This window comes from Miscanthus floridulus, chromosome 11, assembly GCF_019320115.1.
Source record: "Miscanthus floridulus cultivar M001 chromosome 11, ASM1932011v1, whole genome shotgun sequence".
In the NCBI taxonomy this organism is placed as follows: Eukaryota; Viridiplantae; Streptophyta; class Magnoliopsida; order Poales; family Poaceae; genus Miscanthus; species Miscanthus floridulus.
This window is the reverse complement of record NC_089590.1, coordinates 58282960-58346429: the sequence shown is the minus strand read 5'-3', so window position 1 is coordinate 58346429 and position 63470 is coordinate 58282960. Positions and strand designations below refer to the sequence as shown.

Sequence of the window (63470 nt, the reverse complement as noted above, 5' to 3'; positions counted from 1 at the left end):
GAGCGGGGTCCCCTAGACCACCTCCCTAATGTTAGGGAGACGGTGCCTGGGGCATCGGCGACTGGCCTGATGTCTCTAGGAGGAGGAAGAGAGGGCACCTCGAGGCTGGCGATCGCCCGCCCTAGGGCTAAGGCCGACACGCCCGAGATACAGGCGTCGGGGAAGCGCGCCATTAGCCCGATGGGCTCGACGGCGGAGGTGGAGCGGGCAATGGTAGGGGCGACTCAACCGCCTCCGCAGAGGGTCGAGGGGGCGTCGGGGTCTGGTGAGGGCCGGCTAGTACCGGCAGACACGGGGGCGTGGCACCATCGCTGCCACCGTCATTGCTAAGGACGAGGGACACGGTGCAGAAGCTATTGTGTCCCCGTTCGAGGTAAGTGTTTTGTCCATGGAGTTTGCAGCATCTCCCACTCGTTCTTTGGTCATATGCTGACCTCATGAGTGTTTTGTCTTCAGCCGGAAGCATCAAGCAGAAGCGCCCGCCCTGGCGCCACGTAAGGCGCTCAAGGTGAGCACTAGCTCCACCGCTCGATGGGTGGTGGACGCGCAGGCCACCCTACGGCGTGGCATGGCATCAGCCAGGGCTAACATGAAGGAGCCAGTCGCCCAAGGAGAGGCTATCGAGGCGGCCATGAAGTAAGCGGGGGAGGAGACGCCTATGCCCTGCGAGGCCGGGGCCCTCGAGTCGGGTGAAGCCAAGGCACCTTCAGTCGCTGAGGCCACTGAGGGCGAGGCTGAGGCCCCTAGGACCTCTGAGGCCGAGGTGGCGGAGGCCGGGGCTTCTAGGCCTTCCGAAGCCGAGGTGGCAGATGCCGGGGCTCCCAGGACCACCGAGGCCGAGGTGGCAGAGGCTGGAGCTCCCAGGACCACCGAGGCTAAGGTGGCAAAGGCTGGCTTGGGCACGGCAGAGCTGGTGGCCCAGGATGCAGAGATAGAGGCGGGGCAAGCTTCAGTACCACCCCCGATCCAAGACCCGCCGCTGTCGTAGGAGAGTGCCTGGGAGGTGGAGGTTCATTCAATCTCCTCTGATGATACTTCCTAGGGGAAGGAGGTGGCGGACGCCGAGGCGGCCAGCACCGCGGAGCAGCCAGCTCTGACTTTCGGCGAGGGGAGCTCAGCCCTTGTTCGGGTCCAACCCGAGCCCCACGGGTGGGATAGCCCGCGTGTCTTGTGGCAGAGCCGGGATGACCCTGAGGGGGAGCCTCTATTCACCCTCGAGGACGTGGATGAGGGGAGGCACTAGGGCTCCTTCGAGCAATTCCACCGGCTGGTGGAGCGGTCGCTGCGGACAGCACTGTCTATTGTGGCTAAAAACCTGCCCAACGTTGCCTAGGTATGCGCTTTCTTTTCTCATGTTGTGTCGTCTTTTTCTCGAGTTTTCTCGCAGTGCTTGACGTTTGTTCTGCCTATCCAGGAGCTCGAGGCTCGGTCCCTCAAGAAGTCGATGTTCCTTCGGCGGGAGAGGGACGTCTGGGACCAGCTCCGGCAGCAGAAAGACCTACTCGCTAATGCTAATGTGCTTCTGTCGGTGCGGAGCGTGGAGGTAGAGGACCTCCACCTTCGCTGTGCTGACATGAAGGCCGAGGCGGCCATAGCTCAGGAGCAGGCTGCCCCTTTGGCGGCGCGGATCAAGGAGCTGGAGGAGGAGCTAACCCGGGTGGTCGACAAGCGGGACACCTTCATGTCCCGGGCCGAACAAGAGGCGGCCTCTGCCAAGGCCATCGCCAAGCAGCTAGAGGCAGAGTGGGGCGCGCACCTGCTGATGAAAGGTGCCCTGGTGGATGTTGTCAAGGTGGCCGAGGCCTCTCGGGTTGAGGCCTTAGCCTGGAAGGAAAAGGTTGAGGGTGAGTCCTGTTGAGCCGCGCCCCTTGTTTTATTTGTTCTTCTTGCGTTTGACCCCTAACTCCTCGATGTGACGTAGAGCTGGAGAGGGAGACTTCCAGGGCGGCCAAGGCCTCTTGGGTCAAGGTCCAAAACTAGAGGGAGAAAGCCGAAGGTGAGTCTCATAGGCTTGCACCCCTGTTCAGCTTGTTTCCTTTCGTGCTTAACCCCATCCCATTTGTCTTGGCATAGGGTTGAAGAAGGAGGCCTCCCGGGCAGCTGAGGCCTCTATCGTGGTGCAGGCGGTGCTCGAGGTCAAGATCTGGGAGCACAACGCACTACAGAGCACCGCCCGTACCGCCTGCGAGGCCCTGGAGGTCGAGGGGTCAAGTCGAGCAGCTCCCTTGGGAGCTGCTTGATCGCGTTGAGCGGCCGAGTCCATGAGCAGCTCCAGGGGGTGCTGCATACGGGCGTCAAGCGCGCCCTAGCCGTCGTCTCCTCGCACTGCACCAGCATCGACCTCGAGGCCATCAGCGACGGTTACATCATGGCTGAGGATGATGAGAAGGCCGAGGAGGAGGTCATAAAGCTGGTGGAGGTGGCTGAGGCCCCTGGCATGGCACTGGCCAGGTTGTTCGAAGAGGAGGTGGTTCCTCCTACACCGACCGCTGATGCTAGCGACCCTAAGTTTTGACCTGGGCTAAAGGGGCTATGTAAATAGATTAGGACTTACATCATTGTACCATGACACTTGTGGCCATCGAGGCCTTTTAAAGTACTTGTGTGTATATGCTTTTTAATCATTTTTATTGTATTTCCGAGCCTCTGCACTCTATCTCGTCTTTGAACACATCTCTTGTATAAAACTTCCTCAGAGCCTAAGCTACCCTTCGGGCAAAAGGTGGTGAGGGAGTTGCCGTAGCCTAGGGGTGTAGGCCGTCTCACGGCTTGGTCGGCCTTTTGGCCCTGAGATAGACTTTCGGTCCTTAGGTTTTTTACAATCGATTTGTCAGAGTACGCAAGAGAGTTTGGCGTAGAAATTTTTTCAAAAGACGGCTAAAAACGGTGTCTGGGACTTAGGGGGGGTTCCCCCCTTCTAGCCCCCGAGGGAGGCTTGGTTCTGCAGAGGCAGAGCCGAGTCTTATTCGAGCCCCACGGTGGGCACCTCTGCAGAGGTAGAGCCAAGTCTCCCTTATAGCGTTATTGTAACGTCGATCCCCCATCGATGGGCTCGGGGGGTTTCTCAAAAAATAGAGAAACTAAAGAACGATTCTTTATTGTATTTCGAGAAACAATGTATACAATGCTTGGAAATTTAAGGGTAGAAGCGATGTAGCTATTCTATGTTCCAAGCGTTGGTGAGGATTTCGCCCTTCTCGTTGGCTAGCTTGTAGGTCCTAGGCTTTAGCACTTGGGCGATGATGTACGGCCCTTCCCATGGTGGGGTCAGCTTGTGGCGGCCCTTATTGCTCTGTCTTAGTCTCAGCACTAGGTCACCCACTTTCAGGTCTCAGCTTCGAATGCGCCGGGCTTGATAGCATCGTAGGGCTTGCTGGTACTTGGCCAAGTGTAGTAGCACAACGTCTCGGGCTTCCTCCAGTTGGTCGAGGGCATCCTCGCGGGCAGTGCGGTTGCTTTGCTCGTTGTAGGCCTATAGCCTCGGGGAACCATACTCCAAGTCAGTGGGGAGGATGGCCTCGGCTCCATAGACTAGGAAGAATGGTGTGAACCTCGTGGCTCAGCTCGGAGTGTTCCTTAGGCTCCATATGACCGACGGGAGTTCGGCAAGCCATTTCTTGCCAAATTTCTTCAACCGGTTGTATATTCTTGGCTTGAGATCCTATAGGATCATGCTGTTGGCATGTTCTACTTGGCCATTTGTCCTAGGGTGTCCTACGGCCGACCAGGCCACACGGATGTGGTGGTCGTCGTGGAACATTAGGAACTTGTGGCCGGTGAATTATGTCCTATTGTCAGTGATGATGGTGTTTGGAACCCCGAACCTGTGGATGATATCAGTGAAGAACAGCACCGCTTGCTCGGATTTGATTCGAGTGATCGGACGAGCCTCGATCCACTTGGAGAACTTGTCAATAGCTACCAGCAAATGGGTATAGCCCCCAGGGGCCTTCTGCAGAGGCCCAACCATGTCCAGCCCCCACACGGCGAATGACCATGTAATGGGGATGGTTTGGAGGGCTTGGGCCAGGAGGTGCGTCTGCCGCGCATAGTACTAGCATCCCTCGTAGGAGCGTACCAGCTTGGTGGCATCAGCAACTACCGTTGGCCAGTAGAACCCTTGGCGGAAGGTGTTTTCGATGAGCGTCCGAGGCGTTGCATGGTGCCCATAGGCTCCTGCGTGCAAGTCCCAAAGTAGGGCTTGGCCTGCCTCGGTGGTGATGCACCGTTGGAGGATGCTAGATGGGCATCGCCTATACAACTCGCCATTGCTGAGGACATAAGTTTTGGCTCGTCGTGCAAGTCATTGGGCTTTGGCCCTGTCTATAGGAAGCTCTCCTTGAATGAGGCAATCAAGGATCGAGACTCGCCAGTCCGTGCCCTGGTCAGTCATGGGAGGCTCCGCATTGATTTCCATAGCCTCGGGCTCGGCCACAGGGGCCTCGGTGACAGAGGGGGCCTTAGGCCCTGCGGTGGGCTCGACCGGTGGGCCCTCTTCCGCCGCCGAGGCGTAGTCGATGGAAGGCTTGTGGAGGTCTCTGGCGAAGATGTTCGAGGGGACCGGGGCCCATGCCAACGCCATCTTTGCCAGTTCGTCCGTGGCCTCGTTGAATTTTCACGCAATGTGGTTGAGTTCGAGGCCATCGAACTTGTCTTCTAGTCGACGTACCAACTTGCAGTACGCCTCCATTTTGGGGTCATGTTAGTTCGACTCCTTCATTACTTGATCGACGATGAGCTGCGAATCGCCCCGTATGTCGAGACGCCGTACTCCAAGTTCGATGGCGATCTGCAAGCCGTTGACGAGGGCTTCGTACTCAGCTGCGTTGTTGGAGGCGGCGAAGTGGAGCCGGATCATGTAGCGCATGTGCACTCCAAGGGATGAGATGAAGAGCAGACCCGCGCCTGCCCCGGTCCTCATTAGGGACCCGTTAAAGTACATGGTCCAGCATTCCGCCTGGATTTGAGCAGGTGGCAGTTGGGTGTCAGTCCGCTTAGCCACAAAATCGGCCAAGACCTAGGATTTAATTACTTTCCGAGGCGCAAAAGATAGGGCTTCCCCCATGAATTTGATGGCCCACTTGGCTATTCTACCCGAGGCCTCCTGGTTCTGGATTATCTCTCCCAGAGGGAAAGACGACACCACGATCACTGGGTGGGACTCAAAATAGTGACGCAGCTTGCGTTGAGCCAAGACTATGGCATAGATTAGCTTCTGGATGTGGGGGTAGTGTGTCTTAGTCTCAGAGAGCACCTCGCTGATGAAGTAAACAGGTCGTTGGATGGGTAAAGCATGCCCCTCTTCCCGCCTCTCAACCACTACGGTCGTGCTAACCACTTGGGTTGTTGTGGCGATGTAGAGTAAGAGGGCCTCTCCCTTGGTCGGTGGCACTAGGATGGGAGGATTGGTGAGTAGTGCCTTGAGCTTGGTGAGAGCTTCTTCGGCCTCGGGGGTCCAAGAAAAGCGTTTAGATTTTCTCAAGAGGCGGTATAAAGGCAAGCCTTTTTCGCCAAGGCACGAGATGAAGCGGCTCAGGGCCACAAGGCATCCCATAACCCTCTGCACTCCCTTGAGGTCTCAGATTGGTCCCATGTTGGTCACGGCTGAGACCTTCTCTAGGTTGGCCTCGATGCCGCGCTTCGAGACTATGAATCCCAAGAGCATGCCTCGGGGGACCCCGAAGACACACTTCTCAAGGTTGAGCTTGATACCCTTCTCTCTAAGGCATTTGAAGGCTATCTCCAAGTCATCGACGAGATCACTGGCCTTCCTGGACTTGACCACGATGTCGTCCATGTAGGCCTCGATGGTTCACCCAATGTGCTCGCCAAAGACCTAGGTCATGCACCGCTGGTATGTGGCCCCTGCATTTCTAAGGCTGAATGACATAGTCACATAGCAGTACATGCCAAAAGGGGTGATGAAAGAAGTTGCAAGCTGGTCAGATTCTTTTATCTTGATTTGATGGTAACCGGAATACGCATCAAGGAAAGATAGGGTTTTGTATCCCATAGTGGAGTCAATGATTTGGTTGATTCGAGGTAATGGGAATGGGACTTTTGGACATGCTTTATTCAAACTAGTGTAGTCTACACACATCCTCCACTTCCCATTTTTCTTCTTAACTAATACGAGATTAGCTAACCACTCTGGATGGGACACTTCCTTGATGAATCCAGCCACCAAAAGCTTCTGCACCTCCTCGCTGATGGCCTTGTGCTTTTCCTCGTCGAATCGGCGCAGGCGCTGCTTCACCGACCTAGAGCTGGCCCGAATGTCCAAGGCATGCTCGGCGACCTCCCTCGGTATGCCTGGCATGTCCGAGGGACTCCACGCGAATACATCGACATTTGCATGGAGAAAGTCGATGAGCACAGATTCCTATTTGCTGTCGAGGGTGGCGCTGATCCTCAGCGCCCGGTTGTTGGAGCAGGTGGGGTCGACCGGGACGAGCTTGACAGCCTCTATGGGCTCGAAAGTCCTGGCATGACGCTTGGAGTCAGGCGCCTTGCTACCAAGTCGGTCGAGGTTGACGATGAGGGTCTCGGCCTCCACGAGAGCCTCAGCGTACTTGATGCATTCGATGTCGTAGTCGTATGCATGCTCGTATGTGGACTCGACAGTGATGACACCATTGGGGCCTAGCATCTTGAGCTTGAGGTAGGTGTAGTTGGGGATCGCCATGAACTTGGCGTAGCACGGGCGCCCCAGGATGGTGTGATAGGTCCCCTTGAACCCAACCACCTCGAAGGTGAGGACCTCCTTGCGGTAGTTGGAGGGAGTGCTAAAGCAGACGGGCAAGTCGATGCGCCCGAAGGGTTGCGTGCGTTTCCCTAGCACGATGCCGTGGAAGGGCGCGGCATTACCTCGGAGTCATGACTGGTCGAGCTCTAGGAGCTTCAGGGTGTTGGTGTAGAGGATGTTGAGACCGCTGCCTCCGTCCATCAACACCTTGGTGAGCCGGGTGTTGCCGATGATTGGGTCGATGATGAGTGGGTACTGCCCGAGGTTTGGGACATAATCGGGGTGGTCATCCCGATCAAAGGTGATCGCCTCCTGAGACCAGTCAAGGTACCGGGGAGTGGCCACCTTAACCGAGAAGACCTCCCGGCGCTCCTTCTTTCATTGACGCGTCGTGAGGCATGCTGAAGGACCGCCAAAGATCATGAAGGTGTTGTGCACCTCGGGGAACCCATCGTCCTTGTCGTTGTCCCTATCGCCGGCGCCCTTCTTCTTAGCATCGTCGTTGGGGAGCGCAAGCTTGGCGTAGTAACACCAGAGCATGGTGCACTCTTCGAGGGTGTGCTTCACCGGGCCCTAGTGGTAAGGGCAGGGCTTCTTAAGCATGTCGTCGAAGAGCCCAGGGCCTCTGGCAGGGCCTCAGGGATTCTTGCGATCTACGACCGCGACTAGATTAGCCTCGAGGACCTCCTGCTTCCCCTGGTGACCCTTTTTCTTTTTCTTGGGGAGGTGGGGGTCGAGGCCCTAGGGGCCTTGTCCCTCCGCTTCCCCTTGGCGTCGTTGTCGGGGAAGATGGCCCCGACGGCCTCTTCGCCCGAGGTGAAGTTGGTGGCGATTTCGAGGAGCACGGCCACCGTGGTCGGTACGTTCCGACCTAACTCTCGGACTAGGTCTCGGCAGGAGGTGCCAGAGAGGAACGCCTAGACAATTTCTGAGTCGCCGACACTGGGCAACTCGGTGCATTGCTTGGAGAAGTGTCGGATGAAGTCTTGGAGAGACTCATCCGGCCTCTGGCAACAACTCTTGAGGTCCTAGGAGTTCCCAGGGCGCATGTATGTGCCCTAGAAATTCTTGACGAAGACCATTACCAAGTCGCGCCAGTTGTTGATCTGCAAGGGAGGGAGGTGTTCAAGCCAGGCTCACGCCGAGTCTGACAAGAACAAGGGGAGGTTTTAGATGATGAGCATGTCATCATCCACGCCGCCTAGCTAACAAGCTAGGCGATAATCAGCCAACCACAGCTTGGGGTTGGTCTCATCGCTGTACTTTGAGAGGTTGGCCGGTTGCTGAAACCGGGCTGGGAAGTGGGCGTCGCGGATGGCCTTGCTGAAGACTCGAGGGCCAGGTGGCCTAGGAGAAGGACTGTAGTCCTCCCCACTATCGTAGCGACCGCCTTGGTGCAGGTGGTAGCCTCGAGTGGGCCCATCATTATCGTGGCGCCGTCGCCTGCTGACCACATCGTGGTCGCCTTGCGCCTCACATCGGTCACTGAGGCGGTCGTGCACCGAGGGGGCCTTGTTGGCTTTTGGTGCCCGAGCAGGCTTGGGACGAATCGAGGCCTCTCTATCCTGTCGAGGCGGTGCCGTGGGTAGTTCTAAGGCGCCCCCGCACCGTCGAGAGGCGAAACTTTTGGCCTGCTGTACCGCGGCGGTCTCGAGGAGGTCTTGGAGCTCATCGTGGACCCATCGCCCCTCTGAGGTAGAGGGCTCGGGCATTGTCCGAAGTAGCATCACTGCTGCCGCGACGTTCTGGCTAGCACGATTGAAGATAGGGGGTTACTCGCCCCCTTCATCGTTGTTGATGCGGTGGTTAACATCGCGAGCCCTCTGCCGGGCTGCTCCGCCATCACCGTGACCCCGCTGCTCTTGCTCGAGAGTGTCTCGGAGCTGTAGCAGAAGGAGTCGGTCTTGTTTGACCTTGGCCTAAAGCTCATGAAGCTGCTCTAGGTCTAGGCGTCAAAGTTCCTCAGGGGCAGGGTTCTCGTCCTCATCACTCATGCTTGGCATCCCGAGCTCAATGTTGAAGCACTCATGAGTGGGATTGTGAGTGCCTTCGTCATCAGAGTCAGAGTAGCCGAAGCAGTAGTCGCTCACGGCCATGAAGCGGCGCATGGCTTTAGGGTCGCGAAGCCCGAAGAAGTTCGCTCCAGCCCACACCTCGTCCTCCTCCGAGGAGTCAGCGTGGGTGTGGGTCAGGGTTGTGGCAATGAGGTCAAGGGCAAAACGTTGATGGCATCCTAGGGCCTCTGCGTGAGCGGAAGCATAGGCGGCAACGGCATTGCCCAACCCAAAGGGGTACGGGGATGATGTTGTTGCCTGGCTCTGCTCCACCGGAGTCGACTCCTCAGGAGGTGGCGGGGTAGAGCTCGATGACGGGGCGTTGCTGCGCACCACCGACGTCTTTCCCTTGCCTAGGCTTAAGCTAGACAGGTCTCTAGCCAAGGACTCTGTACCAATAGCTGGGTATGGGATACTGGCAGAGCGCGGTGTGTCGCCCTGAGATCGCGTGGTGTCGGGGTGGTCCTACCCACGTTGTGCCTGGCAAGCGCGACAAGAGTGGCGGCCTAGGCGCCGCCTGTGCCTAGGCTGCTGGTGTGTGATGTCGTCATCGATCGATGGGGCTCTGGGTGGGAGGAGTACCATATCGTACTCATATCCTAGAGACATGAACTCTAGGCTCTCGAACCAGATCACCGTGCCGAAACGCAGTGGTCGCACGGGGTCTGCCATCCGAAACTTGTTGGGATAACTAAGCTGACACGCAGTATGGCCCCTACCTAGCGCGCCAACTATCGGTGTTTTAGTCCGGTGGGTCATCAACCGACTAGTGAAAGTGTACTGTGTGCCCCTAATCCTAGATAGTGATGCAAAGAGACACAAGGTTTATACTGGTTCCGGCAATAGGTGCCCTACGTCTAGTCTAAGAGAGCGGTCTTGTATTCCTTGCACGGGGTGCTTGTAGTAGGGCTTACAAGCTGAGCGAGAGAGGGAGCTAGTCCTAGGTCTCTACGTAGAGTGGCATGGGTTGCTTGAGATGTTGATCTCTTGCAGTGAGGGAGCGTGTGTGTCCTAGAACGTTGTGTGTTGCTTGCACGTGTCTGTCCTTCCCCTAGAAGCGGCCCTGGTCACTCCCTTTTATAGCTAAAGGGAGGCACAGGGGCGGTACATGTATTTGCTACGTGGCGTTTCGTGAGCAGAGGTGGTATGTCCGAGCCCTGTAGCTCGTCACTGTGGTGGCATGGTCGATGGAGTGGCCTTGTCCTTGGTGCACTGGAGCTACACGCCAGTCACGCCTGATCCTGTGCAACGTGGGACCTCCTGTGGTGGCATGCGCGCCATCTTCTATTGGAGGCATGCTAGTCACTGTATGTTTGACCGGCACAAAGAGCCAAGGCTAGGTAGATGCAATGGCGCGGGTGCACGACGTGGGAGCTCCTGCAGCTTGACGCGGGGCATGGTGCGTACTATGGATGAGGTGCCGATCCCAGAGTGCTGACAACATAAAGAGCCGAGGCCCAGTCGGTGCAGAGGCTGAACCATTATGGGGGGCTCAGTAGGCGCGAGTCCCGAGGCTACAGGAGCCTGGAAGCGGATAGCCGAGGTTCAGAGGGAGCAGTTGGTCTTGTATGTCGATTCTGAGGCTATAGGGACCCAGACTTGACTTTCCATGCCACGCTGTCCTTGGAGCAGGGGTTAGGCAGCACAGTGTAGCATGGGTGTCAGCCGTGGGCATAGTGTCAAGCATAGTGGGCGGTAACCCCTGCCCCGTCCTGTCCCAGACGACATGGCGTCGATGTGACTCTTGTCTCATCGGCCACTCCGCTGTATCGTGCTGTCGTTCGACTGACGTCACAGGGGTGGTTGGACGCGTTGGTTGGATGTGACATCCTTGTCTAAGGCCTTGTGGCGTGGGGCCTCTTGCAAGTTGGAGAATCGGTACCTCGTCCGAGGCCTTGTGGCGCAGGCCTCGGGCGAGTCAGAGAATCGGTACCTCGTCTGAGGCCTTGTGGCGCGGGCCTCGGGTGAGTCAGAGAATTGGTACCTCATCCAAGGCCTTGCGGCGCAGGCCTCGAGCGAGTCAGAGAATCGGTACCTCATCCGAGGCCTTACGGCGTGGGCCTCGGGCGAGTCGGAGAATCGGTACCTCGTCCGAGGCCTTGTGGTGCGGGGCCTCGGACAAGTCAGAAAACTGGTACCTCATCCGAGGCCTCGTGGCACGGGGCCTCGGGCAAGTCGGAAAACCGGTACCTCATCCGAGGCCTCGTGGTTTCGTTCTGGGCCGAGCCCGCTTCGGGTGAGCCCGGATATTATTCGAGGTGGGTCGGGTGGTCCAGCCGGGCCTCGGATAAGGTGGGGGTTTGCCGGTGGTTGTCTCTTGGCTTCGATATTTATAAGGTCTAAGCGATTTTTTCGGTTCTTGCTTAGGGGATCCCTTTTTATGGTACCCGACACCTGGTGTGCGTGCGGGGCCTCAAAGTAGGCAAGACCACCTGTGCGTCGGTGTCACTCAAGATGTGTGCTCGGTACTGGTCGTCATACTCCACCTCAAGAATGGGATACAACGGGTGTTGCGTGGGAGGGGTCATCCTATTACAAATTGATAAACAAAGGGTTAGAGTATTCAAATTAACAATATTCAAATTAACATTATGTAGCATTGCAAAATTTGAACTACTTGTTATGCAATACGAACACAATATTAAAGCACATGTATATATTTAAAGTAAAATTAATAGACATATTAAACAACTTCACTAGAAAAACAAGCATTTGACGAAACTTTATCAAGTCATCCAAATTGCCGTATCACGCACTACTAAGTACCGACAATCAATCCCTAAACCCAAAATCCTAACTAACAGTAACCTAAACCTAACTACCTAACCTAAATCCAAAATCAATCCCTAAACCCAAAATCCTAACTAACAGTAACCTAAACCCTAACTACCTAACCAAACCTTAACTATCCTAAATCACTAACAAATTATAAATCACTATCCAAAATCACTAACAAATCCTAACAAAATCACTAACCCAACTATCCTAAATCACTAACCCTAACTAAAATAACAATCATAATAACATGAAATTGAGAGAGCCTACCTTGATATGAGCGGGCGGGCGGCGGCCGTGATGCGTCAGCGTTCGTGGCGCGACCAGAGTGGGCAGGCGTGGGTGGACAGCCAGTGGGGCTTTGCGCGGCGTGCGGGTGGTCGGGCGGGCAGGCGCGGTGGTCGGCGTGTAGGCACGGCGGCGGCAGGCGCTGCGGCCACGGCGGCGGTGACACTTTGGGCAGGGGTGACAGGTAGGGGGTAGGGCTATCGCGAGGGCAGGGGTGGCTTGTGGGCGATATTTATCTGATCCTGCTGTGTCATGAGCCATGGCGTGTTAGGGCCACGTGTAAGGTCCTAATGGCTAGAGGGGGCGAATAGCCTATTAAAAATTTCTACAACAACACTTACCAAACCGGTTAGACAATTATGAGGCAAAGCAAGTGTTGCACTAGCCTACTAAAATTGCAAGCCACCTACCACGATTCTAGTTTATATAGTTTCTATCCACACAAAAGCTATGTCACTACACTAAGTTAGTGTGCTCTCAAATGCTAACTAAAGAGCCACACTAACCAAACTAACAAGCTCTCGCAACTAGCTATACTAAAGAGCTTGACAACTAGTTTGCGGTAATGTAAAGAGAGTGAGCAAGATAGTTATACCACCATGTCGAGGAATGAACCAATCGATCACAATGATGAATACCAATGAAGACCAATCACCTCGGAATCAAATGATGACACAATAATTTTTTCCCTGAGGTTCACTTGCTTGCCGGCAAGCTAGTCCTCGTTGTGGTGATTCACTCACTTGGAGGTTCACACGCTAATTGGCATCACACGCCAAACCCTCAATAGAGTGCCGCACAACCAACACAAGATGAGGATCACACAAGCCATGAGCAATCCACTAGAGTACATTTTGGCTCTCTGCAGGGGAAAGGTCAAGAACCCCTCACAATTACCATGATCAGAGCCGGAGACAATCACCAACCTCCGCTCGATCCTCGCTGCTCCAAGCCATCTAGGTGACGGCAACCACCAAGAGTAACAAGCGAATCCCGTAGCAAAACACGAACACCAAATGTCTCTAGAAGCAAACACTCAAGCAATGCACTTGGATTCTCTCCCAATCTCATAAAGATGATAAATCAATGATGAAGATAAGTGGGAGGGCTTTGGCTAAGCTCACAAGGTTGCTATGTCAATGCAAATGGCCAAGAGAGTGAGTTTGAGCTAGTCATGGGGCTTAAATAGAAGACCCCATGAATAGAGCCGTTGTACTCCTTCACTGGGCACAACACGGGGCGATCGGACGCTGGACCCCAGCGTCCGGTCCCGCGATGCATGCCACATGTCTCTCTTCAAATGCTGAGTGCCCGATCCCAACGGTCAAGTGATGACTGGAAGCACTGCTGTGAAGTGACCAGACACTGGACCTTAGCGCCTGTTCATTTCTAGTAAGCACCCAGAAGGGAGAAATCACGACCAGATGCGTCCGGTCATGCTCGACCGGACTCACCCAACGTTCGGTCACTTGGTGTCTCCCTTGTGCGCTGCCACATCAGCAGGACTAGACGCAACCCTCCAGCGTCCGGTCACTAAGTAACCCAGTGTCCGGTTAGAGACCGACGCCCATGTCTTTGCAGCTTCTACTGACCGAACGCGCCGGTCCAACCGAGGCCAGTGTCTGATCACTTACAGTGACCTCTGTTTTTTCAGTAAAGAGCACCGGTGGCACAGGCGGACACTCCACCGGTGAAGTTTCTTACCCTTGCTCAAATGTGCCAACTACCAAGTGTATCACCTTGTGCACATGTGTGTTAGCATATTTTCACAAACATTTTCAAGGGTGTTAGCACTCCACTAGATCCTAAATGCATATGCAATGAGTTAGAGCATCTAGTGGCACTTTGATATCCGCATTTTGATACGAGTTTCACCCCTCTTAATAGTATGGCTATCGATCCTAAATGTGATCATACTCACTAAGTGTCTCGATCACCAAAACAAAATGGCTCCTACCATTTATACCTTTGCCTTGAGCCTTTTGTTTTTCTCTTTTTTCTTGTCAAGTCCAAGCACTTGATCATCACCATGGCATCACCATCATCATGTCATGATCTTTATTTGCTTCACTACTTGGAATGTGCTACCTATCTCATGATCACTTGATAAACTAAGTTAGTACTTAGGGTTTCATCAATTCACCAAAACTAAACTAGAGTTTTCAATATCCTCCTTTTTGGTAATTAATGATAACCCTTTCACAAAGATATGAATTGAAATTCAATTAAATCCATGTTGCTTGTCCAAGCATATTTACTATGTGTAAAAGGATATGAACAAGTTTCATGAACCCCAAATGGTAGCAATTGCTCCCCCTACATATGTGCTAAGAGTTTGGATTGTAGCTTGCACATATGCTTAGATAGGTAATATAGGAGACAATGTCTACCAAATGATACTAAGGTATAAAATATGGACCTTTGAAGCGTGATACCAATCATGGTTAGCTCGATACCACTTGGAAACACTTGGAAATGAAATCACTAGATAAACTTATGCATGCTAGATTTTCATTTTATCATTCAAACCTACAATTAGCATACACCACACAAGTATGGATGTTGAAATTTAAAACTTATGCCATGCAAGCAAACATATGAAATGCACATTCAAATGCACCATACAAATTCATGAGCTTGCTCCCCTACTTATGTGCTCAAAGTTTTAATTAATCCCTTTCCTTTGTCATATTTCTCCCCCTATGTCAAATTATCCCCTTTGTTGTCTTTTCACTATCTTTGTACACTATTTCTCCTCCTTTGTCATCAATGACCACAAAGGTTCAAAATGTAGATAAGTTGAGATTATCAATGTCAATCAACGGGGTGAGGATCATTTTCCTAAATTTAGTCCAATCTAGATCATTCACCAAAGATATTTAACTCGGTTTGATCCAAGGACAAGCTTCTTCATACCTCCAAATAAGGGTTATCTTGTACCATGTTGAGTTAAACACTTAGAGCTCATTTTCTAGATTAAACACTAGGTGTACAAGCCCACAAACATGTCATATGCTACCACTAGATCAAAAAAAGCATAGAAGCAATAGTGGTACCATATAATCATCAAATTCATTTGGTTTTCATGAATGAGCCTATTAAATGTGAAAGATGTCTAAATGCACTAAGCATATCCTTAGCAAGGATGTATGCCATGCCAATCAACTTTTATCTTGGATTGCTCGAAGAAGAGGCATGTCATATAAGTGGTGAGGTACATCAACACATATTTGAGAAATCCAATATGTTCAACTCATTCCTTAGCTTGCAAAACCTTTTCTCATCCAATGGCTTGGTGAATATATCGGCAAGTTGATCTTCGGTGCCTACACTCTCAATGCAAATGTCTCCTTTTGTTGGTGATCTCTTATGAAATGGTGGCGGCCATCAATGTGCTTTGTTCTTGCATGTTGAACCGGATTGTTGGTCAACTTGATTGCACTCTCATTGTCACATAGCAATGGCACTTTCTTGAACTTGATTCCAAAGTCACTCAAAGTGGCCTTCATCCAAAGTATTTGTGCACAACAACTACCGATGGATATGTATTTGGCTTCGACGGTTGATAATGCAACACTATTTTGCTTCTTTGATGACCATGAAACAAGTGATCTTCCCAACAATTGACATGTGCCCGAGGTGCTCTTCCTTTCAACCTTGCATCCCGCATAATCCAAGTCGGAGTAACCAACTAGCTCAAACTTTGCTCCTTTAGGATTCCACAAACCAACATTTTGTGTATGCTTCAAGTACCTCAATATCCTCTTTGTAGACTTCAAATGACTTTCTCTTAGTGAGGCTTGAAATCTTGCACACATGCATACACTAAATATGACATCCGGCCTTGATGCAGTCACATAGAGTAGGCTTTCAATCATAGACCGATACAATTTTTGATCCACCATATTTCCACTTGCATCACTATCCAAGTTACTATTTGTTCCCATTGGTGTACTAATGGCTTTGCTATCACTCATGCCAAACTTCTTGATCATGTACTTGATATGCTTGCCTTGACTCACAAATGTACCATTTTTCAATTGCTTAATTTGAAGACCAAGGAAGTAACTTAACTCTCCAATCATGGACATCTCAAACTCATTAGCCATCATCTTTCCAAACTCATCACAAAAGTCTTGATTGGTTGATCCAAATATGATGTCATCAACATAGATTTGCAACACAAATAAATCTTTTCTAATCTTTTTGATGAAAAGAGTGGTGTCAACCTTGCCCATTATGAACCCTTTAGAGAGTAGAAAGTCCCTCAATCTCTCATACCATGCTCTAGGTGCTTACTTCAAGCCATATAATGCCTTCTTCAACTTATACACATGGTCGGGCTTCTTATCATATTCAAAACTGGGAGGTTGCTCAACATATACTTCTTCATTGATGTAACTATTAAGAAATGCACTCTTAACATCCATTTAGTAGAGCTTGATGTTGTGGGCACAAGCATAGGCTAGCAAGATTCTAATTACTTCCAATCTAGCAACTGGGGCATATGTTTCTCCAAAGTCAAGACCTTCAACTTATGTATAGCCTTGTGCTATTAATCTTGCTTTGTTCCTTACTACTATCCCATCTTGATCTTGCTTGTTTCTAAAGACCCATTTGATTCCAATCACATTGTGTCCCTTTGGTCTCTCTACTAATTCCCATACTTGATTTCTTGTGAAGTTATTCAATTCTTCATGCATAGTATTCACCCAATCAATATCCTTCAATGCTTCATCTATCTTCTTTGGTTCAATGGATGACACAAATGAAAAATGCTCACAAAATGAAGTAAATCTTGATCTACTTTGCACACATCTTGAAATATCACCAATGATAGTGTCCAATGGATGATCTCTTGCAATATTTGTTGGTTGGAGGATCATTGGGTTGAGATAATGTACTAGCCACTTGATTTTGTTCATTGTCATGAGAACCACTCGTACTAGCTTGATTTGTGTCATCTTGCACATTTGAGTTAGAGAGCACTTGCACTTGATCATCTTCATCATCATTCACTTGCCTAGGCCTCAATTCACCAATATCTATATTCTTCATAGCATTTGAAAGTTGAATGCCTCTAACATCTTTCAAGTTCTCATTCTCTTCCTGTGAACCCTTGGTTTCATCAAATTCAACATCATGAACTTCCTCAAGAGTACCACTATCCAAATTCCAAACTCTATATGCTTTGCTAATAGTTGAGTATCCAAGTAGGAATCCTTTATCACATTTCTTGTTAAACTTGCCCAATCTAGTGCCTTTCTTTAAGATATAGCATTTGCAACCAAAGACCCAAAAATATGCAATGTTGGGCTTTCTACTATTCAAGAGCTCATATGGTGTCTTCTCTTTCAATGGGTGACAATAGAGGCGGTTGCTATAATAGCAAGTCATGTTGATAGCTTTGGTCCAAAAGGATTGACTCACATTGTACTCACTAAGCATAGACCTTGCCATATATCAATAAGTGTTCTATTCTTCCTCTCAACAAGGCCATTTGATTGTAGAGTATACTTGGCTGAGAATTGATGTCTAATTTCAAATTTATCACACAACTCGTCAATTCTAGTGTTCTTGAACTCACTACCATTGTCACTTCTAACTCTCTTGATGGTTGTTTCAAACTCATTGTGAATGCCCTTGACAAATGATTTGAATATTGCAAACACATCACTTTTGTCCACTAGAAAGAATATCCATGTGTATCTAGTGTAATCATCCACTATCACAAAGCCATATTTGTTACCACCAATGCTAGTGTATTGAGTTGGCCCAAATAAGTCCATATGCAATAACTCAAATGCTTTACTAGTGCTCATTATGCTTTTTTTAGGATGGGTGTTTCCAACTTGTTTGCCGGCTTGACAAGAGCTACAAAGCTTATCCTTTTCAAACATAACATCTTTCAAGCCTCTAACCAAGTCATGTTTAACCAATCTATTCAATTGTTTTATTCCAACATGACCAAGCCTTCTATGCCATAACCAACCCATACTAGACTTAGTGAACAAATATGTAGATAATTTAGCTTCACTAGCATTGAAATCAACCAAGTATAGATTCTCATATCTAAAGCCTTTGAAGATCAAGTTAGAGCTATCTACACTTATGATCTCTACATCATCTACCCTAAATATGCATTTGAATCCAAGATCACACAATTGAGCCACGGATAGCAAATTGAAGTTCAAGCTCTCTACTAGCAATACATTGGATATGCTCATGTCATTGGATATTGCAATCTTACCAATCCCTTTGACCTTGCCTTTGCCATTGTCACCAAATGTGATACTATCATAACCATCATTGCCATTGGTGTTGATTGAGTTGAACATTCTTGCATCACCGATCATGTGTTGAGTGCACCCACTATCAAAAACCCAATGCCTTCCTCCGGCTTTGTAATTGTTCTACAAAAGAATATTAATTCTTTTTAGGTACTCAAACTTCCTTGGGTCCTTGAAGTTTAGTGACCAAGCTCTTTGGCACCCAAATGGCTTTCTTCTTTGAGCCCATACATGGTTTACCAATGAACTTAGCCTTTATACCATTTGCACCCTTTGTAAGTACATAGAAAGAATCAAGCTTAATGGAGGATACATTAGCTTGTAACTTCTTGTTCATGCACTTTTACTCTATATGACCGACTTGCTTGCAACTAGTGCAAAACCGATCATTGTTCTTCACAAAACTAGTCTTATGAGGAGCAAAGGCCGCCTTGCCTTTCTTGAGGGTATAGCCCAATTACTCTTTATAGAGAGAAGCTCTTTAGATACCTAAGCACATAAGCAAGCAGTCCTCACCATCATAGGCCTTAGCCAAGGTGTGAGTTAGCTTATTGACCTCATTCTTGAGGTTCTGATTCTTAACCATTAGTAAGGTATCCAAAGTGAGACCATCACTACTAGACGAGGTGGAAGTAGAAGTACTACAAGAAGGATTAGTGGGAGCAACAATGATAGGCATAGATAATGATTCATCAATTATATCACAAGTTAAGTCTATATTGCAAGTCTCAACATGCTTCTTTTTAGTTTGCTCATCAAGCAAAGAGGAATGAGCTTTTTCAAGCTTCTTATGAGCCTTGCCAAACTTCTCATGAGCTTTCTCTAGCCTCTCATGAGTTGCTTTGAGCTCATCAAGGGCTTGCTTAAGGGCTTTTACCTCCTTATTCAAGCTCTTGCATTCCCTTCTCTTAATGTCAAAGTGTTCTTTAGCATCTTCTAGCATGTCAAATAATTCATCTTTAGTAGGTTCATCATTATCACTATCACTATCATTTTCATTATCATGTTCATCATCACTTTTATCATCACAAATTTGTACCTTAGTGGCCTTAGCCATGAAGCATGATGGAGTGTCAAAGAGAGAAAGCTTCTCATTGATAGCAATGCTTGCAAGTGCCTTCTTCTTGGTGGTCTTGTCATCATCACTATCATCATCATCACTTGAGGAAGCATCACTATCCCAAGTGACCACATATGAACCACCCTTCTTCTTCTTGAAGGCCATCTTGTCCTTCTTCTCTCTCTTTTCCTTCTTGTTCTTCTTGTTGTCATCATCATTGTCGCTATTGTATGGACATTGAGCAACAAGATGATCTTTGCTTCCATATTTGAAGTACCTTCTTGACTCTTCCTTATTCTTGGATGAAGATTTCTTTCTTCTAGCACGGCACCCTTTCTTTATCATGAACTTGCCAAATTTCTTGACAAAGAGAGCCATCTTCTCATCATCATTATCATCATCCTATGAACCATCATCTTCACTTGATGTATCTTGCTTTGCCTTGCCCTTGGATGATGTGGCCTTGAATGACACGCTCTTCTTCTTCTCATCCTTCTTCTCATCTTTCTTCTCCTTCTTTTCTTCCTTCTCATCATCATCTCTATATGTATCATCGGTTATTATATCTCTCAACACTTGATTTGGTGTCATGGTGTCCAAACCACTCCTCACTATAATAGTGACCAATGTGTCAAATCTTAAAGGCAAACATCTCTAGAACTTATGGAGAAGTCCTTGTCCTTTACCTCTTCTCCAAGTGCTTTGAGATCATTAATAAACACTTGAAGCCTATAGAACATCTCCGGCACACTCTCATCCTCCTTTATCTTGAAGTTTGCAAACTTCTCTTTGAGAATATACGCCTTTGCACCCTTCATGGCTTGTATGCTCTCAAATGATTCTTCCTATTTCTTCCATGCCTCATGAGCTCTCTCAATATTCTTGATTTGCTCAAAAGTTCTCTCATCCAAAGCATCATGGATGGCACTAAGAGCAATGTTATTATTTTAGAGTAGCATTTCTTTGGCGACGGTGGAAGCCTCTTTATCTTCAATCTTAATCTTTGTCTCTACCACCTTCTAAATCTTCCTATTGATTGACTTGATATAAGTTGTCATCTTAGCTTTTCAATAGAGATAATTTGAGTCATCAAATTGGGGCGCCTTCTTGGTGTTGTTGATTTGAGCCATTTTTACACCAAAGGTTGTTAAGCCTCAAATCACGATAACCTCAGCTCTGATACCACTTGTAATGTCCTAATGGCTAGAGGAGGATGAATAGCCTATTAAAAATTTCTACAACAACACTTACCAAACTGGTTAGACAATTATGAGGCGAAGCAAGTGTTGCGCTAGCCTACTAAAACTGTAAGCCACCTACCACAATTCTAGTTTATATAGTTTCTATCCACATAAAAGCTATGTCACTACACTAAGTTAGTGTACTCTCAAATACTAACTAAAGAGCCATACTAACCAAACTAACAAGCTCTCACAACTAGCTACACTAAAGAGCTTGACAACTAGTTTGCGGTAATATAAAGAGAGTGAGCAAGATGGTTATACCGCCGTGTCGAGGAATAAACCAATCAATCACAATAATGAATACCAATGAAGACCAATCACATCGGAATCAAATAATGACACAATGATTTTTTTCCGAGGTTCACTTGCTTGCCGACAAGCTAGTCCTCGTTGTGGTGATTCACTCACTTGGAGGTTCACGCGCTAATTGGCATCACATGCCAAACCCTCAATAGGGTGCCGCACAACCAACACAAGATGAGGATCACACAAGCCACGAGCAATCCACTAGAGTACCTTTTGGCTCTCCGCCGGGGAAAGGTCAAGAACCCCTCACAATCACCATGATCGGAGCCGGAGACAATCACCAACCTCTGCTCGATGATCCTCGCTGCTTCAAGCCATCTAGATAGCGGCAACCACCAAGAGTAACAAGTGCCTCTAGATGCAAACACTCAAGCAATGCACTTGGATTATCTCCCAATCTCACAAAGATGATGAATCAATGATGGAGATGAGTGGGAGGACTTTGGCTAAGCTCACATGGTTGCTATGTCAATGCAAATGGCCAAGAGAGTGGGGGCTTAAATAGAAGCCCCCACGAAATATGTATCATTTGCATTGACATAGCAACCTTGTAAGCTTAGCCAAAGCCCTCCCACTCATCTCCATCATAGATTCAACATCTTTGTGAGATTGGGAGAGAATCCAAGTGCATTGCTTGAGTGTTTGCATCTAGAGGCACTTGGTGTTCGTGTTTCGCTGCAGGATTCGCTTGTTACTCTTGGTGGTTGCCGCCGCCTAAATGACTTGGAGCAGTGAGGATCATTGAGCAAAGGTTGGTGATTGTCTCCGGCTCCGATCGTAGTGATTGTGAGGGGTTCTTGACCTTTTCTCGACGGAGAGCCAAAAGGTACTCTAGTGAATTTCTCGTGGTTTGTGTGATCGTCGTCTTGTGTTGGTTGTGCGGCACCCTATTGAGGGTTTGGCGTGTGATGTCAATTAGCGCGTGAACCTCTAAGTGAGTGAATCGCCACAACAAGGACTAGCTTGCCGGCAAGCAAGTGAACCTCGGTAAAAAATCATTATGTCATCATTTGATTTCGAGGTGATTGGTCTTCATTGGTATTAATTCTTGTGATTGATTGGTTCATTCTTCGACACGGTGGTATAACTATCTTGCTCTCTCTCTCTTTACAATACCGCAAACTAGTTGTCAAGCTCTTTAGTGTAGCTAGTTGTGAGAGCTTGTTAGTTTGGTTAGTGTGGCTCTTTAGTTAGCATTTGAGAGCGTACTAACTTAGTGTAGTGACATAGCTATTATGTGGATAGAAACTATATATAAACTAGAATTATGGTAGGTGGCTTGCAATTTTAGTAGGCTAGCGCAACACTTGCTTCGCCTCATAATTGTCTAACCGTTTTGCTAAGTGTTGTTGTAGAAAAATTTTAATAGGCTATTCACCCCCTCTAGCCATTAGGACCTTTCAGCGTGTTCGCCCGAGGGTGAGCGCACCGTCGTCGAGCGGGCTTGTAGTGGTGCCCTCGTTCGAGGCTCGCGCACGGCGACCAGTGCGGCTCGGCCGTCTTCCCGCGTGCCGGCGAGGCGACGGCGGGTCCTTCTTCCCGCGCGACGGCGGTCGCAACGATGGGGAAAGAACCCAGGTAGGTCCCTTCCTCCTCTCCGTTCTGTGATCTAGGGTTAGGATTTGGGAAAAACTTGAAAATCTTTGAGCTCCTTCTAATTTGTTTCACCTTTCTACCCTAGACTCAAACTAGCCACGGTGGCCGTCGGCGATGATGAGGAAGATAGACAACGGAGCAAGTCTGGCTCCCCTACCTCCTCTTCTTTTTCACTCCTCCTCCCTTCTGTTCTATCCCCTCACAGAGCGAGTGAGATCTCGAGAGGTGGCCCGCTGCCGAAGGTGGACGATGGCGCCACCACGAGGCCTCTCGCCGGCGCGCGCTCGCCCGAGGGTGAGCGTGCCGCCGTTGAGCGGCCGTGTGGCGGTGCCCTGAGCCCTGGCCCGTGCACCGGCGAAGCAGCGCCGTGCAGTGGTGGCCAGTAGGTGGGAAAAGTAAGTCTCGCTGATCCTCTTTCTATTCTCACTTAGGGTTTGGGCTAGGGTTAGGGTTTTAACCCGATTCGACTCGATTCGTTCATCTCCTTCTAAATGCTAAAAATTGATACTACCCCAGGCTAGATCTACAACCTAACTTGGTTCCGATACCATTGATAGAGTTCTTAGACCATATATGCGTAGATCAGTGGGTAAAAACATAACTTAGATGAGAAACTTGATGATGTACATCGCCATGGCGTGGCGCGACGTGTCTCTAGTGTTGGAGTAGAGGTAGCATCGTAGTGGTGGCGCGGTCTAGTGACGGCGGTGAAGGCCGGTGGAGCTTCACGTCGCTCACAACGCTCCCTCTAGATCGGACTAGGGTTAGGAACCTCGGTGGGGCTGGCGGCTGCGATCAACCTGATGTCTCGAACCCCAGCCCCCACCTCCTTTAGATAGCGCTGTGCGACGGGAGCCCACCAACCTGGAGAGTGGCTGGGCGTCTCCGATCAGGGCACGAGTCAAGAGCCTAATTGGCCGTTGGGCCAAATTGGTGGAGATTAACCTAACAAAAACTACTTCTCCGACGCGTCTGCCGCATCGACATCGGCATGGCGCTCGCGCCGCAGCCTTGAAGAAGGCACGGGCGGGCTGAGCCTGGGCAAGGGCAACACGCAGAGGAAGGCCGGGCGGTTTGCTCTGGCACAACGCGTAGTGGCGCACGGCGGCACGGCCCATGCCAGCGCGTTGTGTGCGATGGTGACTGCGGTCCGCGGTCATGGCATAGCATGTCGCCGTTGCGGCCTCCGATCAAATTCTCCGCTATAATGAGGCCGATCGAGGTCGTGCCGTGCGATCGGCTACATTTCATTGGCATCATTAGATTTGCATGTTTTCTTTCCCTGTTCCGTTGGAGTGTGTTTCTCAAATTGGTTGGCGGCGTGCAGTTACGGGATCAGCCTCCAAAGTCCAGTCCTTTTTTTTACCTCAAAAAATGATTTACTCCAATCCTCTAAAATGAGCACGGACGGTAAATTCAGCATGGTTTCTCAAAACTCTGCGGTCCTTGGTTGTACACGCTCGACGTTGATCCAAACTCTGCGCAACAACTCCACGCTGGCACAAGAACTTTCGTGCAATGCATGGATTTATTTTGGAGGAAAAAAATCAAATAGTTTGACCATGTCGATGCAGATTTATTTAACATCGCCTTGATCTGGGAGTCATGAGCAGCTCCAACAACTTGGCTAAAATTAGTACCTAAATTCTATTGTTTAGCCATTTTGTAAAATACAAAAATCTTATTAAAAAAAAGAGATTCACGACAGCCTTGCTAATTTACAAAGCCACATAACGAGAGCTCATGGTAGGTTATAAATGGCCACCGAGAATCAAGGGATAGCTAGTTTTCTATTTTACAAAGTCGAATAATACATCTGTTGGATGATACTTTTTACTATACAAATTCAAGAATAGCAAGTTGTTGGAGTCGCTCTAAGTCCATGAAAGTCCGGAACTCCATCTTGGAAGTTTTCTTCGATGTCATAGAAAAAATGTTTTTAGTTATATAAATAGTATAAAGGTTTTTAAAAAATATCAGTCACTCTATTCCAAAATATAAACCATACGATACGAGACATCTCAAGGACACAATAACATTCCTATTAAAATCGTGCTTGTAAAAGGGCAAAATAAATGGACCTTCGAATTTTGGGTTGCTAAAGCCCATTTCAATACACCGCGAACACACGGCCCAAACTTATACAACAACAAAGCGTCCATTCTCGTTTTGGCCGCAAACGGGTAAAAACCCACGGAAAACGGGACAAGTTTGCAAAACCCCCTCTTTGTTCTGTTTCCCTCGCCGCCGCCGCCGCCGTCGTTGCCGCTAGCCGGCGTAGCTGATAGGAAACCTGACTGACCACCTGAGCCTTCTCTAGACCAGCCTCAGAGGCACCCCCAACCCCTGCCCTTATGGCCCTCCTCCTTCGCCGAGGCGCGGCCCTCGCTGCCCGCACCTTCGGCGCCGCGGCTGCCTCCTCCGCTTCCACCACCGTGCACCGCCTCCCAGCCGGGGGATCCCTTGCGGGCGCCGGGGAATTCGCTCCAGCGCGGCTCTTCGTCTTCAAGAACCGAAGAGGCTTCGCGAAGGGGAAGAAATCGAGTAAGTTGCGCACCCGCCCCTCCTTGGATGGTTAGATAATGTGAAATACTGAAATGGCAGCTCAGTTCCTGTTGTGTGTTACTAGTACTTATTAGGTCCCTGATTTGATACAAGTAAATGGATACATCAGGGTCTTACGACTGTCGATGTGAAAAGAAGGATGGTTATGGAAGCATTGCCTTTGATGGACCAATCACATTTTCTTTGTTTGTGGCTGTGTAGAGGATGATCGAGGTGACACTGTTCAAGCTGTTCCTGACATTGGGCCAACTGTCAAATCAGCTGCCACTGCACAAATGGATGCTGCAGTGATCGCGCTGTCACGAGAGCTGAGCAAACTACGGACTGGAAGAGCTACTCCTGGTAACCTTATATCGCTGCCTTTGCCTTTGCCATAATATTCTTTTTTTCCTTTTGTTGATCAGTGCAGTTTCTTCGGCTAAGGATAAAAATACACTGTTTCTGCAGGCATGCTTGACCATATCATGGTGGAGAATGCAGGTGTTAAAGTTGCATTGAATCGCATTGCCGTTGTTTCTGTCCTGGATGCACATACCCTATCAGTGATGCCTTATGATCCTACTGTAAGAAGCGTCTCTTTCCTTAAATTTTACTAGCTGAAGCTGGTAGATTTTGTTGTCAAGTAGATGCAGTTTTTGTATCAATAATTTGTTTGCCAGAGGATCAAGTCAAATTTCCTGAAAATCTAATACATGATACACAGAAGATATGTTTGGTGTTGTTTTTATCACAAGTTTCTGTTATAGGCCTAAACAACAAAGTTCATGTTAATGTGTTTGTTACCTGTTGCCTTGGACTTAAATAGCATAGCAGTATGAGGTGTAATTGGGCTTCTGCTTTTAGGCTGCCTTTGACTCATTTCTAATATGTTGCTCTACAGTCCATGAAGTCTATTGAGCATGCTATTGTCTCATCACCATTGGGCATTAATCCAACACCTGATGGGAATAGGATTATTGCAGCTATCCCTCCGTAAGTGTTTCCTTTAATGTTGATGGTTATAGTTTACGGAGTATCTGGTATTTCAATAGTTGGTATGTATGTATTGTCATGTTTTACATTTACCAGTGGTTTCTACTTTCTAGACAATAAAATTTCAGGCACCTGCTTGGGTGAAATGATTTTTTACTCAACGGCTTTTATAATATAATATTATTGCTGATTCAATGAGTTAATTGCATGGTCTACAAACGTGAGGTTCATTCCATTTAATATTTATGGAGAGGCAGCTGCAATAACTTAGTTTACATAAGTCAGTAACTACACTCTTAAATTTGCTTCCTTCTGCTAATTTTGTTTTATTATGCATGCCTAGGTTGACGAAGGAGAATATACAGGTAAGATTTGCCGACTTAATACTAATTCATTTGTATGGAAACAACTAACATATTTTTTCGGTGCCTGAGTATAGGCACTGTGCAAGGTTGTTACTAAATCAGCAGAGGATTTTAAACAAAGTATTAGAAGAGCACGCCAAAAGGTAACACAGGCTTGCTCTTTTTCTTCTTTTAATTAATCTATTCTGGTGATGGCAGTAGCTATGTGGACAATCATATGCCTTATTCCTCAGTTTAAGTTGATTCAAGTTTTAAACTTAACATTAGTTTGACACTTGGAATTTAGGAGAAATATTTTTGGTGACTATGTGATACTTGAGTATGTCTATTTTTCTAGAGTTTATTATGCATTGGGGGCAGGGTTCACTTGCAGCAAGTTTGACAAGTTGTTATCTGGTCACTTAGTAACATTATGAGTAAGAAAACTAATTTGTGGTTGAGCTCATTCAATCTTCGCTGAAAAGCCAGGCTGAAAAGTACTGTTCGCTGATTTTTTTGTGAGAGAAAAACACTGTACCATGGCTGATAAGCCAGGCTGATAAGTTCAAGCGAACAGGGCCTTATCAGAGGTGAAGATTAATAAATTGGTCTATGTAGAAGCATTGTTGATATGTTTAGTGACGAGCCTTCCTATTGTGGGTAATGTTCACTGGTGTGCTTAAGTACTTTTGCCATCTCACTTGGCCTAGTACCTGGCTCTCAAAGCTAAATTTATTATGTTCAAAATCTTCCACTAAACTAGAGTTGCTTGGAGCCTAGGACTTTTGAGTACTACTGGATTTCAGTTCCATCAACTCCAATGCTCTAGGCTGTTATTGGCATTATGTATTTATGTAGCATAGTAAACTTTGCCATGTTTGTCCAGGCACTTGATACAATAAAGAAATCTGCATCTAGTATGCCCAAGGATGATGTAAAGAGGATTGAGAAGGAGGTGAGTATCTGAAACAGTGCTAAAAATAAGTATGTTGCCTGCCAATGAATACTTATCCTGTTAATTTTCCGCCAGATTGAAGAATTGACAAAGAAGTTCGTAAAGTCAGCAGATGATATGTGCAAGGCTAAGGAAAAGGAAATCAGCGGAAGCTGAAGTGTTCTGGTCGATGAGTTATGTTTCATTTACTAGTTGCGTTTTGTTTACATTCCAACAATGTTGAGCAGCTGCGATTTGGCAGCTGAGTGGAGGATATAAATTTTATTGTCCCATTCTAACTATACTGGTAGCAGTTCAGAACAGTGAGATGACCAGGACAGGTTAGCTGGTGGTGATGTAATTTCCAGTCGCGCGGTCTTTGATTAAAACTTGCAGAACGAAGAAACTAATTTCAGTTTGATATACGTGGTTGGCACTAATTATTCTCAGCTTCTACTTAAGCAAAAATTGTTTCTCATTTCCTGTTTCTATTTAACACAATAAGTTGCAAGTGGTGCCAAAGGCATAGCTGTTTTTGAGCTTCCCCAGGAAGTGTTTCTCTCTTTTGCTTCGTGTCAGAATCCAGAACTCATAATAAACTCAAATGGCGAAGTTTCTCAAAGGAGAATTATGATTCAGATAGAAACGCACTACAAGCCAGTTAGCTAGAGCAACTTAGCCGAGACAACACCCAGGCTATATACACACAACACAACCCCATGCCCCTGAACCAAAATCCATCATGGCAAGCCAAACCCAGCAGCCAAAGACTTCGAGCTGAAGACCAGCGCAGCTGCACACCACACCAAACCACACAGCCCCTCTACGGCTCTACGCCCGCTACAACTCTTTACAAACACGCCCTCGCTGCAAACCTACAGAGCCTAACGGAGAGAGAGCAGCCACGAGTCACTCACTCCTTGCCTCTCTTGCCAAATGCCGCCCTGGTCACGGCCCTGATGCCCCTCACCCACAGCTCCGCGGCCTCCTCGCCGCCCTGGCACACGAAGTGCACCTCCCTCCCTGTCGTAGTCACCACGCGGAACAGCCCCGGCTCATACGCGTCTCCCTTCCTCTGCCTGTGCCGCTGGAACGCCGAGCTGCCACCGACCTCGGCCTCTCGGCAGATCACGTTGCGCCGGCTCGACCCGCCCCACCGGAGCACGCCCGCCGCAGCGACCATGCGCAGCGACTTGCCATGAGGCCTCCCGCGCCCGCCCTTGGTGTGCTTCCTGACGTGCGCACCCTGGAGGACCGCCTGCCGGCCCAGCTCGTCCATGATCACGTCCTCGGCCTTGTTGAAGCCCGCCGTGGCCAGCGCTGCTCGCGCCAGGGAGAGTGCCGTCTCGCCGCGCGGCGTCCGGAGGTCACAGCGAGCGCCGTAGGAGATGAGAAGCTCGCACACGCCCGCGTGGCCTTCCCTTGCCGCGAGCATCAGCGGGGTGTAGCCGTCGCCGTCGGGGATATTGACGTCGCAGCCCGTGCTGGCGAGGTGCCGCGACGCCGCGGTGTCCCCGCGCCGGGAGGCACAGTGAAGCGCGTAGAAGCCTCCAGGCATGCCCTTCTCCAGTGCAAACTCGAGCATGACCTGCTCGAAGAGGTCCCTCTTCTTGCTCTGCTGCGCCAGTCCAATGGCCGTCTCGCCGCGCTTGTTGCTCAGCTTCACGTTGGCGCCGGCGAATACAAGGGCACGGAAGGCCTCGACGTTGTCCATCTTGGCAGCAGCCATTATGGGCGAGCACCCGTCCAGATCCTGCTCGTCCACGTCCACGTCTGACTGAGCGAGCAGCACTTCCATCGCGGTCGCGTCGCCGCACAGCGCGCCGAACATCAGCGGGGAGAACACGTTCCGATCGCTCGAGCGTGGGATGGTCCCGGACCGAATCGCGCCAATGACAGCCCTTTCGAAGCCGGTCTTCCATCCCCCAGAGGAGGCGACGGAGGCCGGGGAGTCGCCAGCCGAGTTTAACAGCGCGATGTCTGCACCGGCGGACACGAGAACTCCGAGGCAGTCTTCGCATTTGTGGCGCGAACAGAGGATGGCAGCGGTGTCGCCGGCCTCCGCCCTCGCGTTCACGTCGCAGCCCCTGTCAACCAGCATCCGCAGGATCTCCGGCTGGCCGAGGCGCGCGGCCAGGTGAACCGGCCTGGACCTGTTGCTCCTGGACGTCTTCACGGGAGCTTCGGAGTCCGCACCGGACGCCAGCAAGGTCTGGACGGCACCGGCGCTGCCACAGAGGATGGCGTGGTGGAGGAGCGTCCGGCCGAGGTGAGCGGCGGTCGACGTGTACCCGGTATGGAGGAGCATGCGCAGGATGGAGCCCGTGGACTCGTAGTACTCCACGGCGCACCATACCGCGTCATAAGGCTCGGCGAGTCCGGCGCCGACGCGCAGCTCCTCGCCGGTGGACGCGTCCCAGGACCATGCTCCCAGCCTCACTTTCGTGTCCCTCTTCACGCCGGCCTGAACATGAGTTGGTAGATGGTGTCAAGCGCCCATTCCTGGATATGAGTGTATTTTGCGGCTGCTGTTCACAAATGATGCGCACCTGAAGCAGATGGCGGACCACAGCGACTTGACGGCTCACGATTGCGGCAAAGAGCGCCGTGCAGTCGACGTTGGCATGCAGGGATGGCTTCAGCGAGCGCAGGAGCACCCGGGCGGTCGCGTTTGGATCAGCTCCACACTGCGTTTGAGGGAATCAGACGAATTCAGGGCTCGAGATCATATTTGAAACAGCCATCGTGAAACCCATTTACACATTACTGATACTGGTAGTAAGTTTACAAATTTATAAAAGTTTCATTCACATACTGTAACAAACTGATATTGATTGCTAAAGTAAGTTTATAAGTGCAAAAAAAAAAGGTTTCATCATATTGTAACAAACTGATACTGATTGCTAAACTAAGTTTCTAAGCCAAAAAAAACTGCTAAAGTAAGTTTCTAACAAAAAAAACTGAGAGCTAAAGTTTCGTTCACATGTTGTAACTAACTGATATTGATTGCTAAAGTTTCTAAGCGCAAACAAAAGAAAAATTGAGTTTCATCATTCATTCACATATTGTAACAAACTGATTGCTAAAGTAATTTTCTTCTAACAAAAAATAAAATTTGCTAAAGTAAATTTCTAAGCAAAAGAAAATTAAATGTGAAAAATTTGGACAAGATGCACTGAAGCGAGCAGCCTTAACCGCATGTGCTACAGGAAAGTCCAAAGACTGTTCCCGTCCCTGTCAGGGAAGATGCCATCCGTCTCTCCTTTCTACGAACACGAAATCTCGGTTAGCACACACTACTATAAACAGGTCAAGGCGCCGCTCGGGTAACGAGGCGGGACTAAACGACCGCCTCAGCTCTGTGCACTGCTCAGCTTGCGCCGTTTCATGATGCAAAAGCCCATACGGCAACCCAACGTTTTGGGCCAACAATACACATACTGGGCCTTACACGTGGAATGCGACGATGTTGTATAGTGTATACATTAACACTAGCGCTTTTGTACAGTTTCTGAAACTGGACCAGATTGCAACCACGTAGAGCACTTGTACCAAGCAAGGAAGATCCGAAGGTCCAGTACCTTGATGAGCGTGTCGACCACGTCGACGAAGCCGCGCGCCGCGGCAGACACAAGCGCGTGGCCGGCAACGCGGGGGCGGACGAGGTCCGAGCGCATGAAGATGGCCGCGAGGGCGGGCTGGCCCTGCAGAGCGGCCTCCACGACGGCCTCCTCGCAGGCCGGCTGCGACGCACCCGCACGCACAAGCAGCTCCGCCACCTCGGCGCACCCCTCCCGTGCTGCAGCCGTCGTCGGGTAGCCCCGGAACACCTTGCCGTTCACGTCCGCTCCCTTTGCCTGCACGCGTGTCACGAGTCCACGATAAGTGAGAACCGTGAACCATCAGATAGTGTGTTACAAAGTGGGTTTTCTTGAGCAAAAGTTCAAGCATCCAATGGAACACAATGTCAATGTCATTCTCGTTGTAAAATGCTGAAGAGCAGGGCCTTAAAACCGCTACCGAGGCTCGTGAAACAATTTGAGATCAATTATCTCAACTTAATGATGCCACATTACATTTTTCTCTTATACTCATTTCACCTACACTGATTGCTTCTACATTTCTGGGTTTTTTTTACTACTAGTAGTATTCCTTCTCTTTACTCTCCTTGACCTACAGACACTGAAGATAAGAAGCAATAGTAGCATCGAACAGGGCGTGACAAAATGAGCATCGGGACCTGCACAACAGCTGTCCGGGTAACAAATGTCGCTGTTACTACTACTATGTCCGGTCACTGGGTCAGGTCGGTGCTGTGCGGCGGACCACCAAAGGAGTGGCCGCGTCAGGTCACTGGAAATAACCGGAGCAGTGGTTGCTCCGTGGCTGGAATTCATTTACGCAAGAGACAGGAGGGGGCCGCCTCCTGGAAGCGGGGAACGAAGAACTTGTTTGGATTCAGGTTAGGAATCAGTATTTGATATTGTAACAGTTTCGTTTGTATTTGATAATTATTGTCCAATCATGGTCTAACTAGGCTTAAAAGATTCGTCTCGTAATTTATAATCAAACTGTGTAATTAGTTATTTTTTTATCTACATTTAATACTCCATGTATGTGTCCAAAGATTTGATGTGATGGAGAGAGAGTGAAAAAACTTGCAATCTAAACAAGGCCCTGGTCAAAATTCTGCAGGGCGATTGGTACTCATGCCTCATGCCTAGGGATGAAAATGGTACGAATATTTTTCGACCGTATTCGAAACCGAATCTGTTTAGAGGGGTTGAGATCTGTCCGTATCCGAGTCCGGATATCCAACATTCGATACCGTATCCGTATCCAAATACTCAAATCGCATATTTATGATGTCGATATCCAATCGTATCATATCCGACATAGTTGACATTATCCGTATTCGAATCCAAATCCAGACAAAAATATAAAAACAAATATAATATTGATAATATCCGTCTGTATCCGATCCGTTTTCATCTTTAGTCATGCGTGATGGTGGCACCGCCTCTAGCTTTCAGGATGTAATTGCTGGAGAAAATCGCGTGCCACTGCCCACTGCCACCCTCCGTCGGCTTCGCAGGTCACATCTGCATTGTGCATTTTGGCACAAGCAAATAAGGCCTTATTTAGTTTATAAAGTTTTAATGTGTCACATTAGGTTTCACGTATGCCGTTTGGATATTAATAAAAAAATAAATTATAGAATCCGTTAGTAAACCGCGAGATGAATTTACTAGATCTAATTAATTCATCATCAGCACATGTATTACTGTAGCACTTTATTGTTAAATTTTGGGCTAATTAGACTTAAAAGATTCGTCTCGCAAAGTAGTCGTAATCTATGTAATTAGTTGTTTTTTAGTTTATATTTAATACTTCAGGTATATGTCTAGTGTGTAATTTTTTTTGGAGTAACTAATTGCCAACACAAGCAAACGATGTGTCGCCAGTTTGCAACGTACGCCGTACGATTCGTAAAATCTGGTGACAAACAGTCTATTTGTTTGTCGTTTGTCGTAAATGATCGTGGATTATTTATTATTGGTTAATTTGACTGATTTGATGTGAGAAAAAAAATACTGTTATAACAGCCTGTTCGGCTGGAAAAGAGTTGCTGCATCGGTGTCGCGATCCAACCATCAGACATCAAATCACAAGCAGGTCCTAGGGATGGATGCTCCTGGTTAACAGCCAGGCATTCACATCTCACCAAGATCTAGCACGAGCAGCACACAGTAAACACCGATAAAAAACACGCACACTGTTGAACTGGGGTGATGTTCTTCACAGGCGTCAGGCAGCGTCCTCCTCGTGTCATCGTCAATATTCCGCTGGGGGCGCGCCACAGTACACGGAGGCCACGCCCTGAAACACGAACTGGGGGCTGGGGGCTAGGGGCTGGGGCGGGGCCGCAGGCAGGAGGGAGTGCCCGCGGCTGTGAATGGGCGCCAGGTGCGTGCGTGCGTTACTGGCAGAGCAGCCCTGGAGGAACGGGGAGCAGCCGAGCAGGGGATACAGCTGGCCGCGGCCGCTGCCCGGCCGGTGGCAGAGATGAGTGGCTGATGGCTACAGGGCAGGGAAGACGACACGGCACGATACGGACGAGCGCTCTCCGTACCACGCCCAATACATTGCACTGGCACTGCGGTGCCGCGGCGCTGGGCCGGGCTTCTGTGACACATGCGCTGCCGTCTTTAATACAGCAGCAGATAGCCGAGGAGAAGGATCGTCGAGCGGTCCTACTACCTGGCCTGGGGCCGGGAGGTGGACATGGAGTCATGGATGGCGATGGCTTCATTTCATGGCGCCATGAAATACAGACAGCTCACAGCTGGTTCGGCTTGGACGCATTGGGGCGGCAGGGCGCACCAGCATCTGGCTTCAGATGCAGGTCATGTGAGCTTCCTGGTATACATGGATGAGATGAGATTACTCGACCAGGTACTGTTTTGCCACCGCCCACGGGTGGTGAGTGATCCGGCTCGGAACACGCTCGGGTAGGTCTAATGCTGGCCAGACGGCGCATGGACTGGACTGTAAACTGACCTAGGCCTTGTTTGGAGGAGCTCCGATGGCTCCGGCTCCGGGGTACTGTAGCTGTGGTGGAGCCACCGGAGCCCCAATTCTCGGACTTCACCGGCTCCTCCTGTTTGCCCCGTTCTTTTTCTGGAGGCTTCTCCGGTTTGGCTCCTTGCTTCAGGACAGCACAGGGATGTACAAGCTGCAGCGCAGAGAGCCGGAGCCGCTGGAGCGGTGCCAAACATTGCCTTCAATTCTCTCTCTAAAGTTTACTCCTTATCGGCATCGGATATTTAAACACAGATTGCGACTAATAAGCATAATTAATCCATGATTCAACAATATGGTACCACAGTAAGTATGTGCTAATGATAGATTAATTAGGTTTAATAAATTTGTTTCGCGAATTATTGAGAACTTCTGTAATTTGTTTTATTATTACTATCCTAATACTCTTATGTGATATACTAATGTGACATACTTAAACTTTACTCTCTGGATTTAAAAGTGTTGTGATTCGTGATGACAGACGAACGATTTCGGACTGAGAACGGGTTTTGTCTAACGAAGACTATCGTCCCACCACCTGGCCACGCAGCATGCGACTTTCAGGGCCACGATTGTCCGGCCGATCGACGAGGACGGGAAGGATGGACAGCCACACGGCGCTGCACTTTACTCCATAATATCCGGACGAGCCAGAGCTCCAAAGAAAACGAAGGACATGCTTCAGCGTGTTCCGGGCCATGGGCGAGCGCCTGCCACCGGCAGCGGCATTCATTAGACTTTCGGCAGAGGTATCAGGGGAGACGACGGCACAGTCGCCGTGCCGAGGCAGCGAAAGTACGTGGCTGATGCCGGGCGCATGCCGCGGCAGCAGCGGCATCCACTCCCAATCAATGGCGCGCCCCTGGGGCGCCGCCCATGACGCCGGCCGGCGGATAAGCCGGACAGCGCGCCCGGACGCCCGTGCCACGAGACGGCACGGCCGAAAGGACAGAGGTCCCATCTCGCCCCCAGACCTTGGCCTCAGCCACGTTCCGCTGACACAGTGATCCTGATCCTTGCACGACATGAGGGGCGACTGGACGAGTCTTAGTACCATTCGTAAATCCTCTAGCAAAGCGCGGTTCAAACCTAAGATTGATTAGGGCCTGAGGCTCAGGTGGCGAAGTACCATAGGATCCCGCACCAGAGCTCAAGATGACGCGGCGCACGCACACGAAGGAGACGTGGAACGTGGCCGGAGCCTGGAGCTAGACAGAGAGCGGACAGCGGCGACCGGGCGGGGGCACGTGACCGGTGATCCCACACCCGACCGCGCTCACGAGGGGAATATATTGGTCTCTACCAAAGTGTTGAGCTGTTGTACTTGGTTGCACTTGTTAACAAACACTGGCCGGGTTTGCTTTCTACTCCTGATTATGTTAGTGTTGGCAAGTTAACAAACTATTCGTTTGAATTTATCAGCCAACTTATCAGCTAAAATATATTGTATTTTTCTCTCACGATAAAAATAATTTCAGCCGACTTTAATACTAGCCAAGTCCGAATCACCTTCGTCCGAATCACCTTCCGGCCGGGCTAAGTCAAACCCATCTACCACTGTCTCCCAATCCTCCTACTAAAATACTACTGCTGCCCAAGATTTATTTTTCTAGGAATAGTTTACACGGCTGCGGTCTTATTGGTTTCAGCTAACCCAAACCAATCAATTAATAATATTTTTTTTCACGATAAAAAAGCCCGCGTCAGTCAAACCAACTCAGAAACCGGTCCAGCGAACAAGCCGATGGATCTCCATGCGTGCCCAGTTTGTTGACGCGACAACACGGTGGGACTGCAGAGCACGGCGGGGATAAATTTACTTGGGGACGGATGGACCCCGTGTGTTCACTGTTGGTGTTACTGCTCCTTCCTTTAACTGACAGTACAATTAACAACTTGGTGGATACTGCTACTACAGTGTATACTACCTGGTAGGCTGGTACAATACCATACCAGTACATACGTATCATACTTATGGTGTTTGGATCCGGTGATTAAAATTTAGGAGGTATGTCGGAAGGATGTTGCATGGAGTGTTTAAATACTAATAAAAAAACAAATTACATAATCCGTCGGTACTCCACGACGAATTTTTTAAATCTAATTAATCCGTCATTAGCACATGTTTACCGTAGCGTCACATTGTTAAATCATGGGCTAATTAGGCTTAAAAATTCGCATCGTAAATTAGTCACAAACTATACAATTAGTTTTATAATTAGCCTATATTTAATAGACCATGTATGTGTTCAAATATTCGATGAGACAACGACTAAAATTTAGAAGAGGCAATCAAACACCGCCTTATCAAGGCCTTGTTTAGTTGGCGAAATTTTTTAGGAAATGGTATTGTAGCACTTTCGTTGTTATTTGATAATTAGTGTCCAATCATAGTCTAATTAGGCTTAAAAGATTGTCTTGTGAATTTCGTCTAAACTTTGTAATTAGTTTTATTTTTTATTTATATTTAATGCTTCATGCATGCGTAAAAAGATTTGATGTGACGAAAAATCTTGAAAAATTTTACAAAAATTTTGAGAACTAAACCGGCACTAAACTGAGTACAACTAATTGTGTGGACACCACGGCCAATGCCTACACGTATACCAAGGATCTCGAAGTGTTCCGGCGAAGCTTCCGCTTCCCCTGCGTAGAGGCTGCTTTGCACGCCCCATTTGACGATTTCTACTTGGCTATGGAAGAGGACGGGCATGTCCGTACCCAATAAAGAGCTGCAGCAAAAGTATGGTCCCACTGCATTGCAGGGCAGCCATGAGAATTGGTAGGACCGTAGGCCTGCTTGGTAGTCCCGTGCCCGCTGGAACTGAACACTGATTAATCACAGTTATTAAAGGTTCCAAATGATTTTAGGCTAGAAAAGGGCCCTCAATGCAGAAACTATAGTGATTTCTATGTGCATTAATTATCCTCTCATCTAAATATTTTACTGATGTGGTAAGTGATTTATCGAGGAGAGAGGAGAAATTTGTTTCTTAATAAGAAATTATATCTATATGAGAATCTAAGACATGAAGAGATTCGATAGTAGACGAAGAAGAGAGAAGATATGGGATTGAACAAAAGATTATTTTATAGAAACTATCCATTATCACGTAGTTTCATATGTAGTGTATATTTGCATAGAAACTATATACGGTTTTTAGCATCAGAGAGTGCCCTAATGAACCGCATAATTTGGTCTCAGGACATTCTCATAATGAGCAACCCTTTATTAAGATTTATCATCCATTTTTTAATTTTCAGTGGGCAACAAAAAGCGAATCCTAACACATACTACCAGCACTAGTATGGTATGCAAAGGACCAAGCAATCGAGAGGGAAGTAGAGTACAGGTATCATGTATTCTGCTTTGCATTTATCTGCCTACACACCCGTACTCTTTAACTCCGAGCTATACAAAGGGCAATTTTTTTTTGAAGGAATACAAAAGGCAAAATATTTGAAGTGGGTCCGGTAAAATCTCTTGGTTCCAACTCGTACTGATGTCTAGGCACTACAAAAATGGGATTTGCCTTGCGCGTGCATTTACACAGTACGTACAGCTATGATTGGCGTAAAGAACGAGCCGAGTTGGCTGGTACTTGGATCAACAGTGTGGATAAACATATCAGCCTTTTTCTAGCAAGCGGAAACGAGGCGAAGATGTAGGATGTTGGGGCACTTATAAATATATAAATAAATAGTGCCAGCGCCCGCTAAAATCATTCGAAAATGCAGTGCCTATCGCTTTTCACCAACCCGGAAAAGGCAACGCTATATAGCGGGCAAAAGGCTAGCCTACAACGCTGCAATGAACCACATGCTCTTCAGTGGTCGGCAAATTTGAAAACAAATTGGCACCAAAATCGCCCAATAATTTCAGGCAAGTTGCTACGGCGCTACGCACGAACAGCTCGAAAATGCAACTTGCGTAGCAAGCCAAATCTGGGATCGGATTACTCTGTGAACGATTAATTGTGCAGGACCCAAAACGCAAGGCCCAAAAGCACACACAAAAAAAGGAAAAACAAACAAGCGTGAATCGTGATGCGGATAGCCAGTAAATTCCGACGCGAGAAAACAGAGCAGGGGGGCGGGGGCGGAGCAGGGGCGAGATTGATCACTCACGAGCAAGGCGCGGACGAGCGCGACGTCCCCGTTGCCGGCGGCGAGGAAGAGCGGCGAGACGTCGGCGCGGATCTCCTCGTGCATGGCCCGCGCCTCGGCGGCGGCGCCCTCCCGGGGCTCCGCCTCCGCGACGCGCCGCGCCCTGAGCCACACCACCCCGGCGTAGTTCACGTCCGCGCGCCCCGCCGCGAGCAGCTCGCCGGCCTCCCTCGCCTCGCCGCGCGCCACCGCCTCCACCAGCCGCTGCGACGCCGCCTCCGCCTCGCGCGCCCCCTCCTCGTCCTCCGCCACCGGCCACACCTGCCGGCCGCCGGCGATCGCCGCCGGGCGCAGCAGCACTGCCATTCCCGAAACGCGGGGGTGTACTCTGCTCTGCCCTGCTGCGGCCTCCTCGGTGTGTGTTCCTCCCTTGGTGTCTGGGCAAACTTGAAAGGCCGAGGCGCGCCTGCAGCGGCCGATATATAGGTGGAGACTCGGGTGGCGAGACGGGGAAGGGGGAGACGGGGCGGTGAAGTCGCCGCGCCGGTGAAAATGGCTCAGGTAGAGGGCCCGCCTGTAAGTGGGTGTGTGATGTACAGATGGTGTGAGCTGTGGGCCCAGCTGCTCATAGAGTGTGCGTGAGTGGTCATGAATAGTTGAATACACAGCGCGCTCAGGCGCTCCTCCCGCAAGTCCAGCTTGGCTCCCGGCTCGGCTGGAATGGCCAAATGGGGTCCGGGCCATGCCCATGAAGCTTGGCTCGGCTAGATCTTTCTCTGTTGAGGAGGTGGAGCCGTGGAGGTGGTGTTTTTTTTTTTTTATAAAAGGAAAAAAAAAACATCGTCTACCGCAAGCTTTAGAATTTTGAGCGAGCTCAAATCCCTTCACCTGGGTTGTCAAAAAAATCCTTCATCTTGAAGTTTACGTCATCATCCATGCCTCTGGTTCATAGGAATAACTAACAAGGTGACCCGCACAAATAGCACGGTAGATTGTTTTTTTTAAATGTAACAATTAGACCTTTTTATGTGAAAATTTTGTTTTTATTTGACTTAGTGTATATTTGTCATCTCTCGGTGCTTCTCGGCTACATTCACTTGCACGAACTCCATATTGCTAGTATTAACCAATTTTTTTGGTTTCTTTTTTCTTCCACTCATATCCCCTTATCGTGCAATTTGTATTTCTATTGATACTAGATCTAGGTAGTTTCCAATACTTTGGTGAGTTCGATAAAAATCATTGTCAAGTCCCTTGCATATTTTTTAGTTCTTTGATCCTCTTGTAAATGTAAAGTTTGACCCATTTATACCTTACTTATGGATCCTTAGTTGCTATTTTTTGTTCTAAAACATCACCGGGTTTAACAGAATTCGCTCATGTTTGCTACAACCATTGTCGACACCAGTGAACTTGTAGGCACTCCACAGCATTGTTGAGAACAATACTATGATCATGTTTGCTTCCGCTTGTGATCAGCTTCTTGAGAAGAAAAAAAATGTTTGAACGATGTCCTTCTATGTTGCTTGTGAGCTTCTCACGCATGTGCACCAAAGAATCAATTTACCAATAGCCTGTAACATGTCGAGAGTGGATATTCTTTTCACTTTTCTTCATAATAGTACAAAGTAATCGTGACCGACTAGACTTGTTTTTCTCTCTAGGGTCATCGCTATAAAGTACAATCAGATTTGAGCCATGATCCTAGCAAGTTAGCAAACACTAGAGACCATAGAGCAACACCTAGGATGACATCCAATCCTCATCAAATACTCGGTCATGGCTATATATGGAAGGCTGACTAGGAAATCAACTAGTCATCGGACATTTGGTCCAAACCGAATCTTCAACCTAGGCACCGTTTGGATGCCGAAAATTTTGGCAAAACGATACTGTAGCATTTTCGTTGTTATTTGGCAATTAGTGTCCAATCATAGTCTAATTAGGCTTAAAAGATTCGTCTCGTGGATTTCGTCTAAACTGTGTAATTAGTTTTATTTTTTATTTATATTTAATGCTTCATGCATGCGTCCAAAGATTCGATGTGACGGGGAATCTTGAAAAATTTGGCGTTTTGGAGGGAAACTAAACAGGCCCCTAACCAGAAAAAACTAGGAACAAACTTTGACATTCGGGTTGAATTAGTGTTTCACAAAGGTTTGTTAGTGGAACTGTTGAGAATAGAGTTAGAGACACACATACAAGATAATAAACATGTTTATTTTCTTTGTCTCTTGAAATGGTTTTGTTTGCTGTAACTTTTGTTTCATCTTAATAAATTTCCAGTATGGGGGGACCCTCTCGTTTCACTAAAAAAGATAAGAAAACATAAATCACATTTATAGTACATAAATCCTAGACTGAAACTCAAAATAGAAAGAAACTAAACTATGATCTTGTGTTCTTTAAATTCCATCCTTCCAAGTATAATTAAAATTTGAGGGTCTCCAATCATCAAAGTCTTATCTTATGATGTAAAACATGTCCCTAACTCAACAAAAATATCAGCCATTTGATTATTTATCTCATTAACTCACTAAAACCCACAATGGGCTTAGATACACATTTTAATACCCTACATATTTAATGATTAAAGTTGTAGAAAAGGAAAAATTTCCAAAAATAAAAATAAAGTCGTTGCGCTTGTCATGTGCTAAGAAGCAACCTAGCTTGAGTGCACCAAACAACAAAGTCCCTTTATGCAGCGCACATGACACATGTATACCAAGTTTCATCAAATCGATTTTTGAAAATTTAACTTATTGAAGATGATTTTTTTTTTATTTTTACACTTCAGAAAAGAGCTAGAGCTACAAGAGTAGAAGCGGGTGCATATACATTGAGAACACTACAAATATTCAAATTAAAACGGCGAGAATTCATTCAGAAATGTACTTTGAGAAGGGTATTCAAAAAGTATAACTTGGCACATCCATGTACATACTTTGTTTATTAAAAAATGACATTACATTACAGATTAATTTCTTTTAAAATGACAAAATTCGAGTGCATATCCAGACGACAAATTTGAATTTCTTGTATGAAATAATCTCTATCGATTTTGAATGTAACCTTTGCGACAAAGTATATCTATGATTTTTCAAATATTTGTGGTGGTATAATTTTCACCATATATACACTTGAGTGTACTCTACGCTGCTACTACTACTAGGTACTATATCAGTACTTTTTAAGATTAGGAGCTACTATTGCCGTATTGCACGTGACAGATCGACTGGGAGTATACGTTGCACACGTTACCGATCGGTCCAGCGCTACTGCTCTTGTGACAAGTCTCTCTGCGTGACTCGCCATGACTTGTCGTCACTGTAGGATCGGGTTGTGCGTTATTCCGATCGAGCCAAACATGTATGGTTCCACGATCAGGAGAACCCAGGCCTACGACTAGCAATCTGCACACTACTTGCATCCGTGACCCGTCGAACGTCGATCGATCACCATTTGCTGGGCTAGCTCGTCCACGATTGCGTGCCGCTCGAAACGTCGCAGACTCGCAGTCCCCTTCTTAGCCGCCGTAACGAGAAACGTACGTCTTTTATTTTTTTTTAAAACACACACACACCACAATGAATGGAGCTCTTTTAATCAGTGTGCATGTTATGTACTCCCTCCATTCCAAATTACAAGTCATTCTAAGAATCTTGGAGAGTCAAACCATCTTAAGTCTGACAAAAAATTATAGAGAGAATCATAAAGATGTATGATATCAAATAGGTATACCATGAAATTATAATTGATGAAGAATCTAATGATACTCAATTGGCATCATAAATGTTATTATTTTATTATATAAATTTGGTTAAACTTGTGATGCTTTGACTCTCCAAGATTCTTGGAATGACATAATTTGGAACGGATGAAGTATTCACTTAGTTTATAAGAGAAACAGGTGTGTGAAAACTTTATAATTACACGCAGGGGCGGACACAGCGGTAGGGCGGGGGGGCTCAAGCCCCCCCTACCCATACCGGAGCAGTGGAACCCCCTGTGGAGCTCCTATGAATTTTTAGGTAAAGTTCTATAGTGTAGGGGGGCTGAGACTTAAGATCGAGTAGCAGTGTTGTTCAGCCCCCTGAAATATTTTCTGGATCCGCCGCTGATTACACGGTTCCCATTTCTCGTTCTAGAAACACAATCAGAGAACAATTTTATTCTTTTGTTTCAAAAAGAATTACATGTTATGCAATGTAAAAAATATCACGTTTCTCGTTCTATCGTCTTGGAAACGTGGTTGCTAAGTTCCCTTCCCATGCATGTAAGATTCGGTGCCCTAGGTAGTTAGGACGATTGGTACGTGCGGTACGTGAACGCGATCGACATGGCGTGGCCGGCGTGCCCCATGCCCCGTGCGCCGTGCGTGCTAGCCGCCGTTAATTTGCCTAGGAACGTACGTGTGAGCTGATTGGTGGGGAGTAGTGCTGTGCCGGCCGGGATCATTTTAATGCGAGCTGAGCACGCACGTACCGTACCGACCATACTCTACCACGCCGTGTGGTCGCGTCCTCGTCTAGCTAGGCCGATCGCCACGGCCGGTTTATTGGACGGGCGCATGCATGCATATGCATATGCATATGCGTCGGGTTTTTGTTTTCACGTCCCAGGGCGGGCAGCAGGCAGCGCCCGTGGTCCGTGGTAGACTGGTAACGCTGCTATACCTACTAGCGGCTGCGCAGGTCCGCCACTGTTGCTGCGTTGCGTCGCATCGGCGGGGCTCGATCGCGATCACAACAAATCAACGCGCCGCGCCGAGAGGCTACTGCAGCCACACTTTACCAACCAGGGAAACGGACAAGGCATGTTTGGAAATACGGAGACAAACATGGCAACGGAAACCCATCTACCATCTCGCCCTCTCTCGGCTGCCGCGCCGCTTGGGCGCGGCAGCCGCCGATCGAGCCGAGAAGGGTGCGTGCGTTGCAGCGCTAGCCGCCGGCCTGCCGGCGCGGGGCGGGGGGGCGTTGGCGGGGGGCGGGGTGGCCTGGCCGCCTGGCGCACAGCGCACTGCGTGGGACGTGACGAACGGGGCTGGTCGTTTTCGTAGCAGATTTGTTTATTATTATATGTGGGACGCGGTGCGCGTCGTTGCCCCCGAGAAAGCCGCGGCCGGCGCGGGCGCCGGCGCTGCTGGAACGGAAGCTCTGCCGCTGCCCGCTGCCTGCAATCCATCTGCGTCGTGGACGATAAAGCTGTCACAGATGCTGCTGTCGATCCCTCCAGTGGCCGAGCTCCATTTTGTTTCACCCCCATTTTTACTGCTCCTAGAGTATGTATGATTTCAGCTCCAGCAAAGCATGCGTATCGTCGATATACCAAGGGAGAAACAGGGACCGCTGCTGCCGCGTCAGCTTATTATTATTGCCGAGTCCGTATGGAGCGTCCGCTTCTACTACTGCGCTCTGTACGCCCCGCATCAGGGATGGGCGCGTTACTTCCGTTCCGTGGGTGGAAGCGTGCGTGAACGTGAACCCTTCCCTTCTGCTGTGCTGCATGTGCATGGATCGTCCGATTCCCTGCGGTGGTCCATGGGCTAGAGACGCGCGACAAGTCGGGCGGGCGAGCGGTGCCCAGAACGGGAGCGCGCGATCGGCAACAAAAGAGACGCCGGTGCGGCGGTGCCGGTAGAGTACGAGTCAGCAGGCAGCAGCGCTGGTTGATTCCTACACGTGATATACGGAATAGTACTACGGGCCGGGAGACGGGAGTAGTGATCAACTGATCACAACCGCAGCGCGTAGGGGTGCGTGCGTACGTCTCGTGTCGAACCGGAAGCTGAGGAAAGGTCGATCGCGCGTGTGCTTTTGTCTAGGCCTCGTTCGGCTGGTGCTAAAAAGCACTGTAGCCGGCTGAAATTTACTGTAGCCGGTGATTTCTCTCCCAGATTCCTCAAAGCGAACGGGCCGGCTGGAACCACGTACGGAACGGGCCCGCCATTTGCGTCGTCCTTCTGACGGTACGGACGGCGCTTGCTTTGCGTTCCATGCGCGTCCCCGTGGCGTGCGGCTGCCACTGCCAAACTTGCCTTGCCATGGACGCAGCATCTGGGCGTTGTTGGCTGCCGAGTGCCGCCAGTATTCTCTGCGCACCCAAGGCGACGCCGAGAAGGCGGCGGAACCAGACCTTGGAGAGATCGCCGATTCGCCGGTCCGCCCGCCCGTGCACTCCTACGTACCCATGCATACCCACAACACTACCAGGCACCAGCCCAGATGGGCAGCTACCTGATACCGAGTTGCTGAGCCTGCCTGGTGGTGCTGCGTGCTGGTATCAACCATCGTGTGCGTGTGCGTCCGCGCGCGAGCCACTTGCTGCTACCTGCTGCCGGCCGGCGTCCGCTGCCGTACGTGCTAGGGGACAAACGCTGGCTGCCGCGCCGCGCAAAGTTCCTACAGCGAGCGCAAATGGCTCTCTTTCATCAGTCTTTTCTCTTTTCGCATCGCACAAAATTTCATCCCGTCCATCCGATCCTGCCCGCCAGCGCCAGGCAAACCGGATTGGAAAGAGGAAAGGAGAAAAGAGAGAAAGTTGCTCGTCTAGCCAATTCATGCCACTGCATGCGTTAGTTTTCTTCTCCCTTTTGTTTCGTGGTTTGTGTACGTGACGTGAGACGGAACAGATCAGGGGAGCGCGGTTCGATCGATCGGCATCGCTGCGGTAAGGTAACCACACTGAAGTACGATGGTCAGCGAGTAAAAGGTGAAAAAAACTGATCTCTGCCACGGCGGACGCATGAGCATGACTGCATGTCTCTGCGTTTGGCTGCGTCAGTCACAGCCTCACAGAGACCAGCACGAGTCAACTCTCGATGCCAATCGAGTCGATTTACACACTTACACCTCATCCTCTTGGTTAATTATAGTCCATCGGGCAATCATCCGTTATACTACTACATAATTAAACATCAGATCGGTTGTTAGATAGACACTGTTTAACTAGTGCTAAATTCACCGGCCTAATGCCCTAGATCATGGACTAATGGTAGGCTCAAGTGGCATGCATGATGCACGCGCAGCAGTTCAGCACAGGCCAACAAAATGAAGGCTTGCAGCAAATTTAAAAGCTCCGAGCACCAAGCTGGATGCCAAAATGAAAGCTAGCAGCAAATTGAAGTCCAAGTACTAAATCCAGCTTGATGCAGAGTCGATGGGCTAGCACCAAATTGAGGCTTACATCAGCTAACTTACGTAGCTCGCTGATGGCCAATGGGCTCGTAGACATTGCCGCAGTCAATCTGTACACAGCTGTATCGATCGCTTGCACGAGCAGACGTGAGAGTGCATCGATCGGACGGGCAGGTTGATACGCTGCGAAGAATCTTCGAGGAAACAACGACGACATCAGCGCCCTGTTGGCTGAATAAAAATTTTGGCCGGGGTCGTCTTCGTATTGCCCGTGTGGCCGTGTGGTGTAGCCACGCGCCGTGTTTGGGCCGGGATCCACCATTTAAGCTGCCAGATTCTGTACCTCCTGCTCTTTTATATTGTATAATCTCCCCGGTCGTCTCTTCTATCGGCGCTGTAGCCGGTATTGGAAACTACATCGCTTGCATTTTTCAGATTCAGATATCTGCCTGCCTGTAGTACGTACAGCAACTCAGCAAGGGCATATTACCATGTGCACTTCATGCATGCAGTACTAGTGTCTACTAGCGACATTTTTACACATGCATGCTTCGTGACACCTCGACACAGTCCACTGGATGATGCAACCAGGTGCACACCGTACCTTTGGGTGCCTAGACGAGTGCAGGAACAGTAACGTCTGTACTGGAATGCTCCGGTCCAATGGCTACGAAACCATGCACGTTCCAACAAGATGGCTCGCGGACGCATACCATTGACTGTGTTAATCCTCGAGCACACAGCTGATTATTTGCCATAAACAGTTCGATGGCCTTATCCTCTTATGGCCGGCATCGTAGCTCATAGAGCATCGCTTTATTTGTAGGTGCCGTTTTTTTATAGATTTTTTAGCTAGCTAGGCTGCTAGGGTGCTGTAGTTATTGGATATTGAGGGGCCAGCAAGTACTGGAGTATATATTTTTGCTTGTACGGAGTATAGTTGTAGCCATGTGCCCCAAGAGGCTTGGGGCTGAGAGGAGACATCCACCAACAATACATCACAAACATGTCTAGGCCGGTGACACATTTAAGCGAGTCAATCATGGTCACTTCGCACCTGCACGGCGTTTATCTTCTCCTGTTGGTCATTTTGCTTTGAAAATGGTAAGCTACGCAGCTCAACTCCTGTCGAGACCCTGTTGGTTCTTCCGTTCTTGGCCCTAGTCTTTGGCCTAGGCAGCTCTTGGTCCATGGGCATTGAACGGATCAAACAGTAGTGTTGGGGTTAATTAAGTAACCTAGGCTTCGTAGGTAAGATTACTTTTAGTCCTTCTATGATGCTCCCTGCTTTTGCTCACAATACTGTTATTGCAATCGCAGCTCGAACTAACCATTTGGCACTTTAGACCAGAATCCAGGCTGTGGACGGCATTGCTGGCTGGTTGACTGGGTACGCGGGCAATTAGGAGGAAAACACATGTTTGCCTTCTTCTTCACTATTTTCTTTGTTGTTATCATGCTAGCACAAGCACATGAACCATAAGATTTACAGTGATAGCTGCCAAATGTAGCTTACAACCATGCCAAGCTAGACATCTGCCGTTACTAAAAATCTGGGGGAAACCAAAATGTAAACCAGAAGCCGGCCGGCTTCATGGATAAGGCTGTCAAGAATCCATTGTTGTCCTTTTAGCTTTCTTTAAGTTCAGTGGCCGCCATGCATGCTCAAATGCCCATACATACAGCACTACTACTGTACTAGGAAGGATGTGCCCAAAAAAGAAAAAGGGCAACGAACGACATAAAGGCTCCCAAAGGACGAGGAGTGCGCTACTCATGTTTGCTTGTGCCTTAAAGCTCCCAAGGCCAACAAATGCGTCTTTCATTGTTTTCCTCACACATAGCCAAACCAAGTATATGCAGGGGGTGTTTAGTTACCTCGAAATTAACTTTGGCACTATGCAAAAAAAAAAAAAAAATTCCCGTCACATCAAACTTGCGGTACATGCATAGAGTACTAAATATTGACGAAATCAAAAACTAATTGCACAGTTTGGTTGTACTTTGCGAGACGAACGTTTTGAGCCTAATTAGTCAACGATTGGACAATTATTACAAATACAAACGAAAATGCTACATTGCGCTACAGTGAATTTGCCACTGCCGATTCCGGGCAGCTAAACGAGGGCATAGTTCCAAGCAGCAAGATCCTTTTGCTGTTTTGCAGTTGCACTGCCTCATATCCATGCCTTGCATTGCATGCATGTTTGATGTTTCCCGTCCTGACGGAAGCGGAGTGCACTTTGAGATGAAGACACCGTACCTTTCCGAAACTATACAAAACTAATGATGGATAAATAGTGCTTGTATGAACCAAACCCAAGCTTCAAGCATCATGTAATCCACTTGTTATGGAGTGCTCTAGACGTCAAAAAGAGGGGGCCAAATATGAAAGGAGAGGAACATCATGATAATGCACACAGCAGCGGAGCACGCATGTCGTACCAGCGTATCTTTTACCTGGATTCTCACCAGACTTTCAGTTCGGCATCAAGCTGACCTGTGAACTATGATCCATCGAGATCGGTGTATCGACCTTTGGACAATGGGGTATATCATCACTCATCAGTCAGTCACTCTCCGAGTGGAGAGCTATCAGCTATCGCCTAATAGATATTAAGAGTTAGCAAATTCACCAATAGAAAGCCTGCCTGCGGCCTGCCTGCTTCACTTGGCTACTGCGGTCTGCTGATGATTGACCAGACACCACTTGCTACTGTAGAGTCTGATAGAAGTGACAATGGTTGTTGATGACCGCAATTGCTATGTTTTTACTACACAATACCCACAAGGCCACAACGGCACAAGATAACTGTAGAGTATGATAGAATCACTGAAGTATCGAATGGTTATTGTTTCTTTTGGTGTTGCATGGCCTATGGTACAAATTGCTTAAGGAAAGCAGTGAGCAATAAATATTATATATGGGACCCTTGACTCCTTGAGCACCTAAATGCGTAAACCATAATCTGGCAAAGACTCTACTGCTAAAATCACAATAGGCAAATATTACATGTCACACATGTATTTATATTCTCAAACAATTCAACAAATTTAAATTTATTTCCAATGGCAAGTGTCATGAGCCACTAGTCAGGGAAAAAGAGCATGTCGGCCACCAGAATAGTTTTTGACCTCATTTTTCCAGTTACACATGTGACTACATTTCTGGTCGATGTTCAACGTAGGGTTGATACCTGAAGAAGTGAAGATGTTCTGAGACTGCAACACAATGGTTTCTATTGTACATGAACTGAGAAAATTTGCCGGCAACTGCTAGAGGTCAGCAGCCTTGCTTTCAATGTGAATTATTATGCTTGGTAGATTCAAGATATGAGATCGCAAGGTCAGCAGCCTTGCTTCCTGAAGCTATAACACTCCCAACGGCAAGCCCATCCTTGTTATTTCCTACAAGAAAATAAAGTCCAATTAAACTTTTCAACCTATAACACCGAAATTTGGGGTTACTACTATGGTTCATTAACTATTATAAAATTATTAATTATATGTTTTGTTTTGTAAGAGAACTCATTTCTGAAGAAAAGGAGAACGAGTTGTCATGGGACATCATAAAATCATAGCTGATTGACTTGATGTTGCACAAATGTTGTGGTAATCAGTAAGGCAGTAAACAAGGGGCATAGTTCATATATCTAACATTTGTTTTAAACAAGAGTGCATTTAGTGGCTTACCTGCGTAGAAGAACCCTGGAAGATTTTTCTCCATCTTTTCTATAGCTTCCAATCCAGAATTGTAATCATGGCCATACAAAGGAAAAGCATTTCCCCAGTATATATGCCTGAGTATCACCAAAATAATAAAAACAGGAAAAACATGACCATGTGATCAAAAGATTTGCACAAACCTTAGTCTCCCTAAAAGATGACAGACAACAATACCAGTACAAGAAAGGAAAAGAACATATAGCAAATGAGTAATACCTACAATTAGAAGCTGTAAGTTTGCGTACTTACTTGACGAAAGTCGGTTGCCCCTCTACGCCCAAGAGTTTTTTAAGGTCAGAGGTCACAAGTTGTTTCAGAATAGACCTGTATAAGTACACTATCAGAACGATCTAGTTTAAAAATGAGGAAACAACATAAATCATCAAAATAAGATTTATACGTTGGAGCCCCAGCAAGATCTCTATTGTGGCTACCCCCAACAAATGTTGTATATAAATATTGGTCATCAGGAGCTCGATCTGGGAACATCATTGAGGAGAAGAGAGTCCCTACACCATAAACATTGGCACATGTAAAGATGAGGAACAGAGTACTCAACCAAACCAAAGTGCGAAGTACGAGGCAAGCTGCTCTATGCCATTTAATTCATGGCTCAAAATAATAAGAATTGCAAACTAAAAAAGCCCAAAAAAGGCTGAGCTGACCTACCAAGGGTTTTCAGACCATGTTTTTGCTGTTCCTTGTAAGGTATTAAAATCCCAAATCCTTCCAGAGGTTTCTTGACATCTTCCTTCTTAAAAGCGGTCACCATGAGAGATAGTGGTAGATAATCCACCTGCATAATTTGAAAAATACTAAAAATGAAATGTGGATAATGAAAGCCGTGACATCTCATGATTGTAAAATTGTATATAATATCTTGCAAAAACAACAATGTCAATTGCTGTATTTCTTAGCCTAAAAGGTTGATCCTAACCTGACCTTAGGAAGAAAGTCTAGAACAAAGGGAGCTCCACCTTTTGTGAACTTCATCCTCTGGACATTTGACAATGGAGCCTGAAGTAAAAAATAAAAAAGGCAAATATTATTGTTTATGACTGGTTGATGTTGATAAAAGCCTGACTGAGAACAAAATTACCAAACTGGTAAACTCTACAGATCAATGGCAACCAATTTGCCAGATCGTTGACCAGAGACCAAAACTCTAGAAGGCAGATGCAGGTTAGCAGTTCTTACTGTCATTATAACAGCATCAAACGTTTGGTTTTTAGCAAGGTTGTTGCCGCTAGCATCCTTCGAATCAACAGAAATTGACCACCCGCCTGGTGCAGGGACTCCATCAAATGTACATGCCAATGACAACACTTCTGTACCAAGCTTCACATTATCATCTCCAACTTCATTGTGAAGTGCATTTATTAGTGACTGAAATAACACAGAACTTTTAAACTTACTCAACCAGAAAAAGAAAACATATAAGAACTTTAACAACATAAATGTCAGACAGTATGTATATTGTACTGCTACAAAACATGCATTCCATAGAGTGGGTAAGGGATAAGGGGCCAAGGTGAGTATCAAAATCTAGATTTGTGTGTATTTCTCATGATAGATGAGTATATTCAGGACTCATCATTGCTTCCATGCAAACTATCTGCAATGTCTAAAACTTATCATTTGCTTAAAAGACATACTTTAACTTCAATTTATTTGCTCAAAACACATATATCTTCGCAAGCTAATAAGCATGTATCAACTCTACAAACAATGATTATGGTAGCCTGGCAGGATGTAACAGGGTCACTTGAGTTGGATATGGATGTAAACCATAACCACACACTAACAGCTTTTATGGGTTGTGAGACTTGTTAAAGAAGTGATACTCATTGTCCTTGAGTTGAACAAACAAAGAACTTGCACGGTCTGAAATCTGAACTCACCATTTCTAATTGGCACCAACAAAATTATTAGAGCTGATGAAAATTTTAAGGGCACCTAATCAAAATCTTTGATAGTAATAAAACAAATAAAAGGATTTCAATCAAGGGATTCTAATCGAGAAAAAAACAATGGAGGAATACCTGCATTCCACCATGAAATGAAAATGACACGCGTCTATTCCTTCTTTTCCCTGATGAATCAGGTCTTGTCTTTACTGGATCACCTTTAGCTGTTAGCTTAGACAAGATGGCACCAACAACAACTGAACCATACCTGGGAGCACAGGAGCATGAAGCAACATGGTTAGAAAAGAGATTATAAATGAATAAATTGAACAAAAATAAGGTCTAACCATATTTGTAACAATAGAGTGCTGAATTTTAAATTTCAAGGAAAATAGCACTACGTTATCAGAAAAGATGATAAAAAGAAAAGGAAGGCAAGTCTGGTGCAAACAGGAAGCGGCAATGCAGCATTCACAGGTGTTCATTTGCCGGTGCCCAATTCATCAAACTCTTAAGTCTTAACAGAAAATCAAAAGGTAAAGTAGCTACTTAAAGAAAGACATGAGAAACTAAGATTGATGGTAATATAATAAAATGTTGGCTTGAAAGATCACAACAGTTTCAAACTGATATGATAATATTGTACAACAGTATGCTGGTGTTAACATAAGAATGCACAGAAAGAAACGAGATAGCCAAAGGAAGAATATGAACAGGACAACTATATTGAAAAAGGCAATAAAAACAAACTAAAGCAATAAGAAAGAAAATTGGCATGCAACTTACTTTCTTTCCAAATTCCACAATGCTGGGAATGCATGACGTATCTGCACAAAACAAACAATTGCTCAAACCAACATAGAAGTTAATGATCTGATCAGACTGATCATATAGGCTGACGATTTTTTGCACTAAAAACACAATCAGGCACATGTACTGTTATGCATAATTAGTTATATAAACAATTTACTGTGAGAATACGAAGCAACATGCATATCTAAATCCATAAACGCCAAAAAAAAAAGGGAAAGAACATAGCAACTCACAGATAGTGACTCTGGATCTCCTGCACTTGTTCCAGCTACAAATGGATCAATAAGATAGTCAACAACCTGTAAGAAATTTACATGTTCTTAGCCATGGTTCATTCTGATGTTGACTGAAGCTGTTAACTTCCAGTCACTTGATCCATAGTTCCTTCCAGAAAAAGATAACTCACTTCTCTTCCAAAGTGGCGTTCAAAGAAGCTCCCAACACTGCAAATGTTTTCAAACATGATAATCCTATTATCTCCACATTCAAAAGAAAATATTGCAATGGTGTATAATATATGGGATACCATGATATATTGATATTCAGAATTTGAGAATACTGAGGAAACAATAGGTATAAGATATGTAGCTCAAGACTTACTTAAAGAAACTAATACTAGTATGATATATTGATATATGATTGCAATTTTAAATTTCATATCAATGCAAGACATGAAGAGTATGAAGGTTCACCTCTCACTCAAATGCTCATCAGACACTTTTCCAGAGTTTCTTGTGTTAGCTTTCTTGTAGAGAAATGGTTCAAAAAATAACTCAATCTGCAAAGAGCCAAAGATAAAACATAATTCAGTTAAAACAAAATGACATAATCATTAAAAATTATAAATGCATAGCTTGAAGAAAAAAACAGAGGAATATAAGAATTTATCAAGTAGTTAACTTAAAGTAAGTACTTCAATTAATGGTGGTAAGCATTGATACTAGCAATGTTATGATATTTTGTTAGTCAACAGTTTGTACTCAATGACTGAACATACCTTTGATTTTGTAGAAAGAACACTGCTTTTCATTAGCGAAATGGGATCCGAAGGAATCTTATGAGACCAAAAGGCAGGATATTCAAAGGTGAGGCAGAATACATGAAGAAAAGAGAGACAAGCATGATTACATCAAAGCCCTTTTACCAGTGCTGGTGCTCCGTCTTTGACAATGTAACGCTTGTGTTGGGAGTTAGGCTGAAACAGATATTGAACCATCAGCTAAATGAAATGGAAAGAGATAAAAAAACATCATTAAAAAATAAGGAATGCTTCGTGGGCAACATTTGCACATACATACTGCTGTTTGTCTTGTAGACTGAGATCATCAATCAGTGTACTGGCCTCCAATTCACCTTCTGTCTGCAGGCAAAAAATCAAGTAACCTCATCAATTAATCTGCTAGCCATGGGTGGATACACGCCTAGGGCCACTAGGGCCATGGCCCTAGGCGTGGGCCCAAAACCTCTCTTATACCCTCATTAATTCTAGACCTAGTCAGGTTCATGGTTTTTGAGGCGTTGCGGCATCCTGTGGCGCTGGGGGTACGCCTGGACGCCTAGGCGATGTCGCGTAACTAAAACCCTGTGTCGTCCTACAGCGCCTGGGGTACGCCTCAACGTCTAGGCGACGCCACAAAAACCATGGTTAGGTTTCCTATAAATTGGTCTGAGGTGTGGCCTAGCATAGCAATAGAAGTCCATCAGTTATAAGCTGAGTCATCCAGTCACATGCTAATTCAAGCAGATAGGCCGGTCGTGGTTCAAAATGGGAATGGGTCGGCCCGGACCTGGCCCTGTGGCCCTAGGGCCAATTTGCAAGGCCACGGGCCGGCCCAATTCATCTAAAGTCTTCGGCCTTGCTGTCCCATTGGGCATTATGGGTCGGCCCTGCTTGATGTCAGTTTGCTGATATTCGCCGCGTATGTCGTAGTCTCTGGCAGCGTATGATGCATGCAAGCAACAGAAAACACATCATGATCGCTACTACTCAAACACTCAGGTGACCAAACTCCAATTATTGCTTACGCTCATAAACAAGGATTAAACATTGTGAAAAAAAGGTTTATTCCGTGTACTGCAGAGCGTACGACCAAGCTTGTACTAACACTGATTTGTCATCACAACGTCATGGCAGCAGACATACTGAAAATGCCTTCATATTGAAGCTTCTACCGAGTATATGACCACCTTCAAAACTAAATCGCAGCCAAGAATCAGGCAATACATATCCAGCTATGGTCACAATCAACGAGCAAGAATCTAGCAACACAGATCCAAGAACCTGGGAGGATCAGAGCACTGAAAAACAGGAACCAAGAACAGCCCCAAAAGAACACGCTTGGAGAACGCATAGATCCAAGGGAATCCTATAGAGAAAGCAAGATGACGACCAAGAAACGAGTAGTGACTAGCAAAATCTTAGTTTTGCGGCTTGGGCACAGCAAGAAACACAAACAGTTTGAATTGGATACGCATGTCCGTCAGAAAGAACAAAGAACACAGAGAAGGGGAGAGACTTTTCCTGGGAAAAAAAAGAAAAACATACAAGTAGCTCTCACTCCCATTTGGATCAGATCATGATTTATGAAATACAGCAGTGGCGCCGATGCCCTCGCTCTCCTCTGCTAGCGCTGCAATAAAAGATGGGGCGAGTAAGAGGTGATGGCTGGACTTAGGAGGCAACAGTGTCATCTCCTGTTCGGCGGCGGGAGAGGTGTCTTCTGCAGCATAGTTGCGGCGGCGGAACGTACAGGGAAGTCGGCTAGGTCGTAGTCATGGAGCTGCGCCGGGGCCGACCCAGCTTACCCGATGGGTCAATAGTGCCAGACTCCGTTGGCCCATTTCTAATTTAAGGCCGGCCCCTATGGCCCATTGGCCTTGTTTTAGTGGGTCGGGCCAACGACCCGGTGGGTCGACCCGGCCTGTTCCCATCTTGAGTCGTGGTTCGCCCAGGTGCATGTCGGCCTGACGGCCTTGCATCGAAAAATTGCCCACCGCCCACCTGCTTGGCTCTCACACTCCCTCCCTCGGCCACTCCCACTAACCGGGCGCTAACTAACCCTAGCGGCGACGTGGCTGGACCTTTAATAGTGCCAGCCCAAACCTGGACACAGCACCTAGAGGCCAGACCTAGACACCAGCTCCACCGATGCCCAGTGAGGCTGCAAACGAATGGGTCCTGTGGTGCCGGTCGCCTGGTCCAGCAGTGCAGGAGATGCAGAGAGGTGGTCTCCCAGTGCTGTACTGCCGGTGTGTGATGCCGCAGATGGAAGCCAAACAAGTAATGAAGGCAGTGTTTCATTCCTCATTTCCTCCTGATTTCCCCAATTAGACAAACTATACGTTCAGGTCCAATCCTAATTTCAAATTTTCAATTGAACAAATAGAATTCATGAGTTATTTATGCTGCAATTTGTAGAGTGTAGACTTATACTAGAATTACACAATGAAAAGAACCAATACTCCATTTTATTCTCCAGTATGTTATGTTCCCTGTTATCCATTTTTGTTCACTAATAAATTTTGTTTTATATTGAATCCCCTACTGATTTTAAATGTTCAAACTTTCGTGTATAGGTTCAAGTTCACTTGCTAATGTAGATGATATGATAGGCATGGATGAATCAAATAATGGTACATAATTAGATACTTATTTTGTACAACATCATATTTTTATCATGTTTGTTGCATAAACGTGAGTTGAATTGAGAATTGAGATATCTTCTCAATTATGTATTCTATCCATTGCTTTTGTGAACTATCGGTATGTGGGTCTATTATAGATTGCTTAGGCACTTAGATACTGGCCCTAAGCGCAGATTTTTGCCAGCTCCGCCACTGCTGCTGGCCTTATAACCAATCTACACACAAAACAAGGAGGTTGTTCAATTGGGTCATCTTACTGACTACTGCCTAATGGCACAATCGAAGTCACGCGGATGCAAGCAGCTATGCAGAATGGCACAACTGAAGCCATGAAATTGTAAGCAGAACCGAAATGCTCTCACCATGGTGTTAGCTCCTTCATCCCAGAGAAACCCGCCCTCGTTATTGGTCCGTATCTTTCCTCCCGCCCTGTCGGCCGCCTCGAACACCGTCACGTTCACGCCGCTCTGCCTGAGCCTGTACGCCGCCGCGAGCCCGCTGCACAAAGGCACAGAGCACCCCACCCCAGCACCATTTCATCAAACGCCTCAAAGGCACAAACACGCACCAAAACCCTCTCACACCCGAGGCTCGGAGAGGGAAAGAGCGCTCGCTCACCTGACCCCGGCGCCGACGACGGCGACCGACCTGGCGGGCGCTGCGCGGGGGTCGTCGGAGCCCGCCATCGCGAGGACCGGACGTAGGCTGGGGCGCGCGGAGGTGGGGCGACAAGGATGGGAGTGGGACGAAGTGGAGGAGGCGGTGGCAGTCCAAGCGAGCATTTGAGTTGGGGCTTGGAACTGGATGGGGATTTGCTTGTTGCCTTGTGCGCGCAGCGCGGATCGGAGTCGCTAGAGCCTGGAGCTAGTGGAGGTGGGGAAGGGATGGAGGGTGGACTAGTCGCCGTCTCGCGGGGCCTTTCAAGTCGAAAACTCGAAATGGATTCTGCGAAGGTCAAATGGTGCCTTTTCGATGGGTCTCGCACACCGTTTCGCACGGCTGGTATCACAAGTCACACCTTCCAACTGACAAGAGCTTGATCAAGTATGACTTGGAGGAGAAGAAAGATATGAACAAAACTCTTACTAAAGAAAATCTTGCTAAATCCAATCCAAATCCATACTTTTGGTAAAGAAAATTTTACTCCAATACTTACCCTAGTTGGATCCATGGGCTTATTATGGAGCTCAATCCATTGGCTGGTTGTTATCAAGGAAGCACAGAGCTACCAAAACAAGTGGAAGCAGGAGTGTAGGACCATAGTCCGAAGTCCGAGAATGTTAGCTACAAAGGGCGCAGCAAACCATGCCGAGCGCCGGAGTTTATGGCAGTGCCAGAGACTGTGGTGGCAAACACTCACGCCACATATGTGGCGAAAACGTTACTAGAAATTTGTACAAAAATCTGTGGCAAAGCAAATTTAAATAAGCAACCAAACAACAACATAGCAGGGTGTGGTAGCCTTCACTGTAGTGTGGCTGCCAGTGGCGGCCAACCAAACACTCCTGATTGTTTCCATGCTCCACAGAGTTGCATGACGATCCTTCTAAGGTAAAATCTGATCCAATCTAGTATGTCCTTTAGAAAGACCATATATGATTAAAAAACAACCCATAAGTTAGGGGTGAAGTTCCAACCTTGGGTCTATCCATCCCACCAACTGACCTTTTCGTGTCAACACCTTAAGGTTTGTCGTGTATGTCCTCTATATATGGTGTAAAATAATACTACGAGTACATTGTATCTTGCATTGCTTGGCCTCAGGCGCATCATTGGAAAGAAATCATCTTTGCCTAGTTCACCACCTCGCGCGGCCCTCTCGCTCTACTTGTGTCGACCGACTTGTCTTGCAAGCTCCCCATTGACCTTCACCTCCTCGTGTGCCATGACAAAATGTGATGCATGATGGACCCGACTAACCATGCCACGAAGAAGCCGTAGCAGTATTGTTTGTTATAGGTTGGAGGTGGTAAAATCAATGATGCTTTCGTGAATATTATGAGAGGTGCGATGTTTTTGCTTATGGGAAGTTTTGTGCACGTCTTACTTGATTAGTGAAGTGCAACTATGGAATTGAGGTTAAAGTTCATTACTGAACCGTGCTAAAGATCAAGCTCTTTCGGTGAAGAACCAATCTAGTGAGATTGAGATGTTTAATTATGGAGCAGCGAGATCAGGTAAAAAAATTAGTGTATTCATTGTGTTTTGTCCACTTAAGCTTCTTTGTTATGCGCAATTTATATTCTTAAAATTACTTTTGCTTGCTAGTCACCCTGTGGCTGCAAATCTTGATCAAGACATAAGGTGTTGGGCGTAGTTGAGACGTGAGTTTTGGGGTAGTGTGTTGCTATGACTTTGAGTCTTTGGGTACAATCATATTGTAGTCAGCCATTTGAATTCTTCCGCATCTTTTACAAGTTAATTTTGCTAGAGTTTTAGAACAGACTATTCATTCCATTTTAGTTAGTCTCATGCAAAATTTATTAGCTTCTCTAAAATGATGTTATCTAGTCATGTTTGATGATTATTCTGTGTTGGACTTCTCCTATTCAGTAATATGATGTACCTGCATTGCTCTAAGCCTATAAGACTCGCTTTGTTTTGGATATTTCCACTAAGAATGGATGGACAAACAATAATAGAATTTGTTTTTTATTTTTTCGTACAATTTGGTGTTCTCTTATCCTTTTTTAATGTAATCAGCATGAGTTGAAAATTTCTAAGGACTATTGGGTGCGATCGTTAGGCCGGAACTCTTCTGTTTTTTTAGAAAAAAAATAACTTTCACTCATTTGTGTGTCTAGATTAAGGGCACAGGACCTTATGCACGGTACAGCCGCCCTGCCAATATACCACGCATCAATGACGTGGAGCAGCGTAGAAATGGCACGCGGCAATGTGCATTTCTGACAATATCTCCGTGTGCATCAATATCTTAGGCAACATACCAACATTACCAATATGCCAATATACCACACGCATCAATGACGTGAGCAGCCAACTCGACAATATTTACGGAGACGTAAATAACAAGAGACAACAGTGCAATGTGCATAAGCAACACAGAGCATAAAAGCGTCAGAAAGGGCAAGTCAGCAGCGGAGGCAACAAGCATCATGCATTAAAATCAGTAGCGATTAACGACGGGGGAATGTGCTTGTCAGCCTGTTCGTTTCGGCTGAATTGGGTTATAAGCCATGGCTGAAAGTACTGCTGGCTGGTTTGGTGTAAGAGGAAAACACTGTTCAAGCTGTGGATTATAAGTCAGATACGAGCGAATAAGCCGAAACGAACCGGCTATGTCTGCAATTCTGCATAATGTACTAAGTCAGGGAATGTGCGTAATACACAAAACCACATGGACAGCAAGGACGACATGGCATATTCACACGAAGTCAGGATTCGATCAGTTTCCAAGAATGCAGAAGCAGAATAACGAGGGGGATCATTGAAAGAACCTCTCTCAAGATTCAAGAACTTATCCAGCATGTCTGGGATGTTGGCCATTGTATCGATCGAAGCCTGATCATGTATGTCTACTGCGACGACTGCAGTAGTAACGGATCCGCCAACCCCGGTGACGACGGCAGCGGCTCCTCCAACCCCGGGGACGACAGCGTCAATGGTGGCTCCTCGAACCCCGACGACGACGACACCGGCATCGGTGGTGGCTCGGCTGAACCCGAGGGCGCCGGCGACAATGGCGGCGGGCGCGCCTTCCACGGCAGCACGGGGAAGGGGGTCTTGCGGCAGATGGGGCAGACCATGCTCTCCTGCACGAGCCACCTGTCGATGCCGTCCCTGCACCTGTCGCTCTCGCGGCAGTGGAACACGTGGTTTCAGGAGAGGGTGCGCACCTCCTCGTGGGCGTCCAAGCTGTACTGGCACATGGCACAGTTGTAGCTCAGCGGCCGCCGCAGGGTCGTCACGCCGCCGAGCGCCCTGACCCGGAGCCACCGCCAGCCTCGCACTAGCCGGCCGGCGTGGCAGGCCTCCATGGCCCAGAAGCTCGCGCCGACGATGAGGAGCATGGAGACGCTGCCCACGGCCACGACGGCGATGGCCTGGCCGACGCTGATGTCGCCCGCCATGGTGGTGCCTTTGGCCCCGGCCTGACTCTTTCTCGCTCTCTCTTGCTATGGCCAATGGACTCGTCTTGCTCTCGCTCTCTTGTTCTCTCGCGTCGCTCGTGGATTCTGCGCTGTGGAAGCTTTGTGGGTGGCTGCCTCCAGCCTCTGCCTCTGCCTGCCTGCCTGCTTTGCTAGTCGGTTATGCCAGGCGTCTCGTTTCCCGACTCTGGACGCACAATGTGGCTGCGTCGGCCGGGCATGAAAGTGAAGTCTGCATTCCGTAGGCGATCGGGTGGTTCGGTCATGGCAGTGAGCCAGTTTCACCGGGGCAGGGCACATGGCAGGGGAGGCGAAGCTTGGATTAGGTGGTCAACGAACTATTGGTTATGTACGTCGGAGATGCTAGCGCTCGAACATCCGGACCAACGTCCTTGTCCGGACGCCCGCGCGTGCTAGCCTATTTCTCCGCACCCCATTTCCCGCGACTACTCGTTTTGCGTGCCCACGTCCCTCGGATATTTTCTGCGCTATCCAACCGCACGTGAGGACCGTTTGTTCGCTCGGCGGCGCCCTAGCAGCTGCAAACAGGTGGCAAGTGGGTCACATTCAACATGTGCAACATCCGATCTACTTTTGCAACATTTAGATGAACACACTTGCAACATACGTCCGAATCAGCTGAAACGCTTGCAAAATACGTTTAGAACACTTGCAAAACACCAGAAAAAACTTGAAAACACGTGTGTAGCCATTAAAAACATTGCAACATTCAGATGAAAAACACTTGCAACATATGTATGAAAACACTTAAAACACTTGCATATATATGCAACATCCAGATATACTTTTACAACATCCAGATAAAACACTTACAACATACGTCTGAAACAGATAAAACATTTGGAACATATACTTAACACATACGTGTATAGCCATTGCAACATGTACCACATCCCGATCTACTTTTGCAACATCGATATAAAACACTTGCAGCACACCTCTGAAACTTCTGAAACACTTGAAACATACGTTTGCAACATGCATTTTTAGTGCAATGTCACCTTGCTGCCCGGACGTATGGAGGCTCGTCGTTGCGGAGCTCGACGCCAGCGCGGAGGTCGGCGGCGGCGCATGGAGCTCGTGGCGACGCGGAGGTCGGCGATGGCGCATGGAGCTCGCGGCGGTGCGGAGATCCGGCGCGGGCATTTCGCCGATGGATGGAGTGCAGCTGCAGTAGGAGGCGCGACTCCGGGCAAGGGCTAACGGCGGCACGGAGGTCCGGTGTGGGCATCTCACCGGCGGATGGAGCACAGGCGCGTCAAGAGGTAGGACTCGGGGGAGGAGGGGCGTGCGGCGCACAACTTAGGTGGGGCGGGATGGTCCGGTCCATCCGTCCGTCCGGATGCGGGAGCATTTTCATATGTATATAGTACGTACTCCCTCTGTCCCAAGATAGAAGTTGTTTTCGCTTTTCGATATGTCAGTTTTTTTTTCCAACTTTGACCAATTATATATAAAAATATTAATATTTATAATATATAATTAATATCATTAGATAGATCGTTGAATATACTTTCATAATAAACATATTTGGAGATATAAATGTTATAAGCATTTTCTACAAACCTAGTCAAAGTTGAGAAAGTTGATTTACGCGTATCCTATAACGACTTCTATCGGGAACGGAGGAAGTACATTGCTTATCTGTTTCAAATATATGGCATCCTGATGTTGTAATTGAATAAGTTGATACATGGTCAAGCTGTACCTCCAGCATTTTGCTTCCTGGAAAAAAAAAAGAGAAATTGTTTTTTATATCCAATTGCAAAACTGACAACCTAGACACCACCGAAAAATGGACTGCGGTCCACCCGTCACCAAGCGGAAAAGTGAAGACGGTCCAATCCGTAACCGCACTCGGCGGTGCGCTGGCTTCCATTCTAACCTCCTCCGTCCCACGGTGAACTTGCAAGCATTCCATCGATCAGCTCACGGGTAGTAGAAACTTCTAAACACGAACTCCTGCAATCCGCATCGGCACCAGAGGCACAGGCGATCACTGTCCTGATGTTGGCGCGGTGACTGGCGAGGCCGGCTGGCGCGCGCGGAGGCGATCACTGACCAGAGGCACCTACTAAGGGCACTAATAATAAAGGTTAACACTTATAGTAGTTCTAGTATAAATAAAATGATCCACATAGATTAAAAAATATTGAGATTACTATTTATATAATGCAAACTATCACTACTCGTGATTTGTAAAGAAATTTTTTTCTTTCATCATAACTCTTCTTTATTTCCTCTCCCTCTTCTTTTCTAGTCTGGACCACCTTATTTCTCTCTAAGCATATATAGCTTCTGCAAGCCACTATAACAAGTATAGAGCATCTATTTTTTTTATCCGATCACGTTGTGGAAGCCTAAGGATGGAACGTCAGACCAGGGAGATTTGGCATATATGCATCGGAATTTGCCACGTGCATTGTTCTGTCTTTGATCCGAGCTGCTAAGCTGGAGCCTGGAGGCGGAGCGGTGCAGCACTCGCGGTCACCAGGACACGAACCACGGGAGGCCTTCACATAATCACATCACATCTAATGGAGCACGCTTCTTGTGGGTTTGCAAATCGCACGCCGTTCTGCAGGCCTTGTGTTGCAGCAGATACGCCTCTTCACATCTAACTTCAAAACTGAATCGGTTCAACGAAAAGGTTTGTCTTGAAAATCTATGAGAGTTCAGCTCATTCATACACTGGTGAAGAAACTAAACAAGCATGGCGTGTGCATGAACTACTCTGAACGCAGGTTGGCAAACGCTCCGAGTCATGAAGTCATCAAAGACAGTATCAGCAACTCTGAAGACTGATCGCTATCAAACTGAATGTTGTAGACGCAGCACAAGGGACACCAACACAAGCAACAAGCATCACAGTTAACATCAGCGCTCGAGAAATGAACTCGTGGGGTCCTTGTGACCTCTACCTGTCACTAGTTCACAACTCATGCAGCGACAGTGATTCAGCCTCACGAACTCTGAAAATCTGAAACCATTTGGCACACACTCTGGACACTGAAGCTAAACAGGGTTCCAACTCTGCATAAGCATCTTTTCAGCCATGGAACAATAACAACATTTCAGCATAAGCATCAGTATAAGCCAAATTTCAGCATAAGCGAACATGATAGGTCGGGATTGTTAGAAAACTAGTGGAAAACAAATAGGTGGCACATTGAGCTGTAAGTAACACAACTTATACAAGCATGACAGAAAAGCTTTCCAGTAGCAAATTGTGATGCTACTTAGTGCCACACATGGAATTGGGGAAAAAACATAATGGCAACAGGGATTTCGAAACAATATGCAGGGACAGGCATGGCATAATCAGTATTCGCACACAGGAAATGGCAATGAGATCCCAGAGTTAGACGCACAGCAGATCTCACATCCAGCTGAAATTCAACAGCAGAAGAGTCTAAGATTTAGCAGTATAATTATCTTCAGATATCACGAATTAATAACACTAATACAGTATGATACAAGCAGTAGTTGTACTCATCACTTAAATGATGTGAAGCAGTGTGAAAAATGATGTGACGCAATTAGAACAAGCAAAGCAGTTCACAAGATTTTCAGACTGACTAATCAGCAAAATCTTAAGGTTTTCGTCACTCAAGAAAGTAACTAAACAGAGTAAGTAATGATGACACGCACTATTGCAAGAAATTAGCAAGCATTGCGATGAACAGGGATGCCCATTCAGGCATATCAATTTTCACACTGGGGGCACACGGAAATGGTACAGACTACAAATACATTAACAAGAATCTACTAGCTTCCTGTCAGATCACTGGAACTGAGCCAACAATGTACAAATCGTAATTGCGTGGCTAAATTCAGACATGAACACAACAACGAAAACAACCCAAACTAAGCTCGATCAATTCAAAGAAAGCAAACGACAGAAACAATGAAGGAATCCTTCAAGAACTGATCTAGACCATCAGACAAGAGCAGAAGAGTCAAATGTCAAGCGTTTGCCAGTCTTCAGTTATACAACAGCATGATACAAGCAGTAGCTGCTGTACAAATCATTGAACTCGAATACAAGGAAAATGATAGTACTATGAAGCAAACAGAAATTTTATCAGAACAAAAGCTGTCAGTCAGTTCACAAGATTTCCAGAACGACTAATCATAAACTTCGAGGTTTTTTCTTTGCCTTTTTAGCACTCGAGAAAACAACTAACAGAGTATGGAACTGCTGTCATGCACAGATGCACTATTGCAAGAAACTAGAAAAAAATTATG

At 47.4% G+C, this 63470-nt stretch overlaps 3 protein-coding genes and 1 non-coding gene across 4 annotated transcripts; 1 reads left to right on the top strand and 3 right to left on the bottom strand.

The window, feature by feature from the left end:
* Positions 1 to 24548: 24548 nt before the first annotated feature.
* LOC136493180 (uncharacterized) lies at positions 24549 to 27600 on the top strand. The gene is made up of 8 exons (XM_066489231.1): positions 24549 to 24902; positions 25125 to 25265; positions 25371 to 25486; positions 25804 to 25895; positions 26239 to 26260; positions 26335 to 26403; positions 27126 to 27194; positions 27270 to 27600. The coding sequence occupies exons 1-8, from the start codon at positions 24713 to 24715 to the stop codon at positions 27348 to 27350; spliced, it is 780 nt and encodes a 259-aa protein (XP_066345328.1). The 5' UTR covers positions 24549 to 24712; the 3' UTR covers positions 27351 to 27600.
* A 167-nt stretch (positions 27601 to 27767) lies between these two features.
* On the bottom strand, positions 27768 to 38292 carry LOC136493178 (uncharacterized). Its single transcript, XM_066489230.1, has 4 exons — positions 37884 to 38292; positions 30755 to 31030; positions 29723 to 29860; positions 27768 to 29637 (listed from the first exon to the last, which is right to left on the bottom strand). The coding sequence occupies exons 1-4, from the start codon at positions 38226 to 38228 to the stop codon at positions 28087 to 28089; spliced, it is 2310 nt and encodes a 769-aa protein (XP_066345327.1). The 5' UTR covers positions 38229 to 38292; the 3' UTR covers positions 27768 to 28086.
* On the bottom strand, positions 30327 to 30449 carry LOC136495073 (U6atac minor spliceosomal RNA). The gene has a single exon (XR_010768859.1). It is a non-coding gene; the product is annotated as a U6atac minor spliceosomal RNA (small nuclear RNA).
* Positions 38293 to 47986: 9694 nt separating the features above from the next.
* LOC136493176 (protoporphyrinogen oxidase, mitochondrial-like) lies at positions 47987 to 56020 on the bottom strand. Its single transcript, XM_066489228.1, has 17 exons — positions 55711 to 56020; positions 55455 to 55590; positions 52742 to 52807; positions 52592 to 52642; positions 52445 to 52501; positions 52140 to 52225; positions 51854 to 51890; positions 51681 to 51746; positions 51421 to 51461; positions 50770 to 50902; positions 49925 to 50113; positions 49670 to 49744; positions 49397 to 49523; positions 49128 to 49236; positions 48977 to 49051; positions 48695 to 48801; positions 47987 to 48409 (listed from the first exon to the last, which is right to left on the bottom strand). Exons 1-17 carry the CDS (start codon positions 55872 to 55874, stop codon positions 48300 to 48302), a joined length of 1629 nt encoding a protein of 542 aa, XP_066345325.1. The 5' UTR covers positions 55875 to 56020; the 3' UTR covers positions 47987 to 48299.
* Positions 56021 to 63470: the final 7450 nt, after the last annotated feature.

Coding starts and splice junctions, on each gene's coding strand:
- LOC136493176 (XM_066489228.1), bottom strand. CDS start 55,874: ATGCTCGCTTGGACTGCCACCGCCTCCTCCACTTCGTCCCACTCCCAT. Junction 49,524..49,669: donor TTCTAGACTTTCTTCCTAAG/GTCAGGTTAGGA, acceptor CAAATTATGCAG/GTGGATTATCTACCACTATC. Junction 49,052..49,127: donor GATCTTGCTGGGGCTCCAAC/GTATAAATCTTA, acceptor GTACTTATACAG/GTCTATTCTGAAACAACTTG.
- LOC136493180 (XM_066489231.1), top strand. CDS start 24,713: ATGGCCCTCCTCCTTCGCCGAGGCGCGGCCCTCGCTGCCCGCACCTTC. Junction 25,266..25,370: donor GACTGGAAGAGCTACTCCTG/GTAACCTTATAT, acceptor CTGTTTCTGCAG/GCATGCTTGACCATATCATG. Junction 26,404..27,125: donor TTAGAAGAGCACGCCAAAAG/GTAACACAGGCT, acceptor ATGTTTGTCCAG/GCACTTGATACAATAAAGAA.
- LOC136493178 (XM_066489230.1), bottom strand. CDS start 38,228: ATGGCAGTGCTGCTGCGCCCGGCGGCGATCGCCGGCGGCCGGCAGGTG. Junction 29,861..30,754: donor TGGTCGACACGCTCATCAAG/GTACTGGACCTT, acceptor CCTCAAACGCAG/TGTGGAGCTGATCCAAACGC. Junction 29,638..29,722: donor TGGTCCGCCATCTGCTTCAG/GTGCGCATCATT, acceptor ACTCATGTTCAG/GCCGGCGTGAAGAGGGACAC.